The sequence below is a fragment of the Chenopodium quinoa genome, unplaced genomic scaffold (assembly GCF_001683475.1).
Source record: "Chenopodium quinoa cultivar QQ74 unplaced genomic scaffold, ASM168347v1, whole genome shotgun sequence".
NCBI classification, from domain to species: domain Eukaryota; kingdom Viridiplantae; phylum Streptophyta; class Magnoliopsida; order Caryophyllales; family Amaranthaceae; genus Chenopodium; species Chenopodium quinoa.
In genome coordinates, this window is record NW_018744420.1 from 610159 (window position 1) to 682247 (window position 72089).

The 72089-nt window shown below is 38.2% G+C and overlaps 2 protein-coding genes and 1 long non-coding RNA gene across 6 annotated transcripts; all 3 read left to right on the forward strand.

Annotated features, from left to right (window-relative positions):
- Positions 1-5810: 5810 nt before the first annotated feature.
- LOC110696906 lies at positions 5811-6290 on the forward strand. The gene has a single exon (XM_021874233.1). The coding sequence runs from the start codon at positions 5811-5813 to the stop codon at positions 6288-6290; it is 480 nt and encodes a 159-aa protein (XP_021729925.1).
- An 8877-nt stretch (positions 6291-15167) lies between these two features.
- On the forward strand, positions 15168-29838 carry LOC110696935 (protein NCA1-like). Of its 4 annotated transcripts, XR_002506429.1 has the most exons (8): positions 15168-15372; positions 17294-17567; positions 17694-17925; positions 18050-18193; positions 27541-27777; positions 28165-28965; positions 29459-29580; positions 29672-29838. XR_002506429.1 is itself a non-coding variant. In XM_021874264.1 (4 exons), the coding sequence occupies exons 2-4, from the start codon at positions 17305-17307 to the stop codon at positions 18077-18079; spliced, it is 525 nt and encodes a 174-aa protein (XP_021729956.1). In that variant the 5' UTR covers positions 15168-15372; positions 17294-17304; the 3' UTR covers positions 18080-18948. The 4 variants fall into 4 exon arrangements, 1 of the variants encoding a protein (XP_021729956.1); XR_002506428.1 differs by having other exon boundaries at positions 29459-29838; XR_002506430.1 differs by lacking the exons at positions 27541-27777; positions 28165-28965; positions 29459-29580; positions 29672-29838 and adding an exon at positions 19653-20103.
- A 41043-nt stretch (positions 29839-70881) lies between these two features.
- LOC110696950 lies at positions 70882-71308 on the forward strand. The gene is made up of 3 exons (XR_002506436.1): positions 70882-70985; positions 71071-71128; positions 71228-71308. It is a non-coding gene; the product is annotated as an uncharacterized LOC110696950 (long non-coding RNA).
- Positions 71309-72089: the final 781 nt, after the last annotated feature.

The window sequence follows — 72089 nt, forward strand, 5'->3', positions numbered from 1 at the left end:
AAAAAAAATATAGAGCATTTTGAAGGAAAATTTCTCACAAGATTATGTTAAGTGTCCAATCCGAATAATCTGATGATTACTTTAGTATATACTCATAGTATAGAACTATAGATAGAATTCCAATTTGGCATTTTTTATCTTTGTTTTATCAAGGACAAATTTAACACATACTTCAAAACAATAACTCTCCAATAAATAAATAAATATATAGTAAATAATTGCATTGCAAAATCAATACGAGTACTAATTTCCCGTACATTAACACGAGTATATAATAGTACGGAGTCTCCGGTCAACAAAGGATAAACCCTAAAACCCTCCCTGAGACACCCAAGTCACCGTACTAATTTTCTTTTTGTGAATCGCTAAACATCGCCCGCAAATCTCCACATAAAGCCCACAAATATGTGTTGAAGTGACTTTATTGCCCTTTTCCTTTTAAAAAAAACACTCTCTACTTCTCTCTAAAAAAAATCAAAAAATCTACCACTGTTAAAAAAATTAATTACGACAATGTCGAGACGGCAAGGGAAAGAGGTGGCGGCGGCGACGGCGGAGGAAAGGCGGCGACCTGGTGGCAAGGTAATTATTTAATTATTTTTTTATAAAAAAAAAAAGGGCGACGATGGCGCGTGGTGGGGCGTCAGGTCCGGCAGCCAACGCCGGTGGCGTGGCGTCTGGCTTGGAAGCCAAGCCACCGGACAGGCGTCCAAACCAGAAGCCAGCCCATTGGCTGTGGCGTCCAGATCTGGCACCTGTGCCTATGGGTGGGCGTCCAATTCAGGCGCCTGCCCACTGGCTATGGCTGCCGGAGCTGGCGCCACCGCCAGTGGGTGGGCGTCCTAGCCAGGCACCCGACCCTTTTTTTTTGTTTTTTTTTTTTTTTTTATTTTGCAAAATCAAAAATTTAGTTTTATTTAAAATAATTTTGTTTTATGTCTAATTTTTTTTTGTTAATGTGTTTTATTTTTTTTAAAATATTTATCAACTTTATGTGTTTTTTTTTTATAAATCGTGTATATTTTATTTTTATAAAATCAGATTATTTTTTTTTGTGTTAATGTTTTATTTTTTTTATGTTTGATGTTTAAACATTTTTTATACCTTAATTGATGTAGTATGTGGAAATTGTTTGTGTTAATGTGTAATTGTTTTTTTTATTTAAAATGTGTAATACATTAGGGTATTATGTGTGTATTTGTGTATGTGTAATATATTTGTTTTTTATTTTTAATGTTTAATTATTTGAAATAATGTTTATTTTTTTTGGAAATCATGAATTTTGTAATATATTAGGGTATTATGTGTGTATTTGTGTATGCCGTATAATATTTTTCTATGTTGAATTAGTTGAAATAATTTGAAATTTTGTTTTGTGTCCTATTTATTTATTATGTCTTTGATTTTTTATAATCTTTATTAATTTTATGTTTATAAACATGACGATATGTTGGAAGTGTTGGTATTTTGTATCTGTAGGTAGTTATTTATTTTTCTAAAAAACTTTTGTATGTTTATATATTTTTAAATTTTTTGTAGAATTCAATGGGTCGTCATGGTGCGGGGAAGAATGTAGAGCTTCTTAGTAGAAGCTATTCAGTGGAGAGGTCAGGGCATAGACATGTTAGATCCTGTGGTATTTCGGCCTCGGCTCGTAGAGAACGGATCCACCGTCGGGATGAGGATGACGATGACGATGATGATGTTGAGGAGGGTGACCAGGAGGAGGAGCAGGAGGAGGACGCATATGAGGATGAGGATGTGGACGATGGGAGTGGACCGTATGATGATTACGGTTCATTCAGTCAGAGGGTTGATGACATGTACGAGACACATATGGTGGAGGTGCGTAAGGGTAGGGGTGGTAGGTTTGTTAGTAGATCTGGCACATCATCTGCGTCCACTGTATCTAGGGTAAGCAGGAAACGGTCGAGGGCTGTTAATGATTCTTGGGTTGTTAGGAGTGAGGTGTCCGGTGGGCCTGTTGACGGGAGTGTTATTCCTAGCTTTCTAGGACACATAGCTGCCCGTATTTGGGAGGACCAGGAGAGGCCTTCAGTTACGGGGTTGTTGAAATGTCATACCCGGGAAAAGACTTGTAGCTTTTTGCGTACATGGGTTAAGGCTTGGCCGGTGGAGAGCGAGATGTTCGAGCGACTGGAGGGCACTGGGGTGAATCACGTTCCTGCCACTATGCACGATAAGATTGACACTACGCTGATCACGGCTTTCGTTGAGCGATGGCAGCCGGATACAAACTCTTTCCACCTTCCGTTCGGTGAGATGACGATCATGTTACATGACGTCGAGGCCATTCTGGGGATTCGTGTTGAGGGTAAACGACTTTGTGCTGTGGCTGATGCGGATCAGGCAGACTTGCTGGCAGAGTTGTTGGCGGTGGACAGGGCTGCACTGTACACCGAGGCGCTTGGTGTTTGGGAACACGGTGGTGTGAAGATCGCATCCGTGTTGCAGCGGTGTTTGTACCCCATTGCACGTAGGACGCACGACGCACAGCTGGCTGCTTATGTTTTTCTACTCCTCGGATGTACCTTGTTTCCGGATAAGAGCGGCGGAAACAAGCTCAGGCCACGCGACATAGTAGAGGCGTGTGACCCCGACAGTGTAGGCCAGTTTTCTTGGGGATAGGCTACGTTGGCGTATTTGTATCGCCAACTAGGATTTGCGAGTCGGGCTGACGCGGCAGGTATCACTGGGTGTCTGACTTTATTGCAGACCTGGATATACGAGTACTTTCCTACATTGCGACCACATCGTGACTCGATTCCTATTGATGAGGGGATGCCGCGTGCTTGTGCGTGGAGTCCGCGCTCGGAGAAGAAGTCCGTTGACCGCCTCCGATCGATACGGTTATTTCTTGACAGGTTGTCCCCCTTAGAGGTAACGTTTATAAATTATAGAATACATTTTATTATATGCACTTATTATATTCATGTTATTAAATTTTAAAACTATGTGCAGGTGAACTGGATGCCTTTCGGCCCGAACCCTAGTGTTAGGGTACCCAGGACCTTGTACACGGGACTCATTCAGTATCGTGAGATCGTCGAGGCGTACATGCCCCAGCGTTGTCTTCGCCAGCTTGGATTTGTCCAAGTTGTCCCTCCTCCCCCGGCATGCCCGATGAAGGCAGTCCGACCGTTTCCTGCTTGCCCCAGATCAAAATCACAAATGGCCAAGACTTGATCATATCAGCACAATCAGGATGCACAAGGAAAAGATGAGTCACCTCCGCTGTATCTTCATCAGAATCAAACCAGAACAGGTAACCACGTGATTGTGCCTGGTGTAGCAGCTGTTGTATAGGGTTCCTTCCCTCTGACCATTCAAACCTGAGTTGCTGTCTGACGTTGTAGATGTGTCTTCGGTTTGGATGGTCTTCTGGAAATTTCTCTAACACAGATGCTAATATTTTAGCAGGCTTGACTTGAGCATCACTCATTTCTTTCACAACTAATTTCGCAGCAGGACTTAAGCCGCTCAGCTGTCGATGACCCTCTTCATATACTATCATCTCATGGTTGTGATACCCCCATTTAGAGTAACCAATCACTTCCCAACCGTCACGACTCTGTAGTTGTCGAACCTTTACTCTGAACTCACACCCACAATCTTTCCGCTTTGTATCAAACCGAGTGGCTGTACGAAAATCTCTTTCTTCTCTTTTGCGATAACAGTCACATCTCAAAATGCGATCCATTCTACCATCCCGTTGAGATTTATGAGTTACTACTACCAAGCAAAATCCAGCTGCAATTGCAACCTGTTTTGCCCAATCAATCGCTTGTTGAGCTTCTTCGAATGGACCATCATGTCCAAATATCCCACTGTAATCATTTCCGTCTCCACCATAATCCTGCATCAATTATATATTATAATAAATACATTTAACGGATAATACATTTAATTTCTATATTTACACAGAATTAACACAAAAAAAACATAATTATGTATAATATTATTCATACACATACACATACAATTTTAAACACAATCATTTATAAAAGTCACATAAACAATTAAATATTTTGGTATATATTAACACAAATCTACTCACTACATAAATAAAAACATTAAATTATTAAACATAATTTAAAAAAACACATTTCGAATTTTCCAATTTGAAATAAATTAAAAAAAAAAAAAACCATTTCCAATTTTTTTTAATACAATTTCGAATTGTCAAACTTAATTTTTAAAAAAAACCTTTCTCAACAATCAAACTTCATTTTTAAAAAAACCCATTTCGAATATTCAAACTTAATTTAAAAAAATACCATTTCGAATTTTCAAACATAATTTTAAAAAAACTTATTTTGAATTTTCAAACTTAATTTTAAAAAAACCCATTTCGATTTTTCAAATATAAACAATTTCGAATTTTTTTAAATAATCATTTTCGATTTTAAAAAAAAAATCAAAAAAAAACAACAAAATCAAAAAAGAAAAAAAATAAATTATGGGTGGCGTCTGCCAGGGCCCCGCCACAGCCACTGGACTGGCGCCTGGCAGGGCCGCCTTAGCCAATGGACTGGCGTCTGGCCAGGACGCTTGTCTGGTGGTCTGGGCGTCTGGGCTGGACGCCGATGTGGTGGTTCTGGCGTCTGGCTTGGACGTCCATGCTACGGTAAGAGCGTCCATCCCTAGGCGCCGGAGCCACTGCACGGCCACCTCTTTCAGACGCCGTTACGTACACCGTGAATTTTAACGGTGACTTACCTCGTTTTCCGTCGACGACGACGTACCTCCGGCGTCCCCCGCATCTCCGGCCTGCCCTCCGGTCTCCCCCGACGAGCCAGTACGGCTCCACATTGTTTAAATCGAGATTTGTTCAATTTTAGAAAATGGGCATAATTGTCATACCAAGTCATATTTGTGGGCTTTATATGGTAATTTGCGGGCGATGTTTAACAAATCCCTTGTTTTTCCCCGCTCAAAACCCACACAACCCCAACACTCTGCTCGCTCGCTCGCGTTGCCGTCGTCTTCTTCTGCGCCGCAACTGCCACTAGCATCACACTCTCTCAGGTCTACACTATTCTCTTTCATTTCAATTTCTTCTCATTTCAATTTCATCTCTTAATAGCATACTCAAACTCAACAATGGCAGCTAATCTTCCTTTCAAAAGGGTAGTTTCCTTTCTCCAAAAATGCTTCTTTGATGCACACCCATTTCCCCAAAACCCTAAATTCCGTAAAAGGAAGATTAAATCTGAGATTTCTAAATCAATCCTACCTAATTTATCATCTTTCCCAATTCAATACTTAACAAATTCATGTGGACTTTCGTTGGATTCTGCAATTAAAGCCTCGAATAGAGTTGTATTAGAAGAGAAGAACAAGAAACGATTTGATTCTGTTGTTTTGTTTTTGAAATCCCATAATTTTTCTAATGCTCATATTATTAGACTTATTGAGAAACACCCAGCTGTTCTTAATTGTAGGATTACAAGTAATCTTGAACCTAAGCTTAGATTTCTAGTAGAAAATGGGATTAAGGGTTTGTATCTTCCTAGGCTTGTGGTTGCTTCTCCGGCGATTTTGTTTCGGAGTTTAAAGGCGCAATTGAAGCCTGCAATGGGTATAATTAATAGATATGTGAGCTGCCCTGATAAGCTTTTAGTTACAGTTCATAGTGGGTCTTGGTTACTTCTGATTGGAAAAGACTGCAAGAGAATCTGGATTGTTTGATTGAACAAGGGGTGCCCGAGAGACGAATCGAGGAGTTGCTTGTTTTGCAGCCTAGGTGTTTGTACCAAGATATTTCAAGGATCAAATATGCAGTGAAAATGATAAGATGTATGGGGGTAAAGCCTACTGATGTTAAGTATATACACAACCTTCGTGTCATAATGTCACATAGTAAGTTGAGCTGGAAGAGGAAGGTTTCGGTCTTTGAGAGTTTAGGGTGGTCTACTGAGGAGGTTATATCGACTTTTACTAGGACTCCGCATTGTTTGTCTTGCTCTGAGAAGAAACTTAGGAATGCTATGGATTATTTTGTTAATACAGTAAAGGTTGATAGGGAGACTATTATTGGTTATCCTAAAGTTTTGACGTATTCAATTGAGAAAAGGGTTGTTCCAAGGTTCACTGTTTGGAAGATTTTGATAGAGAGGAAATTAACTAAGTGTACACGGTTCATTTGGATGCTTAATATATCAGAAAAGGAGTTTATTGATCTGTATGTTACCAAGTACTCTACTGAGATACCTTATCTACTGCAAATCTATATGCAGTCCAAGGGGGGCTCTATCCGGGCTGTATGAAGTTGAAGAAGATTGATTATGACGATAAATTGTAAGTTGTTCTTTAGTCAAGTATATAGTGGTGATTTCAGTTGATACTATTATTTACTTAGCAGGGGTTTTAGGAATTAATCTTGTTTGATTAACATTTTGTAGCATGATGAATTCTCATTGTTGTTAATCATTGTTATATTTTGGTTCCAGCGTTTTTTTAGTTGAATCTAGTTTGTTTAGAGAATGCTCAAAATATGCAACAATTATGCAATGATGTGCCTTTAGTCCAGAGTTTTTGCCCATTATATTGTTCTCCTTCCCATATTATCTTGTATAGATGTTCTCCTGATATTACAAAGTGACCATGTTCTGACGAAAACAAGTGATTGTAAATTTGTAACCATTGCTAAATCATTCTAAGTCTCAAAGGAAAGGGGCGGAGTGGTGGAATGGAAACTTCTTTTTCTATTAGAGGAGTGAAAATAAACTTGACTTTAAGTTAATCAAATTATATTGTACACCAGAGTTCTTTCTTCTTGTTGACAACCTAGGATTTTTTATGTGGAAAACATGATAGCTTGTAGATATGAAGATATTCTGTTTCAGTATGTTTGAATTATATTTGTTCCCGATTGACTAAGTGTTCTTTTTAAAGTTACAAGTTTAGAGGCGCACACAATGCATGCACGATTACCTTTTTTATTTGCTCAAATAATTGGACAACTTTTTTCTTATAAACTTGTCTATGTATATATTATAAATTTTCCTCTTTAATATTTATGACTGTAAAATAAAGAAATTTAGTAAAATACAGTACTAATTGATCATAAAAAATAAAAAATTATCACGTTATATGGAGTACTAGATTACACTGACATTGAAATTGGTTACCCCTTCTCTATGTCCCATATTGTCATTTTTCACACTACCTAATCTTTATAGCAATATAGTCCGTAATAATTAAAGATGTACTTTAAGTCTTTAATTTACACAAAAGTTTGATTAATATAGGATGTGAAAGTATGTAACATCAATTACATGATACAAAAGCTGGGAGCAACTCGCAATTTATTTACAATAGTAAAATAACTCTAAAAGATTTTCTAGTGAAATTTGATAAAATGTAGACTAATGACAATAACAACCATCCCAAATATAATTGAACCCAAAATGTCGCCACCCTGACCTATGTACTTGCAGGTGATTAGACTGTTCCTGGTGCGAGTGAGGGGATGATTGTTGCAAAATAATTAATATCCATGTCTCTCAAAACAATACAATTTTTTCTGTGGCAGAAAATGGAACTTTTGAGGTGGTAGAATTTTATTGTCATTTACTGTGTATTAAGTTGTCAACTATGGCTACCCTCAAAGTACTAGTGGACTAGTGGGTGGTGACCAATTATAGAAAAATTAGGCCTTCAAAGAAGTGTATAGTCTTCTCTGCCTTCATTTTTTTCGGTGGAAAATGATATTTATTTGATACGCTTATGAAACATTTTGCACTTTGCTATAACCAGCTGATTTTACCTTTAGCATTGTTTGTATCTATGAACTTACACAGATAAGTGAGTTAATCACTTTATCCAAAGATGCCGCAATCACTGTTTCGTTTGCGTTGTAAACAAAATCAAATCTGTTAGGCTGCTGGCAGCATTTTGCAAATATAATGCTGAAAAGTGGAAGCAGAATCGAATCTGTTGGGCAGCGATGCGACTGATTGCAATGCGTGAGTCGAGTGTTAAAACGTATCTGTGCATATGTTAGCTTAGTGAATTATTGTTGTAAACGGAATTGCAGGAACAAAAACAGTAAGAACAATGTTACCGGGAATGAGACTGAGTCGCGGACTATATCGCTCTCTTTAGAACATTCACGCTACTGCCCTCAAACTTTCACCGAATGTCCCCCAGGATAAAACAGCCTCTCAATAGAAAAGTATACCGATGGGTTTACACAGAACCACCGGACAAATAAAACACCAAAAAATTATAAGTAACCGCTGGAATTCTGTGTTTAGAAGGAAGAAGATAAGAAAATAATTTTTTTTTTTCTGTATTTTGAAAACGGTGAGCAAAGTCTCTTTTTATAGCCACAGCAGTAGTATAACGGTAGGCAAAACCAGTCAAAACGGTAGCACAAATTCTAGAATTAATTAGAAAACGGTAATTAACCCAGTCAAAACGGAACAAAATCATTTAAATGGTAATGTTGAATGAGTCTTAAAACGGTTATGAAGAGAATCAGTCAAATCAAAAAACGTTTAGCAAAAACCAAGGCATTAAGCCTTGTTCAAAAACCGTGCAAAAAGTAAGTTTATTTAATAAACCCGACCCAGCTCGGCACGCGCGTGTGTGATAGGTTGGCTTAGTAGGTAAGTCCTCCCTCTCCACAAAATGTGGGTAGCCCTTGGGCCAGACCCAAGTACTCCACTATTCACTTTATAAAGGAGGGAAAACTTTCATTTCCCACCAATGTGGGACTTTGGTTTTTCACAAAATTCACACTTCACACTACTTTGTTCCGAGTGCATATAGGCGCATAGGGCCTATGTATTTGCATGCATATAGGAGGGCGATCGGGGATTCGGTGGTACATTTTCTCTCTTTTAATGATACAGTGGTACATTTTTGTGTACTATTATGTACTATTATGCATGTAGTGGTACTTTTTGTCTTCATATTTTCTACCACCGATTTTTCTCAGATTCCCATTATTTACATAAATGTCATCCTATTTGCAAGTAATGTATATAGGGCCTATGCGCCAATACTTATTCCTTTGTTCCGACAATTACAAAGCATATTATTGAGATTTACGCTACTTAAACAAATTGCTAAAATTGGATCAAAAATAAAACTTTCATCTGCATTTCCTTTAAAATTTGGAATTTGTGTGCATTATGAAATTGACCTTGAAAGTAGCTTTTGGTTGGAACAGAAGAATCTGTTATTTGTATTTTCATGCCTTCCTGTCTCATACTCTCATGGCAAATCGGCAACCAAAGCAAGACTTGAAAGGATGATGAGAAGAATGAAAGCAACGGACTGGATCTTGGTAGACTAGCCATGAGTTCATGATCGACCCGAACTAAACTAAACTATACCCAAGAGAAGTAACTCAATTTTGGTCCAAACCCGCTTGAACCTGACCCAAACCAATTCGACTTTAAAACTAATTTGACCAATATTGATAGCATTATATAACCCATTTCTAACGCAATAACATGTGTCCTAAATTAGTTTTTTCTCTCCTTTGATGGGATGGAATTGGCTCTTGATTTTATTCTCCTTGGTCTATAGGAAAAGTTACTCCAAGAGTATGATCTTACAACATCCCAAATCATGACCAATCAGAAAATGGTGCAAAAAAATAAAGTTGATAAATCCTCATGGCATGACAAGAATTTTGCATTGGGTCATCCACTGAAATGATTATTAGTATTATTATTAATTTGTATTGTTATTTTTAAGAGCTTTTTTCTCCTAAATTACTACTAATGATAGGAAAAAAAATGTAAAATGATCGATGAACACGTATTTTCTCCTAAATTATGTGTTCATATTTTATTACTAAGTTGGGTAGTACCTGGGCGATGTTCGGGATGTTAACTCAGTACATCTATGTTAAAATGATCGATATTATAAAAAAATAGGGAGGTGATAAAAAAATAAAACATAAAATTCAAAAACCCACAAGAATCAAAATACTATGTATAACTGAAATCATTAGTGTCACAACTTTGATTGGATAAATTTGGATATCAAACTAACCAACTAAGAGGCAATAAAAAAAAAGAGAGATTAAAAAAAACCACAATAAAGAATAGGCGGGATTATAATTCTTTTAGAGGAAAAAAAGTATCGCTTTAGTATAGTAATATAGATGTTCATTTTTTGTGACTCCTAGAGTGGCTAATGCGCGCGATGCACGCTGTAATACCCTGTATTTTTATACGTATTATAATTGAAATTGGTATTTCTTAAAGTATTTAAATAAGTTGAAATGAATTATTTATGATATTTTACTAAATTAAAGAGTTTTAGTTTTAAATTAGGATTAAAACTATTTTTTAATCCCAACTTTCACCAATTTATTTTCATTAATCCCAACTTTGGATTATTTCTCAATAATCTCAACTTTAAGGTGGCCTATTATTTTTCAATCCAAAAATCTTGTGACCAGCTGAATGGGTTTAAAAAGTTTACAAAAATTATTTGACACGTGTCACATGTTAATTGCTTTAAAAAATTAAAAAAAAAAACCAAAAGTATCCAATTAAAAAAAAACCACCCAGCCAAAACCCCAACTACCCTAAAAGATCCGGTAACCCGCCAGCCCAGCCACCTCCCTCGTCGGACTGCCAGCCCTCCCCACCACTAGAGTCGCCGCTACGAGCCAAACCACCATCCCCCTTCACCGAAACTCCCACGCCACCAACCAAACCCCAAAAACCACCAACCCCACTCCCTAAAACCCCAAAACCCACTAGCCCCACTCCCTAAAACCCCAAAACCCACTAGCCCCACTCTCGAAAATCCCTCAAAGCCACCAGCCCCACTCGAAAATCCCCAAAAACCACATGAAACCAACCCCGAAACCTACGCTAAGCATCTCGAAACCCAAAAATCGGCCATGGGATGGGGTTTTTTGGCGATTTTTCGATAAGGTGGGTGGGTTTTTTCTGGAATTCGAGGGGTTTGGGTGTTCGATTGGGTGGTCGGAAGTCATGGAGGAGAAAGGGAAGGGAAGAGGAAAGGGGATTTCAGGTGGGTTTCAGGTAGGGGTTTCAAGGGGAAGTGGAAGGATGGCCGGAAACGGAGGAGAAGGAGGGTTGCTGGAAATGGAGGGATGTGGGGACTCCGGAAATGGAGGGGATGGTGGCTGGCTGGCTGTCATTAATGGAGGTGGAGGGGGAGGGGTTGTTAAAGGTGAAGGGAAAAATTAAAAAAAATATTTTTTTTATTAAAAATTTAATGAAAAAATAAAGGAAATTTTTTTTTTTCTGTTTTTTTCTTTTTTACAAAAAAAAAAAAAAAAAAAAAAAAAAAAAAAAAAAAAAAAAATTGGTTCAGTAAAAAAAAATAAAATAAAATTGGACCACTCAAGTGGCGACACGTGTCCAACGACCTACAATAGAAGGTTGTTGACTTTTGTTGACCGGTTTGGGTATGAAGAAAGATAGGCCACCTTAAAGTTGGGATTATTGAGGAATAATCCAAAGTTGGGATTAATAAAATAAATTGGTGAAAGTTGGAATTAAAAAACAGTATTAATCCTTTAAATTAAAGGTCCAATTTATTTATTTAATAATTTTGGAAATACTTTATTTTATAATTTAAAATCATTGGGGCATATAATTTTATAAAAAGGTAATTTTTAAAGTCAAAGGTTTTTAAGAAAAGTCAAAATGTTAGTTTGAATAGGAAAATGATCATTAAGGGTAAAAAGGGAATTTAAGTCTAGGAGGGTTTTAGAAAGGGAGTATAAATATACATGATATGGGCAAATTAAACTTTATCCAAGGTGGAGAATACCTAAGGTAACATTCTCTTTCTCTCTCTTATTTTCCCCTTCCCCTTTATTTTTATTTTGTTTCATCACCACCCACACACACACCACCACCACCACAGCCACCACCGGTCGCCGCCCACCACCACCAGCACTCGCCAGCAGTGGCGGCCACCACACCCCCGGTACTCGCCGGCAGCGGCGGCCACCAGGCGGGCTCGGCAGCAATCCGACCTTGGTGGTCGTGCGCCCCTTTCGGAAAAAAAAATTCTTCTTTTGATTTTAATTAAATTCACCCTTGATCTAATTATTGTTTTTGGGTTTTGTGATGATTTTTATGATGTATATAAATTTTTAAATTTGGTTTTGAATTAAAAAGCCCCAAGTTATAAACCTAGGTTTATAAGTTTATGTATATTGATGGAAATTGTTTATGGATGATTTAAATTATTGAAATAAGTGTTTTAAAACACAATTACAGCAATTTAAATGATTTAATAAATTTGGAATTTTTATATATAAGCTATAATTATGTTTCTTGAAAGGATTTTTAATTACCCATTAATTGGGAATAAAAGTAGGGGTTTTAAATTAAATTTCAGCTTGTTTTAGAGGGTTTATAAGTAATTGAAAGAGTTTATATATTGCTAAAATTTATATTGAATAGGTATTAATGTCTCTTTGTAATTTTGGGTTGTAGGAGAATTCCAAGTGAGTGATTTCATTTAGTCATGGCGATTTGAGATCATATTCAAGGTACGTTCGCGTACTTAGTAATTATTTGAGTATGTGGTGCTTTATGCGCTTAAGGTGTTATTTAACATCGAGGTAGTTTAAAAAGGATTCAACATTTAATTTGACATGTTTAGAACTAACTATACAAGAATTAAATTGACATGTTTGATTGCTTGAATGAATTATAATGACTGATTGTATTATGGTTTGAGAGTCATCATCAAGTCTAAAAATATGTAAAAACGTAAAGTGAAAGATATTACACACCAAAACTCTTGGAATGTATATATCTCGAGTATGAACATATGGGGAGAGTTATGCGACTTTGTATTTGACCATAACTTCTAATGGGAGTACATGACACTGTATATTCCTTTTTATTATGCGCAGGAATTCCGCCACTTACAAGTGGTTCTTGTATACTAGCATGGTTAGCTCCCGTGTTAGTACCCCTTTATTAAGGCAGATTAGGGGGAAACTCGTTCGATGCGTAATCAAGCTAAATAATTAGACTAGTTTTTTTTGTTGTATGGTTGTGTTGTACGTTGTATGCTTGTGCACAGGTGCAACAAGGTAAGCTGTGTGATGATAGGATGAAGCATATATGTGTGTTTTAGTTACGCTTATGTACTCAGCATTGCTGATTGTGTGTTTGTATGTTTGTTTGGCCTTGTCTCTATCTTAGCCCTACGACGACCCATTTCTAATGACGAGTAGCGGGGACAAGTAAAGAGGAGCTTTTCAGGTGATGGAGCATATTCATGATGGACATGAGTGAAGATCGAGCAAATCATGCTTAGTTTCCGTAGGAATATGATGTGCTTTAAATATTATTTATTTTATCATGCTTGTGAAACTAACACAAAGGGTTTTGAGTATTGTTCGGTTTCATGAGGGCCTACAATGGTTCCAAGTTGTAGATTGATTTTGTTTGATTTCGTTTGACTTTGATTTGACTTTTTAGTTGATTTGTTTGGATGGTTTAAAAGATAGTATTCCGATGTGTGTCTTTGATAATTATTTAGCCGTTTTCATGTTGGCGGTAATGTCTTAGAATTTCCTATTTTGTATTTTAAAAAGAGCAAAATAGGTATTTTAAAGGGAAGTAATTTCTAGGGTTTTACACACGCGCCATAGTTACCCATGTTCAAAGCCCTTTTAGTTGTGGGCTACATTATTGAGGGAAAGTTTATTAACAAATATTTTTAGGGGTATAAACGTCCGTACACTATTCTTAAAAGCTTAAAAAAAAGCAATTAACATTAATGATGGCAAATAAGTAAATAAATATTTTAGAGAGTAAAACTGTCCAAACACTATGCATAAAATGTAACACTCAGGGTGCGCACCCTAGAAAACTTCCCCATAGTGTCATCCATCTTAAGAATACTCCAAGTCAAACACTCTTAACTGAGAAGTATCTTAGCATATGAGCTCCCTACAAAAATACATCTTGTTAGTATGATCAGTATATTAAATCCCTTTAAAGCAATCATGAGGGTATTACAATTAACATCATATCAATCGGGGCATATAGGTAAACAAACTATTTAAGGATATAATTGTCCTCACACTATTCATAAGCGTTTTCTCATACTTTTTAAAACATGGATGTGTTCATATTTTTTTTTTATTAAATATTCATGTTATAGGTGTGATCCACCTATTTCTATATAACATTTGGCTTTAGGCAAAAAATTTCATTACGAAGTCGGGTTGGGCTAAGCCAACCCAAAAATTTCTTAATTTCCCACGGGCCTCAGTCATGCATTGCTAAGCTTTTTAGGTATTTTATTAGCCCAAATCAATAAAGCCCACTAGACCCGATTTAATTTTGTAGCTTTTAGACCAGCATTTTCCTTATGAACCTTGGCCGACTTGACCAAACAGGCTGATTTTTTTAGCCTCGTCTCGGCCTGAACCCGTGCTGCCCCGCCCTTTGACCACCTCTAGGCCAGGGATGTTAATGGGGCGGGGCGGGGCGGATGTTGGCCTTCCCATCCCCATCCCATCCCCATCCCCATCTAAAGTTTCATACTCATCTCTATCCCCATCCCCGCGGCGGGTCTAAAATTCATCCCCATCCCCGCCCCGACGGGTACAATTCCAAAACCATCCCCGCCCAACCCCACTTGGATATCCACCCCCACCTAATCCCCACCTAAGACCCGCCTAATCCCCGCCTTCCAAATACACAATCCTTCATAATTGATAAAGATTGCAAAAAAAAGGAAAAAATTATTATTAATATTACACATTTTTTTTGTTTATAATATAAGTGTATTACAAAGTATTATATTTACTATTTTATTTTACACAATTTTTTTTATAAAATTGTATAAAAGTATATAATTTTGTTTTAAAAAATATATGGATGTAAGAATGGGGCGGGTGGGGATGAGGCGGGTACGAAGTGGGGCGGATGAGCGGGGCGGAGATGGGGCAGGTACAACCAAAAATCCACCCCAGTCCGATCATCCATGGTGAGTATGTTTTTATTTCCATCCCCGCCCTATCACCCGCCAAACCAAGACCCATCCCTGCTCCATTGGGGCGGATCTCCTATTTAACCCGCCTCGGATCTCCTATTTAACCCGCCCCACTGACATCACTGCTCTAGGCTCTGGAGGGTTGCACACTTCCACATTGAGAGGGGCAAAACAGGAATATACATATATAATGCTGGCAATTGCAAACAACTTCCCGTTCAATACCTGATTACCTGCACAGTTGACATTTTCACCACCTCCTTTCTTCCTAAAAAAAATCCTATCCAAACAAACACCATTTTCACACTTACTCTCCCCCCGCCATTTGAACACCATCCTCCTCTCATCTCCCTATTTCAGATCTGTTATTTTCAGGTACTATTGAATTTCTTTTATTTATGAAAACAATTATAATTAGTCTTGATTTGATGTCTAGATCCTATGGTTTATGTTACGGAATAATTTCTTGAGTAGTATTCTTTGGTTTCTGTTGCTGTATTTTATAATTGTATGATCTGGGTTACTTTTTATTTTTTATGGAATGATATGTTTTGGGTAATTGTTTAAATTGTATTAATCAAATAATATGCGAAAATCATTTTTTTTTGGGTAGTTATGGTGTTGAATTGTATGAGTTATAGATGTAATATCAAAATTCATCTGGGGTTTTCTTATTAGAGGTGAAGAGTCTAATTTTTGAAATTGTGATGTTGATTGTTTATCATAATCTGAGCTGTTTGGGATACCTAAAGATGTAGGTTTCAATGACGGTGATAAGTCGTACTCTCTCCGCTCTTTTGTACTTCCCACATTTCGTTTGAGAAGCTCTCATAAATAAAGTCAAATGGGGCAAATAAAAAGGATAGAGGGAATAATACAATATCCGTAGTTATAGACTTGAGGGCCGGTGTGGACCAAATACATAGTGGTAAATTTGTTTTGCATATGTTCGAATATTCCAAGCCAAATTTATATTCTGATAGTACATGTTTCGCATGTAAATCAACATAGTGTTAGTGGCAATGCAAGAGTCTGTAAAGCTGCCGAAGATATCAATATGATTGCTTTATTTTTTTCATTCGTTATTGAAAGGAGAATTTAAGTTGGTGTTATAATCATATACGAAGTATTATAATCTTTCACCATGTTATTGTTGTGGTACGGTCAATATGTACCTTTTCTATTTTATGCCCGTTGAATGCAGAGTCATCTTTGATATGCAAGACATCAGAGGATCATATTGGTTCTAATTGAATTTTAGGTGTTTTTTTTTTTCTTGGTCCGAGTTAATTATATCAATATAGGGATCTTTAAATCCAACCCTCTTATTTCCCAATTTTCCATTCCACATAAAAAAACAAGAAGTGTTTTTTTTGTCATTCAATCTCTAGGAAGAATCTTCAGAACCCTCTTGCTCTTGTGGAAGTAATTTTGCGGACATTAGTTTATCCATGAGTGGAAGCTGATGACTTAATTGAAGCACATTTTATATTTACTAAAAAAGAAAATGTTTAGAGTTGTGCAGTGTTATTTACATCAAACCTTTTATCTTTAAATGTGGTAAAATGATATGAAGTACCAGACCATTCTGGGACATAACTTCGGGAAGGATCTGGAAAGGATATTTTAAACTCAAAAGGGATTGAGACACTAGCAAGTTTGTAATTCTAGGCTGGGAAGAGGGCAATTCAGATCTTAGATCATCTTTTATAAAAAGATAGATGGTGAGATTCCCTTGGGGAGATTTCTATTATTGTGAGATGAAGCAATATTTTTATCCCGGCTTTCTGCAATTAGAGTGTGAGGGATCATGCTACATAGAATGATTGTTGTTGATTGAACAATTGCTCATGCGAGTGATGACTAAACATGGCAGCTCTCTTGCCACAAAACACCCGCCTTCAACGTAAAAAATTCTTGTCTCTAGTTAATAGGCTGGCTGTAATCTGTTAGATATTCATATCCGGCTCTCTTGATATCATTGATCTTCCTATAGAAAGGAAAATCTTGATTATATTAGTGTTGTTGGAGTATTTTCTATATGTTTCCTTGGTTGATTCCAGATGTAACTGTAGCTTTGGCAGAAAAACCTTTATCCATTTGTTTCGTATTTTCACTGTTGTTTTTGTTGATTATGTGGGTAACTTCTCCAAGATTTTTCTCTCCATTCTGTGGTTGCTTGTTTGGTTCAGATAATCAGATTTGACTTTAAAGTGAAACTGGTTGGATTTTTATAATGTGCTAATAGGCTAATTGATCATGTAAATGCTTGATCTCTGATACTTGCTTCCATCAGTGTTGGAACAGATGACCCCAGTGTGCCCATTCGTCAAAGCTACTCGTCCTGACGATGCCTCATCGAAAAGAAGTGGTGAAAATATATGTAAGCATGCTGCAGAACATGAGAGTAAAGCTAAAAGCGAGTCTGTTGATTCTGGCATAATTGAACCTAAGTGTCCTCTTGGATATGATTCTCGTTCATTCAAAATTGGCCCTCTCAGCTGTGTGCTATGCAAAGCCCTTTTGTTTGAGAGCAGTAAATGTGTGCCCTGCTCCCACATATTCTGCAAGTAAGTTGAATTTATTTGTGACCATTACTGCTTTCAACACCTTTATTTTAAAGGAAATATCACGATTATTATGTTACTGCTTCTTTCTATCCTTGAGTAGGTTTCTTATTGTGCTTGGCAATCCAGGGCATGCATATCTCGCTTTAAGGACTGTCCATTATGTGGAGCTGATATTGAGAAGATTGAACATGATGAAGAAACTCAAAAGGTTGTTGATAAGTTCATTGCTGGTCATGCCAGAATCAAGAGGTCTCCTGCCAGTACAGATACCGAGGAGGAAGTTAGCAAAAATAAATCTGTGATTTATGAAGATGTCTCATTAGAGAGAGGTGCTTTTTTGGTTCAACATGCCATGAGGGTAAGTAGGGTGTGAATTGTCAATGTCTAAAAGCATGGCAACAGATTTGAACTTTAAGTTAGTCAACTGTTAAGTTTTAGTTCTAAAAGTATGTTCTATCATGTACTTTCTTTTGCATTCGTAGATTTCGTGCTCAGAACGTGGAAAGTGCTAAATCCAGGCTGTCACTTTGTGCTGCCGATATCAGGGAACAATTAAAGGAATCTGGTGACAAGCCAGAATTATGCTCCCAACTTGGGGCTGTGCTGGGAATGCTGGGAGATTGCTGGTATATCTCTCTCTTTCTTCCCCCCTTTCTCTTACTTTACACCTCATAGAATTTCACTATGTGCTAGGACCTGCTCATATACTCATTTGGATCACTCATCCTCTTAGCATCATCCGAAATTTATAGAAGGCTACCTTAGTTTAGCACCTTAATGATGTATATCCAATTTTTACTATATAATTATTTTGAAGAAACCTTCATATAATTTGATTGTTTGAGGAGTGATGAGGAAAGGGTTGCCTGTAGGGCTATCTAGATGTTTGACAGGTTACGGTTCTGCAGAAATTTCTAGTTTACATAAAGATCATGGGAAGGTATTCAATGCATGGCTGAAATGTTTGAGATGACTCACTTAGTGTTTACTTGTTCATAAGAGCAAGGGTGACTTTCATTTTTTTATTTACACAGCACTACGGGTAGGCGGAATGCTATATGTGTTAGTCTTTTCTGAATCCTATTATTTTGACAATTTTCGTAGTCTCTCTTATTGAGATCTAGCTTTTGTTCAAGAACAATGTATTTGGTACATTAGAATCATTGTTAGAATCTTTCATCTCTTCATCCCTTGATTTAACTAATGTAGTAACCTTTGTACCTCTTGTGGGCCTCTAATTATTTTCTATAACTTGTGGCTTACACTGAGTTCTTACAAGTTCAGATGCATATATTGTGGCAAGTTCGTATGCAACCAATGCATAAATATGATTGTATTTCTGAAACCCAATTGCAGTAATAAATTTATTTATTATTATTTATTACTTTTTGAAAGTGTGAAAGATGGCAGAAGCAACGACACAATCATTAAAACTTAAAACTCTACTGTATATTTACTCTAAAGCTTGAAAATTTCCACAGTTTTCCAAACATTATCCTACTTTTACGTGTATTTCCCATCATTCTTGGAACCAAGAAGCGCTCATTAAAAGACCTTAAGCATGCAATAATAATTTGTATCATATTTAGCACAAGTGATGAGAGGACTTCCTTTGGCGTGTCAGAAATGCCTGTATCTTTTGTGCTATTTCCTCTGCAGGAGAAGTTAGTGAAAAGATTTAAGTATTTTTCTAGTTATAAGGAATGCTGCATACATCTTCGACACCTAATCGCGGTCATTGAAGAAGGGGCAGGGGGATCATTCTCTGTGTGATATTTTTCATTTTGCTCAGCTTGTCTTGTCGCCTTTCTCAGTGTCTGCTATTACCTGAAGAACGGCAATTGTGTACTACACATTGGTCTTACTTTACTCTTTATGATCATATACCCATAACTGGGACCCTGCAAAAGAACATAGTTGAAGACTTTTAAGAGGTTGAAAGATCTGTGGGGAATGGCAGTTTGTACAGCACTATGGTCTTAACTGTACTCTTACTGATATTATACCCATAACTGGGACCCATCATAAGCACGTAGCTCAAAACTTTTTAGCATGTTTAATGATCTGTAATCTGTAACATATTAGGTGTATAACCTCCAAAAGCAATACGCTGAGAAGAACCTTCTTTGACATGTCTGAAGAGTCTGGTTCTCCCTTCTTTTCATAGAGCCATTTCTTCTGCAAGCAAAAGAGAGGGGAAGGGATTTGAAGTACTTTTCTGGTTGACAGTGTGCATCTTTGAGTCCTGATAATTTTCATTGAGGGTATCATCATCATCATCATCATATATATATATAAAGGGTTAGGATCCAATGAGAAGTTTCTTAAAATGAGAAGGATAAATGTGCATATATTTTTCCATTAAATGTGCAAGATTGATTTTTGAGTTGGTAAAAATTTTCAATATTCTGGAAAAATGGAGTGTATAATATACTCTTTATTTTTCTCAATTTGCACAGCTTGTGTTGTGATCTTTCACAATCTCCCTTACGTTGAAATTTAACCGCTCATTCAGGTTGCAGGTAAAATAACTTGTTTAAAGCGGAAAACCCCAAAGTTGTATTATTTAGAAATAATCAAAAGTTTGACTTGTTTTTAGCGGATTGCTCAAAATTTGTATTAATTTTGATAAATTTTTTTTATTGTTAAATATCTTTAATTTTGTAATTAAATAAATTATGAAAATTACATAATAATAAGATACACCAATTACTAATTTAACAAGACCCAAAATTAAATAAATTATGAAAAATACATTTTAATAGAATACACTTTATTACAAATTTAATAAGACTCAAGATATTATTGCACACACAAGGTCAAAGTTTAGTCAAATTGGACATCATATTAAACCAGATCAAATCAAATCATACTAGACCAGTTAAGTTCATATTAGATCAGATAAGTAAAAGTAAGGTGAACTAAACAAGCCTTGACTCCTTAATGCGTTCACCTCACCAAAAGACTAATTGAAACTAAGAAAGATACAAACTATTTCTAGGATCAGGCGATCAGGTCAAACTAATTGCTCCAACGATTAACTTTGTAGTTAGGGACTATTCAAAATTGCAAGAAAGTCCCTAATTAGGCCCCGTTCACTTCACTTTATTTTTGCTGAACTGAAATTATTTTTACTGAACTGAGATTATTTTTGCTGAACTAAAACTATTTTTACTGAACTGAAATTAATTTTACTGATCTGAAATTACTTTTGTTGAACTGAATTATTTTTACCGATCCTTTTTATATTTCTTCTTTACAATTAATGATTTTTACTAAACTGAACTTATTTTTACTGAACTGAAATTATTTTTTACTGAATATTATTTTTATAAAGTGAAGTGAACAGGACCTCAGTGTAACTACAAATATAGAATAACTCTTAGTTCTTAACCACTTGAATATTACTCCGTAGTAATTTATGTCTTAAAGTCACGAAATGCAAACAAGACACCATCTGATCCTAATATCAGACTCCAGACTGACATTCAAGCTACTTATTCTAACCGCTAGAGTGCCTATTATATATTTATATAAAAGTCATGCCCATAATCTTAGACCAATCAAAGTCATTTGACTTTTAGACCCATTCAGAGTCACTTGACTTTTAGACCCGACAAGTAGTCTAGGACTCCAGGTTCTTGGTAACTTCTAGGGGTGGGACTTTTCAAACCGAACCGTGAAACCGCCCGTTACCGAACCGAACCATCACGGACCGATCTGTTTATAAACCGATAAATGTAAACCGAAAACCGAACTGAACCGTTCAATATCAAACCGAAACCGAATTGAACCGCTCAATGTCAACCCGTTACGGACCGTAAACCGATAACAAACCAAACTGCGCAAATCCGAACCGAAACGAAACCGAACCGAATGGTTTATAAACCCGTTAATGACCCGAACCGTTTATAAACCGAAACCGTTTAAACCGAAAAAAAAACCGTTAAACCGCACGTATAAACCGAACCGTTATAATCCGCTAACCGTCTAAACTAAACTGCCATAACCCGTTAAACCGTTAAAATCGAACTGTTTTCGAATCGCAACCTGTTTAAACTTATCCGATTACAAACTGCTTAATTCAAATTGAATTATTTACAACCTAAATGGCTAAGTAGTAAATACAATAAAATAATTAATGTTAATAAGATCTAATCAAACGGCTTAGGTTTATACAAAGGTTTATATCACCTAGATCTAGGCCAACGGCATTATTAATATCATTTTAGATTACTTATTTATTTTAATTACAAGATATATCATTTGTATCTTTTCATTCCAGTAATAAAGTCCACCCAAATTATCTTCATTGTTCCTTGATATTCATGATCATCCAGTAAGATAACATAAGATTGGAGATAAATAACATTAAAATTAGAGTAATATCAACAAGCAATTAAAAAAAGTCACCATTTTCATTGATTAAAATTCACAATACATATACCAATACGGCAATACATAATGAAACTACTATCACTACTACCAAGATTAGATTTCAGATTTATCAACTGAAAAAATGATACATGATAAGATGAAGGGAGGAGTGAGAATGTGAGTGATTTGGGAGCAGAATCTTGAAGCAGAATCTTGAAGCAGCAGCACAGCAACCAAGAGCAGAGGAAATAGCAGCAACAAGCAGGAACCCGCACAGATTTGGGAGGAACTTATTTTTGTTTTTCAAAATTGCTCTCAGATTTACGTTTATCGTATCATCACTGAGCAATGGCTGTTTTAACTTAAAACTTGAAAAATGCTGCCAGCAAGTACATATACATTGAAGTCTCAACATAAATGACAAGGGCAACGATGATTCAAGAAAAATTAAAACAGCAAGCATAAGAAACGGCAGCAACAAAACTTATCATAAATTCATAACACAAAAGGCAGCAACACAGCACCTCAAGCTGGCAGGAGGCAGGAACCAGCTCATGCAGGCAACAATATAGGCAATAACAACTCAGCAGAGACAACAACCAAAAGGCAAAAGCACTACCAGCAGGCAGCAGCTCATAACAAGTTCAAGCAACTTCAAAATTATAGCTTTTGTTTTTTAAAATTGCTCTCAGATTTACATCACCGAGCAATGGTTATTTTAACAAAAACTTAAGAAATGCTGCCAGCAAGTCTGAAAATAAATGACAAGGGCAACGATTTTAAAAGTCTAGAAAAATGCTGCCAGCAAGTCTGAAAATAAATGACAAGGGCAACGATTTTTCAAGATAAAATAAACCACAATGAGACACAAATACCAGTTATGCAGATGAAGCACTTTCGGCTTTAATCTCTTTACCAATAAGGAGGACGTCTTCCTCAACATCCGCTTGATAACAGAATTTCATTTGCACTAGTCAATGTTTCAAAATTCAGAATTATACAACAAACGTGATTACTCATTTTAGGCACAAATCTACCATTTTCCCGTAAAAAACAAAAATACAATCAACAACAGATTTTACTCATTTTAGGCATATTTCGACTATATTCAAGCAAGAACAACAACAATAATCAAATTATTCAAATACAAAAACAGAAAAACTGTATTAAAAAAAAAACGAAAAGGAAAAAGTAATTACCTTTGACGGCTTGAAGGAGATTTGAAGATGGAGAACTTACCTGAACTGGAGATCAAAAGAAAAAATCAAGAATTTATCAGAACTTGAAATAAAAAAAAAACCGAAACGAAAACGAAAAAAACGAATAAATTAACAAAAAAATTACCTTAGGGTTTGACGGCTTGAAGGAGAGGAAGATTTGAAATCAGAAATCAGAACTTAGATCCAAAACAAAAATGAAACGAAAACAAAAACCCTAAATAAACAAACCGAAACAAAAACGAAAAAAATCAAAACGAAAACAACAAAAATTAACAAAAAAACGAGAATGTAAAGCGAGAAATCAGAAATATAGATCCAAAACACAAATGAAACGAAAACAAAAACCCTATATTAACAAACCGGAACAAAAACGAAAAAAATCAAAACGAAAACAACAAAAATTAACAAAAAAACGAGAATGTAAAGCTAGAAATCAGAAATGTAGATCTAAAACACAAATGAAACGAAATTGAGCTTGAGAATTTCAGAACGAAAGAGTGAGAAACTGAGAAGTTAGAGAGAGAAACTATGACAGAGAGAGAAACGGCTGAATGAGTGAATGAGAATGGCTGAGAGAGTGAGAGTGAGAAATGGCTGAATGAGTGAATGAGGTTTAGGTTTTACTTCAGTTGATCTAACCGTCCATATTCAATCTCAACATCTAAGTTAGATCTAACCGTTCATTTTTTTTTTTTTTTTTTGTAGATTCTAGAATATTCATCTAGATCTAACGGTCTAGATTTTCTTTGTGTTTTTCTAGGTCTTTTTGACCGTTTTTTTTAATTATTTATTATTATTATTGTTATTATTATTATTGTTAGTATAATTATTTGTTAATATTATTATTATTACTAGTTTACTACTACTATTATATTATTATTATTATTATTATTATTATTATTATTATTATTATTATTAGTTTATTACTTATAAGTTATAAATTGTAAGAAACACAAATGTTTCAAAATTGAAATTGATTCAATACGACATAGTTAATGACTTAATGAGTTAATGGCTTAATGCTCATCAATGTGACAATATCTGACATCTGTGAGTCTGTGATTGTATATCAGTATATATAATAAACTATAAAACTAATAATAACTTAATAAGTAATAATACTAATAACTAATAAAGTAATGAAAATCTAACCATTGTTTTTCATGGGCATTCAATCTAACCGTTGTATATTTGACTATTCGTACATTACTAACATTAGTATTGCATAATGCTTTCATCACCACTTTAATTAGTGATTTCGTGATTTCGTCCATTTAACTTATTAAGTTATTTGAGTTAGTAATCTAAATAAAGTAACAAACTAAATAACGAATCCATTTAATCTCGTGTAAGTTATAATTTATAAGAAATGCAATGTTTGGAAATGGAAATTGATTCAATAAGATATTGTTAATGTATATGTAATTATATTATTATGTATATGATGTATATCATATCGTACGAATGTACGGTTGGTATCATTATCATACTATCATAAGTATCATTGCCTCATTGAATTATTGGTATGTACTAATCGATAAACATATTTAGTTATTTACATATCTGATCATTAAAACTTAAAAGTTTAAAACACTTGTTGATCAATCTAATTGAATACTTGTACATTCTTAATTATTGATTTATCGTATTATAAGTATCAACTCATTAAATCATGGTCATGATTTCGTGATTTCGTCCATTTAACTTATTAAGTTGTTTGAGTTAGTAATCTAAATAAAGTAACAAACTAAATAACGAATCCATTTAATCTCGTGTAAGTTATAATTTATAAGAAATGCAATGTTTGGAAATGGAAATTGATTCAATAAGATATTGTTAATGTATATGTAATTATATTATTATGTATATGATGTATATCATATCGTACGAATGTACGGTTGGTATCATTATCATACTATCATAAGTATCATTGCCTCATTGAATTATTGGTATGTACTATAATCGATAAACATATTTAGTTATTTACATATCTGATCATTAAAACTTAAAAGTTTAAAACACTTGTTGATCAATCTAATTGAATACTTGTACATTCTTAATTATCGATTTATCGTATTATAAGTATCAACTCATTAAATCATGGTCATGACGCGATCTTTAAAACAATCATGAATTCAATTCATGACCCAAACCGCTTATAAACCGAACCGACATGATCCAAACCGTTCATAAACCGAACCAATTGAACTGTGTAAACCCTCTACTAAACCGGCCCATTTCAAACTGAACCGACATGATTCGCACCGTTTATAAACCGAACCGATATTGACCCGGGTAAATCCGCCCCTAAACCGACCCATTTCAAACCAAACCGGCTTGATCCAAACCGTTTGTAAACCGAACTGACATTGACCCGGGTAAACCCGCCCCTTAAACCGACCCGTATCAAACCGAACCGACATAATCCGAATCGTTTATAAACCGACCCGCTTATGACCCAAACCGAATTTAAACCGCAAAGAAATAAACCGAAACCAAACCGAGCCGTGACTAACCCAAACCGAACCAAACCGACCCGCCTGCTAAACTAAACCGTTTCAATCCGAACCGCTCCAAACCGAAACCGACTCAAACCGAGGTCAAACCGAACTGCCAGACCGAAGTCCCACCCCTAGTAACTTCTCATAACGAGGCTGTCTAAAGGGAGTATAGATATGCAATAACAAATGTATATTGAGGGGCATGCTTGTAAATTCAAATGCTCCAACTCACTTCCCGTAATACTTTATGTCAGCCCGTTTGCAGAAGTATCTGTATTTCTTTAGTGTATTTGGGGAGAGAATTGTACACCTTGTCTTTGTATTCGTATTTGGGCACATGCCCTTACAATTAGATTATTTTTTCTCTCTCTTCCATTTACTTCTCTCGGTCTTCTCTCTCTGTCTTGCCTCTATGGTCATTCACACATACTCTGAATGAGAAAGTAGGCTCGCTACCTTCCTTCCATTTCCTCTATCAACGTGTATTGCGACCGCTGCGAGGTGAAGATTTGTTTTTGGGCTTGCTGTGTCGAGAATTCAAGCATTGTAGGTGAGTAATAGTGAAGTTTTTTTTTTTTTTTTTTTTTTTTTTTTTTTTTTTTTTTTTAATTTTATAAATTTAATAGTTTTCCCCAAACTTATAATTCTTTATGAATTAATTTTAGTGCTTTGTCAAAGTTAAATTCATTGCAGTCGTATAACCTAAAAGTTAGGTTTTTAAAAAAAATCCGGATGTTTTGGGTTTTGTAAGAAATCAGTGTTAGGGTTTATTAGTTTTCCCCAAATTTATAATTCTATGAAACAATTTTAGTACTTTGTCAAAGTTAATTTCAATGTAGTTGGTTAACCTAAAAGTTAGGGTTTTTAAAATCCGGATGTTTTGGGATTAATCCGAAATTAGTATTAGGGATTAAGAATTACATACATTTTGTTGATTTTAAGCACCCCAATTACAATTGTGAGAAGATTTGTTGTTGTTGTTGTTGTTGTTGTTGTTAGGGTTTGTATAAATGGTTTAGGGGGTTGTATTATTATGCGACAACTGTAAGAATTATGTGTATTTTGATCTTTGTAAGGCCAATTTATAAAGTTCTCCAAATTGTGGGTTTTTAAAATGGCAAAGAATGACGGGGTTTGTGGTTTTAAAAGAAAGTCCCCTAACTTGTTCCTCTTATTTTAATTATTTTGATATAAATGAGGTTTTGAATATCTGAGAAGAAGTAGTGCATTCCCTTTGTTTGATTTGATTGTGCTTTTGGATCCGTGAGATGAAGTAGTTTGTTCCCTTATTTGAGATTCCTTTTATTTTGATTTAATTGAGGTATTGAGTCTGTGACATGAACTAGTGTGTTCCCTTGTTTTGATGTAATTGAGCTTTTGAATCTTTGAGATGATGATGAGGCAGGTTGTTCCCTTGTTTTGATTTAATTGTGTTTTTGAGTCTGTGATAAGAACTATTATGTTCCCTTGTTTTGAATTAATTGTGTTTTTGAGTATGTGATAAGAACTATTATGTTCCCTTGTTTTGATTTAATTGTGTTTTTGAGTCTGTGATAAGAACTATTGTGCTCTCTTGTTTTGGTGCAAAGCTTTGTTTTGGTTGTAGCTTTGTATTGGTTGTAGCATTGTATTGGTTGTATTGGTTGAGGTAGAAGCTTTTATCCATGTTGCTAAGTACATTGTGGTTTTCTCCCTAGATTGTCAGGTTTGTATTCCTCGCAAAAGGTTATAAATAAAAAATCATGAGATTGAAGACAGTTGTGCGATCGAAGAGCTGGAAACACTTGGTGTTGAGCTAGTGTTGTGTGTTTGTATTTGTATTCTAGTTGAATGTGGTTGGTGAATTCTTAAATTTTCTCTGTGTTTTTACAATAGGATCCATCGACTTCTAAGCCCTCTGGTAAAGGGAGGGCTGAAGTGAAGGGGAAGAAAAACTCTAAAAAGAAGCAAAAGCAACCCAAGAACCCTGTGAATGTGGATGATGAATACAATGGCTCTAGTAATAACTATTCTGATGGAGATAGTGAAGAAGAGTCGTGCACTTCCTCTGAGTTCATGAAGATGATGATGGGGTTCATGAAGAGTAAGAGTCGGAAGAGGAAGAGGCCAAAGGTATAGTGAGTATATAATTACCAATTAAGACATATATTTATAGCATGCTTTAGTATTCTAAGAACTGGACTTATGAGATTTCACTTTTACTTTAAACGAGAAAGGTTGTATTGAATAAGTACAAATCAATGAATAAGTACAAATAAGTCAAGCTATTGAAGATAATGGTTGATAGTGGTTGGGGAAGATTAGATAATACATACTAATCTTCACTAATAATGTGTAATTAAATCAAGCAATTAAACTAAATTGAGATCATATAAATTAGTAGCACAGAACTCCAAAGTGTGAATAATAATACCTATTAGTATCCAAATTAAAGTACAGAATAACTTTGTATTTATGATTTGTATGTGTCTTATGTATACTTCCTCCTTTTGTGTGTAGTCGGAAGGGCAGAAGGTGTTGAGCGAAGGGGCAGTGTTGAAAACCCATCATGAGAACGTCGGAAAGGCATGATGTTGCAGCACGTAATTTTATTTGGTGCATGTAACTGAGTAGAGTTTGCGGGGTGGGTACTTATGTATACTTCCTCCTTTTGTGTGTAGCAGTACCCCAACATTGTATGTAGGGTTGAATCTTTCTGCAAAGTAGTCAAAGTTTTTGATCCAAAAAGATGCGCGTTAGTGACAGAAATGGGGTTTGAAGATCTTGACATGAAAAATATACGGAGGCAATTTTGCTATTGGTTGATGACAAGAGTGCTTCCTGAGTTCCTGATGGAACAATGGTGTTTGGCGACAGTGAGATCTTACCCTTAGGTCCTGCTCAAGTGAGGTCCGTACTTGGGTCACCAATGGGTGCCGAAAAAGCCCGTTTAGATATTGGTGAGAATGATGAGGAATAGGTGCAGAAGATGAGAAGGATTTTTAATCTGTATGGTGTAGGTGCAAACAACGAAACCATTTCGTTGAAAGTTGCTTTAGATGCTTTATGTCCATTGGATGAATCGGGTGAACCAATTCCCCTTGCAGATGAAGTTAAAGAAGAGGATTTCATGACGACCTTTCTACTAATAATTCAAACTTCCCAAAGACACTCATTCCAGCATTGACAGTGGGGGCTATCAAGTATGACTGGTGTTCGTTGAATTTTGAATGGCTATGCGACACGGCCAACAAATTTCAAAGGAAGTACCAAAAAGATGGTTATAGGTCAGGTTGTGGGGGCAGTTTGCTGTTCGTTATGGTGAGCCTTATTTGCCTTAATATTGACTACTAAAATATTGTTCTACACCGCAGATTATTTATTTTCTTGTTTTACATGACTAAGTGTTTTAGTGGGAGAGTTGCATTAATTTATTTTCTGCTGGTAAATAGGTCAGAGAATGTTCATAATCTTTTTGTCTCCTAATTTAGGTAAAGAGGTCAGAGAATATTATTTGTTGTTTTTGCCTTGCTTGGGTTATGTTCTTTTTCATGATGTAAAAAAAATTATAAGCAGTGATTGTTATTTTTGAATTGGGTTTGCCATAGTTTTCTGATTTGTTTGTTTATATATGAAGTTAAAATGATGAACCCTTTAATGATACAAATGCCGAGGTCATTTGATATGTGTTTGTCTATAAGAGTTCAATTGATATCTTGCTATATCAAATCAATTAATATTGTCTAATGATGAGAAACTCATTCTTACTTTGATGATGTCAAACTCATTTACTTTGTGCTTTTGTTTCTTGTAGATTTATTATCTTGATCACTTGCATCGAGTTCCCTTGAAGTGGGGCGTTTACCCGAGGGTGAAGGTGTGGAACAGTGCTGAGGTGAAGGCAGCTGTTCTTGAAGATACAGTGTCGACCAACAAGTATGTCAAGCTTTTAGTAAGACATAAACAGTAATTGTATTTGATTTGTGGGTCGATAATTGTGTATATAATATTTTTTGCGGGTTGATAGGCCGTTGATGTTGCGTATGGGGAGGAGCATCCCCTAGTACCAAGGGAGAGTGTTGCTGGTGTTAATAAGAAGGCACCACTATCAGGGGATAGGGATCAGGCTTCGGTGGATGATGTCGTTGTAATACCCTGGAAATTTCCTTCTTTTAAAATACTCTTTGTACTCTACATAAACCCTTTTTAGGAAATAACCAAAATATTACCACCACCATGATAACGACTAAGGCAAATTTTTCAAAGTCACACAACGGAAGTCTAAAAATAAAAACCAACTTTTAACAATAAAACTTAAGTTTACAACCTCAAAACAAATGTAGAATAAAACATTCACAAGTTGGAACCTATTCAAACATGGCCCTTCTTAAAAACCAATTAAAAATAAACATAATAATGTTAGTCCATAACAAATCAATAATTCAAAAATATTAAAACTAAGAAACATAACAAGTAACTCTCTGCACTCTATCCCATTATGCTCTTCATGCTTCAAGTACCTGTTACTTCCTCTTTATTCAACCCTCTACTCACCATATAAATGGGTCATAGTAGGGCCAATCCAAAGGAAAGCCAAACACAAATAACAAAGCATGAATCTGCAAAGCTGAGTACATATGCACCACACTAACATGAATAACCTAGCATCAAAATAAAAATATTTAAAACATACTCGCCATACAATTACAAGTCAACTTACCTTTGACTCATAACTAGCAATATTAATTATTAACATTAATTTTGGATTACGCATCGAACGGGTTTCCCCCCTTGAAAATAACCCATTTAAATATTGAGCTTCCAATTAGGGAGCTACCCTAATTGGCACCTATTATGTCACCTTGTGACAGAATATCAGCGCATTAATAATAAAATAAAGTACAACGTCCTATACCCCTGTAGAAGCTATGGTTAAATATTAAACCCCATAACTCCCCCCATATGTTCATACTCAAGGTATATATGTTCCAAGAGTTTTGGTGCGTATCCTCTTACACTTTACGTGATTTACTAATTTAACTTGTGATGACTCAAACCAACCAATCAATCAAGAACAAACATAATAATAATCAATACATACTTTCAATTCATTCTTGAATTAACTAGTGAGCACATACTATTTATTTTAATTAAGGTTCCTTGCCTAGTTTTGTGCACAAAATTGCACGATTACTACCTTGGTGCATAAGATGCACTACTAAACTTCCTTGACTTAAACTCAACTTACTTGAGTGAGTAAATAAATAAACTAACTTCTTGACTCAACACCAATAATAAATAGGTGAGAAATAAATTCATGAATCATGCTCAATAATTCCAACTTTAGCTCTTTCATTCATATATAAGCCTTGCTTATTAAATACATGCTTTCTTAATACTTGAAAATAAAACATACTTCCATGATTCATACATACTCAACTTGTATCATGCCTCAAATAACATATTCACATTCTTGCATAACAAATCATGCTCAACCAACATCAATTCCAAGCATATAATCAACCAAACATTCTACTAATTCATCACTTAAATCTTACTTTACAAATCCTAGCATGATACTACGCATACACAAATATTTTCGTGCACATACGTACCTTGAATAATGCCTAAAATCAGCCACACTAGCTAGAAATTAAATCACCTAGCTCGAAGCTTCCTACAAATAAGAATACATAACTATAATTAATCTACTATTCTCACAAATTGCCAGCAACTATAATACACTTTAAACCTTACTAATTAACCTAATTTTGGGTTTAAGGACACGGAATGAATAATTTTAGATTAAAACACTCTGGGTAGGACTAGAAATATGGTCAAGGCTTAAGGAAACTTTGCGAGACTCTTCAACTCTTTATTGGACTCGTCAATCAAAACGTGAAAAGTACTCATCATTGGGTTTGGTTTTTTGGGGAGATACAATCAGGTGTCTATAGTTACGTACCACATCCTCTATGATGCGTTCCACCTCTTCCTCTCTTTCGTTCATTATAGGACTAGTCGCACCGGCATTCAAACTTGTTTTGCTTTGAGGAGAAAGTCCACCATAAAAGGTTTGAAGCACTTCGTAGTTGGGAATACCATGATGGGGGAATTGTCTTTGAAGTTCCTTGTACCTTTCCTAAGCTTCACACAAAGATTTTCCACTCTTTAACGGAATCGATGAATTTTAGAACGAGCCTCGGCGGTCTTCTTGTGATTGTAGAACCGTCCCAAGAAAGCGGTGGTGACTTCATTCTATGTTGTAAGAGAACCGGGAGCTTTTTGAGCCAATGCTCGACCATACCCGTGAGAGAAAATGGGAACACCTTAAGGCAAATGTACTTTTGAGAAACACCATTTGCCTTGATGGTATCACAATACTTGAGAAATTCCTCGAGATGCTCACACTACAAGAAAAAGGTCAAATTCTGACAGAGTGGTTCCAACGGACACAAAAATCTGTGGGAAAATACGAAATTTTCGACGAATTTAATTTCCGTCGGAAATTTTGGACGAATTCGGAAAATTTAAATTCGTCGGAAAGTACTTAAATATCCGACGGATTTAATTTCGTAGGAAATTTCCTATGGATTGTTTTGTCAAACGCTTATGGGTTTCCGGCGGTATTTAGGTTAAAATAAAAAATCAAAACCCTAATTAAGTAAATAGTCAGCCGCCCCTCTTACCCCTTCATTTCTCTCTTTTCCCCTCATTCTTGCTGTTCTCCTTCTCCCTCCTCCTCTCTTCTACCTTCTTCTTCTCCGCCCCTTCTTCTCCCTTTCCCCTTCTTTTCCGTTTCTCCTTCTCCCTCCTCCTCTCTCTTCTCCCTTCTTCTTCTCACTCCTCCTCTCTTTTCTTCTCCGCCCCTTCTTCTTCTCCCTTTTCCCTTTCTTTTTCGCCCCTTCTTCTTCAGCGCCTCTTCTTCTCCCTTTCCCCTTATTCTCTATTCTCTGGTCGAAATTCTGTGTATGAAATCAAAGGTTTTTTAGGTGAAATTCAACCATGAAAACTCTAAATCTAGAGTTTTCATGGTTACATTTTTCCTTATAAACCCAATCTCGAAGTTTTATGGTGGAATTAAGGTATCTCTTTTTATTTTTATTTAACTTTGATTTTTATCTGGTTTCTTGATTTTTTTTCATGGTGGTGGTAGGTGGTGGCTTAATTCGGGGTAGGGTCTTGTGGTGAATTCGGGTTAGGGTTAGGGTTGGTGTTGTGGTGGTGTAGTGGGTGGTTGTGGTGAATTCAAGTTAGGCTTAGGGTTGTGGTGGTGGGATTTGCAGGCAGATCTGGGTTGGGTGGTAGCGTAGTGAGTGGTGGTGAGAGGTGGAAAGGGGGTGGTGGGAGGTGTTTTATTTAAGGGTTTTTTTAATATTTCGTGGCGGTGGTGGTGTGGCTCGAAAATCGGCTGTTTTTTTTAATTTTTCTGGCAGAATATTCCGACGGAATTTCCGTCGGAAACTTCTGGAAGACAAGATTTCGTCTGAATTTTTCGACGGACTTTTCCGGGTCGGAAAATCACTTTCGACGCTTGAATTCCGTCTGAAATTCCGTCGAAAAAGTGTTTCCGACGAAAATTGCATCGAAAAAGTTGTTTTCCCGACAAATACTTTTATTACGACAGTTTTCGACGTAATTCCGACGGAAAATAGGGTGTTTCCGATGAAATTCTGTTGGAAATCGCCTGTTTACTAATAATGTCATGTCATGTGGGTTCTCAAATTTCCCACCCGGAAATTACCTCTGCTCGATCATGGAAATGAAAGTGGGTTTGATCTCGAAGTTGTTTGCTTGAGTGGTAGGGTTTAAGATCCCACATTGAGGTGTATAGGCCTCGGGAGTTCCTAGTGGCTTTAGGACTCTTTGGTCTCCCATGTTGCGAGGTTACACACTCTCAAATTCAAAAGAGGAGAAAGGGTTGATCTCCGAACTTGTGGAAGAACTAAGGCTACCTCCTTCTTCACTTGAGGATGATGAAGATGGGGTTGAAGAGTCTCTCACTACCTCTCGTGTGGGAGTATGAGATTTCTTACTCATTGCTCTCGCCTCTTTACTTAGCATAGTTAAATAACGCTCCAATTCGGGATCAATGGGCACCAAAGACATTAAGCGGGTTCTGTTTCGGGGATCTTTTGGAATCCCTCGGGATACAGGTCGTGAATAAAGGCAGACGGTCTTGGACACCTGCAAAACAACAAATGTTCCGTTTGACGGAATATTCGCCTCCAACGATCAAGCTAGTGATAGGAAAACGAAAGTATTAAGAGAGAGAAAGTAGAGAGAAGTGAGAGCAAATTGCTTATCAATCAATGAGATGTCTCAATCTACCCCTCCCATTGTAAATGATTGGGGTATTTATAAGGGTGGGAATGTGTTCCCTTTTAGGGTTGGTGCCCTAAAAAGGAGTGACCTAATTGGCGGCGCAATCAGGTATGGACACGTGTCTTTGGGGGTGCCGTTACGACGTCTTTCTCGGGATTTTGGCCTCCTGATGTAAGGAGGCTTTCTTTCATTAAGGTGTTCTCTTGTTTGCCACGTGTGATCGTCCTATTATGACACGTGTCTCCCTTTTATTGGGCCACTTGTCATTATGGTAATGGACCACGTGTTGGGGTATTTTTTACCCTAAACATTTTCTCCTTAGAGGGGGTGGCTCGTACCATACGGACCTCCTCCTCTGATTTTCACTCGTCCAGGTTCATTCGAGTATCGGGCAGTTTAAGCATCATAATGGAAAGGAGATCGACTGTACCGTCCATTTAAACACGGGGTTATCCTTTTGGGCGGATTGCCTCTAGCCGTCTGCCTAATTTTATCTTTGGACCTAAGTCTTGAAATCAGACGGACGAGGGGTGCCGCCTATGATCAGGTGGGACACCTGTCTTCCGCCTTTTTCGGAGTAATGGTTCGGATTTTGCTAACCTGGCCGTTTATTTTGACTCGCCGTTTGGGTAATCATACGTCTTCCCGTTTTTTTTAATTAACGGAGCGATTTTCTAACCGTTTGAGCTTCTAGGTTAAACTTTTTTCAAAAATGACCGTTTAAACTTCTGGGCGGGAAAGGTGATCTTACCATCTTGCCCCCATAAGTTTTCTTATAAATAAGACAAGTTTGACTTAATAAAATCACTTTGGAAATCTGCGAATCTTAGAAAGAGATCAAGGCTTCTAGAGGGAAAGTGCCTTCCCAATCTTCAAGAGCTCCGCCGTGACCTTGAATTTTTCGTTTCTCCTCATGAGGTCGGCCGTTCGCCTGGGATTGAAGATTCTAGAGTGGACAGAGACGACTCCATTTCTAGTGTGTACCAACTCACCCCCACCTATTATTCTTTGTCCCTACAGTCAAACATGGCGCGTACGAGACAAACGTACGAGCTTGATGCCGCTAGAAACCCAGACAATAGTATGATCAATCCCTTAGTCCTATGATCCAAGTAATACGGACGGGGAGAGTATGGGTGCTATAACTAGTGGTAGTGCCTTTTCAAGAGTGGAGGTGACCGCCTCCTTGTCCGGGCAACATGCCCAACAAAACACCTTATAGTCTTCTTCCAGACAGACCAGGGAGGGATGATTGTGGCGTTTGGGCCAAATCCGACATAACGCCGTTCGCAATACACCATCTCGGTCATGATGTCGTTCGAGCTGTTATCTTCTAAAAGGAATCCTTCAACAAATCAGGCGGACGCTAGGTCCGAGCGAGGGGGTCGTCCGACCCAAGTCCCCAACAAACCACAACGCAAACTACCATATCAGCCAGGCCTAGGATTAGGATACATATTTCTGAATCGTCCGACCTGCCCCCTCGCAGCGCTCCTCCTTTGGGAATCAGAGGGACGCTGATGGAGGGAACAAAGATAAGGGTAAAAGACCCTTGGTGCTTGAGGGCACCATTTTTACTGAGGATGGCCAGAGCTCCATTTGGGGAGCTTGGCCGAGGCTGCCGCCCAAGACACAGTAATTCGGCTCGGCTAGGGCCCCTGAACCTCAGGCCGCCGAACAAGAAGCTAAAAATCGGGACGCCGATCAGGCGGCCGAAGAGGATAATGTCGTGAACTTCAAAGACCCACATGCTTGTACTGTCGGCGATGTTGTCCTAGGTTTTCTGAACTATAAATTTGAGGAGTTAAAAGAATTCCTCCAAATTGGGGAAGGATACCACATCGTGGCGCCAAGTCGCTCCCACTCTGTGGCGGCCTAGGAAGGCAGAAGACAAAGGAAAAAATTTTTTTAGTGCCTATCGCGCCGCCTTGGAGGTGGGACTTCGCTTCCCCTTACATCCATGTCCAGGCCTTGCTAGACGAATATACTTGCTATTTTCCAGCTAGTGCCGAACAGTTGGGTAAATATATTCGGCTATCTGGTGATGTGCCTCAGGCAAGGCTTTACTCTAGACGCCCCAGTTTTTTGTGAGATGCTTTCCATGGTGCGGTTGGATGCAGAGACGGACGACTGGTTTATTTTGAGCACCCAGAAAAAATATATGGTGGTTATGCACAAGCCGTCCAAGTTGCGCGACTGGAAGCACTGATTCTACCGCATCAAAACCAGCAATGAAGAGTTCAATTTGCGGATGAATCGTTTCAACGCGAGCCTATCTAGCTCGGACGTGGGATGCACAAACCCACTAAGCCGCCCGTCCATCCTGACAATGACTTTCAACTTGGATTCCACTTGGAAGTCTACGACTGTTCCGTCAAATTGGATTCCACTGGTTGACTAGCTTAGGGATCTAATACATGTCAGCCTGCGCCCTATACCAGAACTACTATCCCCAAGGTGGAACCTTGTGACTTGCCCATTCGGATGTTTTTGTAACTTGAGAATATTCTAATACTTCCGTTTTCTTTTCAAACAAAGCTCTTGCAAAGTCGGACCCCGAGCAGAAAGGAGTAACCGATATGTCCGACTTCAACTTGGTGCGTTACAAGCTTTGCCAGCAACAGTACAACCAGGCTAAGGAGGTATTGATCAATTCTCTCTCTTTTTTTTTTCTTTTTTTTATTTTTTTTTTGCCGAGCTGGTATGTTGGGAAGGGTATCCTTTCCGATTTTGCTTGGACACAAATTTTTAACTATATTGCCAAGCTGGTGTGTTGGGAAGGATATCCTTCCCAATTTTGCTTGGACGCAGCTTCTTACTTCGGATTTGTCCTGTTCTCTTCAGGAGTCCTGGTGTGTTGTCGAAGTGCACACAAAATTAAACCTTATTCACCTTAACAAATAGCTAGGGCAAGTAAGAGTCGATCCCACGAGGAAAGTAAGTTTAAAATAACAAGTCACCACATCCAAATTCCACAAGAGTAACACGATTTTGGTGGTGGGGGGGGGGGAGGGTTGATATGGGAATCTAATCTAAAATAACTTAAGGAATAATAAATAACAGGGGTTATAACTAAAGAACAAACAATTAATGAAGAAAATACTCAGTAGATAGTCAGATTCCAGCCATGGAACTTCGTAAATCATTGACACATTAATTAACCCTCTAGGAAAAGTTTGACTTATGGAACAAGTTCCTCTGTTTTCCCTTATTAATGGTCAGATCCGGTACGACTTACACTAACCCTAACCAACAAATAACCCCTATACTACGATCAAGGAATTTAACGTGTTGACAACATCATGAACTAGGAAAACATCAAGCCTAGACAACCATGACATTATTGGAACACGGTTTCACCTAGATCAAGAATTACTTTACAATTAATAGTGGAATGTCCTCCTCTGCAATTGGTTGCTACTTCATTAACATTCCCAAGAAATTATGGAGTTAGTAGTATTAATTAGCAATAGAAAACAAACCCAAACAAATAGTTGGGCACCTACTTATAAGAAATCGTCATTCATATGTCTTAAACAGTATTTCAAGAATATTCCCAAAATATTAACTATTAATCATAAAAAACCAAACTAATATGTCTTAAATACTAATTACATGGCTTCCTCTAACTACTACTGAGCATAAAGAATTACTCACTCATGTTAAAGAGCAAAGATGAAAAGGTTTTGGAGAAAAACATATCGAGTTTCTCTAGGCAGTTCCTTCTAAACGTGAGCACAAGTGAGAGATGAATGAAGAATGGTTGATTTAAACGCCGAATAACTTTGGGGTTTTATAGAATCGTGATAGAACTATTCCTCAAGTAAAAATCCCTAAAAATATGGAAGATATTCTAAGATAAGGAAAGTAGTTAGATAGAATCTAGGAAATTCTATCTTTTGCCAAATCTTTTCATAAATGATAGGATCTTCTCCAAGTGACCAAATATCATGTTGCAATGAATCTGGACAAATCTCGGACTGCAAGTAAGTTCCTTTGCGTCTACGTCAGTCTTCCAGTTCCTCCGAAGGAACTCAACATATATTCATTTGCATTTCACATTGGCTCATTTATTTAGTTCATCTTTTTATCATCCAAAATGACTCAATAACTTATAAAAACACACAATAAGGAAATAAATCACAAAATACCAATAACATAGATAAAAGCACTAAAATGCTAAAGGAACCAACCTATAATCTAAAGAACATGACTAGAAAATAGTGTCATAAATGACACTTATCAAATTCCCCCACACTTAGATCTTTGATCGTCCTTGAGCAAAGCACTTACAAAAGAAAAAGAGAAGATAGACTACATACCACCATACCTCTCGTATAAGACCTTTATTCATAAGTACTCAACAATAAATTAAAACACCTTTTTGTTTTTCTTTTTCCATAATGAACCACAAGCTTATTTATTAGATTAGCAAGCTATGCATACAACTTCCTCCCATACTCTAGCGATTTCAAAAACATATATATCACAATTAACTTATAAGCAATCTAGGTGCTCGAGCGCAAATGAATTGGCCCATAGAATTAGGTTAGTCAAGTAGGACTATTACAGTCTATCAGTTGATTCCCTGGTGCTTTCTCATACAATAGGCACTTACCTAAGTACATGGATCGTTCCTTTCATATGTCATTGCACTTGCCACCCATTGACCTCAAATGAGTACTTGGTACTTTGCCTTTTGCCATATGCTTTTGAGGCTTTTTAATTTTTTTTTCCTTAGTTCCTTTATCTTAGGAACCGATCAAAATTACTCTATTTTTTTTCAATGGTTCAATTTCCTCACATTTGGGATTACTAATCCACTTTTCATTTTTTCTTTTGAACCATTATTCCCTCGTTTCTTTAAGAAAGTCAGGTAATTCTCCAATAACCAAGAGCAGTGAAAGGTCACCATAGAAAACGCCAAGTACTAATTAGGTGGATTAAATAAGCAAAGGTCTTTCCCAACATCACCACATCTTAAGCCAACAAAGTAGTGTTCCACATTACTTACAAGTCGAATTTAAAAAAAAAACCCTTTGCTTGTCACAATTGCTAGAGACGAAAATCTTTTGTGCATAACTTCAAAAACATCATCAAATTTTTTTTTTTCATTTTTTCCTTCTTATTATTCATATTATTTAAAAATCAATTAGATTAGAATTTACCGTTTTTCCTTAGAGTATGTCTTTCCCAGAAGTTTAGAGGTGGTATCCTAACAAAAACATGCATGTTCCTCCCCCCCCCCCCACTTAAATTCTACATTGCCCCCAATGTAAGAACTTAAAATGCAACAGGAAATCATATAGGAGTAGCCATGAATTATTTAGCAACTAAGAAAACAATAAAAGAGAGAAAAAAGAAACATCCTCAGGTTGCCTCCCAAGCAGCGCCCTTGTTTCGTGTTCTAGGTTGGACAGTTCCTGCTTAGTTTGGATCCACAAGTTCTAGTTCCTCTACGAGGAACACTGAAACTCCATAGTAAGGCTTCCATCTATGTCCATTGACCTTCAAAATCTTATTAGTGTCCAAGCTGCAAATCTCTACTGCACCATGAGGATAAACATTAGTAACAACAAAGGGTCCTAACCATCTAGATTGTAACTTATCCGGGAACAATTTCAATTTAGATTGAAAAAGTAAAACTTTATCACTAACATAAAATGGGTTTTTCTGGTTAGCATCTTATCATGATACAACTTTGTTTTATCCTTGTAAATCTGAGCATTTTCATAAGATTCCAATTGAAGCTCCTCAAGTTCTTGTAGGTGCAACTTTCTCTAAGTTCCTGCTAGGTCATAGTCCATGTTACATTCTTTGATAGCCCAAAAAGATTTATGTTCAATTTCAATAGGAAGATGACAAGACTTACCAAATACCAAACGACATGGGGACATACCTATGGGTGTTTTATAAGCAGTTCTATAAGCCCATAAAGCCTCATCAAGTCAAGACTCCAATCCTTCCTATTAGGCCTCTCTACCCTTTTGTAAAATGGAATTAATCTCTCTATTAAACACTTCAACCTGCCCATTAGTTTGGGGATGATAAGCAGTGGAAAGCTTATGGGTCACATGATATTTTGCCAACAAGTTCCTTAGGGTACTATTGGCGAAGTGTGTTCCTCTATCACTAATGATTGCTTTTGGAGTTCCATACCTATTAAGAATTCGACTCTTGACAAAATTCACCATAGTTTTAGCATCATCAGTTTTAGTAGATTTAGCTTCTACCCATATAGACATATAATCCACAACCACAAGAATATAAACAAAACCAAAGGAAGAGGGAAAGAGACCTATGAAATCAATGTCCCATACATCGAATATTTCACAAACCACTATGTTTTGCAAGGGCATTTGGTTCCTACCAGTTAAGTTCCCTGTACGTTGGCACTGGTCACAGTTTCTACAAAACATATATGCATTCCTAACAAGGGTGGGCCAATATAGTCCACTTTCTAAGACTTTGTGTGCTGTTCTCCTAGGTCCAAAGTGTCCACCACATTCAAAAGTATGACAAAAACGTAACACAAATTCAAATTCATTGTCATTCACACATCTCCTAGTGCACTAATCAGAACAAAATTTCGTCGAATAAGGATTATCCCACAAATAATACTTAGCCTCTGATTTTATCTTTTCCTTTTGAGATCTTGTTAATTCCGAAGGCAAGTTCCTTCCAACAAGGTAGTTGTTGACAATATCAGCATACCAAGGAACTTCTGCAGAAACAACATATAAATATTCATCAGGAAAAGAGTCATTCAAAGGTAAAGTATGTTCCTTTTGGACCATACGACTTAAATGGTCAGCAACATGGTTTTCCGCTCCCTTCTTATCTTTGATTTGCAAATCAAATTCCTGTAGCAATAAAACCCATATAATCAATCTAGGTTTAGCTACCGATTTAGTAAATAAATATTCAGTGCATCATCATCAATGTACACAACTACCTTAGTTCCTAACAGGTAGGAACAAAACTTCTCTAAAGCGAAAACATTAACATAAAGTTCCTTTTCAATAATGGTAGAATTACATTGAGCAGGATCAAGGGTACGCGAAGCATAAGAAATAACAAATGGAACTTTACCTTCTCTTTGCCTTAACACCGCTCCAACAACATTATCACTTGCATCACACATAATTTCAAATGGTAAGTTCTAGTTAGGAGGTTGCAAAATAGGAGCTGGCGTGAGTCGTTCATTTAGTGTATTAAAAGATTCCTTACATGGATCATCAAAATTAAACACAGCTTCCTCGGCCAAAATATTACACAAAGGAGATGCAATTTTGGAAAAATCCTCAATAAATCTACGATAAAAACCAGCATGCCCTAAGAAAGATCTAACATCTTTAACACATGTAGGGTACGGGAAGGAACTTATAGTTTCTATCTTAGCTTTATCAATTTCTAATCCCTTAGATGACACTATATGACCAAGTACTACACCTTGTTCCACCGTGAATTAACATTTTTCAAAATTAAGAACAAGATTAGTTTCAATGCATCTTTGTAGTATCATGCTTAAATTAGATAGGCATATATAAAAAGAACTTCCATGCACAGTAAAATCATCCATGAACACCTCCATGTTATTTCCTACAAATTTAGAAAATATGCTCATCATACACCTTTGAAAGGTGGCCGGAGCATTGCACAAATAAAATGGCATTCTTCTAAAGGCATAAGTTCCAAAAGGGCAAGTAAAAGTGGTATTTTATTGATCTTCCGGAGCTATGACAATTTGAGTATAACTTGAATAGCCATCCAAGAAACAAAAGTGAGATCGGCCTGTAAGACATTCCAACATTTGATCAATGAAAGGAAGGGGACAATGATCTTTTCTAGTAGCAGCATTAATCTTACGATAATCAATGCATACCCTCCAACCATTTTTACTCTAGTAGGAACTAGCACCTTGTTTATTTTTAACAATTGTCATACCAGATTTCTTAGGAACAACATGTATTGGACTTACCCATTTAAAATCAGATATGGGGAGATTACACGTGCATCAAGCCATTTCAAAATTTCCTTTTTAACAACTTCCATCATAAGGGGGTTCAATCGGTGTTGAGCCTCCCTAGAAGGTTTAAAATTATCCTCAAAAAGAATGTGATGCATACATAAAGAAGGGCTAATCCCTTTAATATCAGCAAGAGTCCAACCAAAAGCACCCTTAAATTTCTTAAGGACAATCACTAATCGTTCCTTTTGGGATGGGGACAATGCATTAGAGATAATAACGGGAAGTGTTTCCCCATCACCTAAGTAAACATATTTTAGATTGTCCGTCAGAGGTTTGAGTTCCAATTTGGGTGCCTGCACAAGAGAAGAAACAAGTTTTTCATTAGAAAGAGGTAGATCAACAACAAGAGAACTAGGGTTCAATTTCGGCGAGGAACTGATTCCATTTACAGCACCCATGAGTTCCTTGTCTGTCAAGTTCATCTCATGTTTCTCAACAAAATTCTTATCTAAGCTTTCCTGAATCACAAGTCCAAATCATCTTCCCTGTTTAATTCAAACATCATTTGTGCTAGTAAATTAATAGTATCAATGGAACACACGGAATCCACATCAGTTGGATATCTTATGGCATCAAAAATATTGAATTTAATAATATCACCATCATATTCCATATTTAAGTTCCCTTCATGCACATCAATCTTAGTTTTAGAAGTTTTCAAGAAAGGTCATTCTAACAGTAAAGGAACTTCCCTGCGATTAATAGCATGCTCATCTCGCATGTCAAGTATATAAAAATCAGCAGGGAACACCAATTCATTAACTTGTACCAACACATCTTCTAAAATTCCTACAGGATATGCATTACTTCTATCAGCAAGTTGAATGATCAAATTACTTTCTTATAAAGGACCAACATTCAAGGAATCATATACAGATTTAGGCATGACATTAATAGATGCACCTAAATCTAACATGGATCTCTCAAATCTAGTCCCTCCAATTTTGCAAGGGATAGAAAACATACCTGGATCTTTGCATTTGGGAGGTCATTTCTTTTGGAGAACTGCAAAAATGTTCTTCCCAACATTTACCTTTTGAGTTCCTGTCAATTTCTTTTTGGAAATACAGAGTTCCTTCAAGAACTTAGCATAACAAGGAACTTGCTTTATAGCATCCAGTAGAGGAATATTTAATTCTACTTTGCAAAAAGTTCCAGAATTTCTTTTTCCTTCTTTGACTTTGCTAACCTACTAGGAAACAGAACAATAGGAGTATATTTATAGTTAGCCAAATCAAGAGGGGGGGTCAAAGGAAATTCCTTTTTCTTTGGTGCAACATTCTATGAATCGTGTTCCTGCTCCTGTTCCTATTCAAGTTCCTTGACAGGTTCTGCCACTTGTTCCAGTTCCAACTCACGGTTCACTCGTTCCATTTTCTTAGGTTCATCTAGTTCTCTTCCATTCCTCAAGGTTACAACATTGGCACTTTCTTTCGGGGTTTAGTAAGGCTTGTGATGGAATTTTATTAGAATTTTGGGAAGTGGAGCTGTTAACAAAGGTGGCTATTTGTCCAATTTGAGTTTCCAAGGTTTTAAGTCTCGCATCAATTTGCAAAGCTAATTGTCGAACAAGTTCCTCAAGGGATGAAGAAGAACTCTACCCTTGGTTTTGTGTAGGTTGTTGGACATTATAAGGCCGCCTAAAGTTAGATTGATTTTGGTTAAAAACCTGGTGGATTTTCCTTGTTCCCAAACCTAAGATTTGGGTGATCTCTCCATCCCTCATTATAGGTATTAGAAAATGGGTCATATTTCCTTTGTGGAGCTCTAGGAAATCCTCCAACAACATTCACTTCATCAACCTGTAATGTTGGACATGCATCAGTATGATGGGTACAATCATTGCAAATTCCACATACCATAGCAACCTGAGTTCCTGAGGCAAGATTACTCAATTGTGAAATTTGTCTAGAATTTTCAGCAAGAGAAGCTTCTAAATTATGCACACCAACATCATTGACTCTCTTAGAAACAACATCATACCTAGTTCCATAACGTTGAGAGTTTTGTGCTATATTAGAAATCAATTTTTTCGCTTGTTCAGGTGTTTTATCAATTAAGGCACCACCACTAGCAACATCAACAAAGTCTCCTAAATCGTTCCCAATATTCATATAAAGTCTCATCCGAAGATTGTTGAATTCCACATATTTTCTTTCTAATGGATCCTATCATAGATGTAAGCAAAAAGTCTTCTAGGAATTGTTTATGCAATTATTTCCATGTAGTGATGGATCCAGATTTTAAATGACATAACCAATCCCTACCAGAATCTAGCAAAGTGAATGGGAAACAAAATATCAACAAATTCCACTCCTTCGGTTCTTTGTGCAGAACAAGTCATGAAAAATGCCTTTATATGCATTAATGGATCTTCACCCTTAAGACCATGAAATTTAGGAAGCAAGTTAATAAAACCAGAGCCATCTCAAAGAATTTGTCAAGTTCCTAATCAAAATTAATTTTCGCCTCCCTTCTTAACCTGCGCAAAGTTCTCCTTATTTCTGGATCAAAATTCAAATAAGCAAGATTAGTAGAACAAATATTGATCATATACTAACAAGAAACTTTCTAAAATAAAAACAATGGAACTTTAGAATACAACAAATTACCAAAGAGAACAACTTTCCCCGACAACGGCGCCAAAATTTAGTGTGTTGTCGAAGTGCACACAAAAATTAAACCTTATTCACCTTAACAAATAGCTAGGAAAAGTAAGAGTCGATCCCACGAGGAATGTAAGTCAAAAATAACAAGTCACCAGATCCAAGTTCCACAAGAGTAACACGATTTTGGGGGGCGGGTTTGATATGAGAAATCTAATCTAAAATAACTAAAGGAATAATAAATAAAAGGGGTTATAACTAAAGAAGAAGTAATCAATGAATAAAACACTCAGTAGATAGTTAGATTCATGCCTTGGAACTTCGTTAAATCATTGACACATTAATTAACCCTCTAGGAACAGTTTGACTTATGGAACAAGTTCCTCTGTTTTCCCTAATTAATGGTTAGATCCGGTACGACTTTCACTAACTCTAACCAACAAATAACCCCTATACTACGAGTAAGGAATTTAACGTGTTGACAACCCTAGTTACTAGGAAAACATCAAGCCTAGACAACCATGACATTATTGGAACACAGTTTCACCTAGATCAAGAATTACTTTACAATTAATAGAGGGGAACGTCCTCCTCTACAATTGGTTGCTAATTCATTAACATTGCCAAGCTATTACGGACTTAGTAGTATTAATTAGCAATAACAATCAGACTTAAACAAATATTTGCGCACCTACTTATAAGAAATCATCATTCATTGAAATAAACAGTAATTCAAGAATATTCCCAAAATATTAACTATTAATCATTAAAACCAAACTAACTTGTCTCAAATACTAATTACATGGCTTCCTCTAACTACTTTGAGCATAAAGAATTACTCACTCATGTTAAAAAGCAAAGAAGAAAAGGTTTTGGAGAAAAACATGTCGAGTTCTTTTTAAAAGTGAGCACAAGTGAGAGATAAACAAAGAATGGATGCTTTAAACGTTGAATAACTTTGGGGTTTTATAGAATCGTGATAGAGCTATTCCCCAAGTAAAAATCCCTAAAAATATGGAAGATATTCTAAGATAAGGAAAGTAGTTGGATAGAATCTAGGAAATTCTATCTTTGCCAAATCTTTTCCTAAATGATAGGATCTTCTTCTTATAAAATATATCTTCCTTCCAGATGTATATATTCAAGAATATTCTCCATGTAACCAAGTATCACATTGCAATGAATCTTGAAAAATCTTGGACTGCCAGTAATTTCCTTTGCGTCTGCGTCAGTCTTCTAGTTCCTCCGAAGGAACTCAGCATATATTCATTTGCATTTGACATTGGCTCCTTTATTCAGTTCATCTTTTTATCATCCAAAATGACTCAATAACCTATAAAAACACACAATAAGGAAATAAATCAGAAAATACCAATAACATAGATAAAAGTCTAAAATGCTAAAGGAACCAACCTATAATCTAAGGAACATGAATAGAAAATAATGTCATAAATGAAACTTATCACGTCCACTCCTTGGACAAAGAGAAAACAACCTGCTTCTGCCTCTAAGGATGGCAAGTCGTCCATGTCTAGGAAGATCATAGCCTCAAAGGCTATGTCTTCCCCTCAAGCGGCCAAGACTACGCCGCAGACTGCTTCTAAGCAGTCTAATGGAGAACAACCCCAACTGACACCGAGTGAGGGCTCTAAGTCCGTGGATTCGCAAGCTGAAGCGCTCCATGCTGAGACCGTCCGTATGGGCGAAGACGGAGTGTCGTCCCCATCCATAATGACCGGCAACATTGCCTTGACTCTGCATGTCGAAGTCATTTCTAAGTCTGAGTGGAAGAAGGATGCTTCTCAGCTGGCTGAGGAGCAACGAAGCCATCCCCAAGGAGTTGGGGAACAACCCCTGCCCACTCACTCAGCCGAGTTTCGTATACCATCTCCTCCACCCTTTTCGGAAGGTATATATGGCACTTACATGTTTAGCACTTGTATTTTGATTTTACTAATCTAACTTTCTTCATGGTTAGTACAGACATTTCCGAAGAAATATATATATGAAGCTACCCGACTAGCCGCTTACCGACGCAAACCAGAAGGCCATCAGAGAGGCCATGCACAACGCCGTCCCTAAGGAGCAGCGGGATGAGTTCTGCGGGATTGATGAGGGCTTCCTCGGCCCCATGATTAACTGCAGTGCCGAGGCAATTGCACTTTGTCTAAGCATCAATACATAGTTTATTTTCATGCTTTGCCCTTACTAACTCGTTTATGTCCGAAAGCAGCTCTCCTTAGACTCAGTACCTTCTTGAACTGGCAGTCCAAGGAGAATGAGAAGTTCAAGGCGGCCTGGGACGAGATAAAAAAAGATCTCCGATGAAAATACCGAAACTCTGGCCATGTAGGAGATCCGACATAAGGCGGCCCTCAACGCATTGTCTGAGAAGTCAGCCAGGCAGACCGAGCACATCGTCAAGATGGGCGATACTCTTCAGCAGGAGCGGCTGGCTCAGGAGACTATACAACAGGAGAGGGACGAGGCGGTCACTAATGCTTCTCAATGGAAAGAGGGCTTTGAAGCCTCTGAGAAGCTAAGGACCGAGCTGGACTCCAGTCGTTAGGCCCTACAAGCGGCCTTGAATGAAGTGGACTCCGTTAAACTTGAGGTTGAGCGCCTTAACAAATCCATTGCGGACTTACTAAGCAACTTAAGGTGCCTGGGCCAGTCGACCCTGAGGAGGTTGTCCATCTCGAGCACAAGGCTAAAGAGAGATTGAAGAGCCGCTTCTATGAGGCGTTTTCCATGATGTTTCACACCTGTGAGGTGGCTTTTTCCTTCGGCTCGACCATGTCTCTCTCAAGGAGGAGTCCGAGTCGATCGGAGTACCCCCTCCCGTGTTCGTCAAAACTCCTTCTCCTTCTCAAAGTGACGATGAAGATGATGCTGAAGGTGATGGGGAAGAGGAGATAAAAAAGTCGGCCGAGGAAGAGGAGCCAACCAAGATGGACGAGGCCGCCAATGCCAATAATGATGAGGCGCTGGCTGAGTGAGGAGCTCTGGTCCCCTACTGCAGTTTCTAAGCATTTTGTACTTAGCTTTTATTTCCTTGTTTTGAACAATATTAGTTTCTGCCGCCTGTTTGAGCGGTCTTGTATTATACTTTTTTTTATTGCCATCTGTTTGAGCGGCTTTTAAATATATACAAGTTTTCTTTTCTCTACATTCATACTTAGCATATTTTAAGCTTTTTTCCATGCCTTTATTATGCATTTTTGCGTACGAATGGTTATGTACTGGGGGTATGCCCCTTTATTCAACATTTTGTCTAGTCCATATTCAAAAAGGAATGATTAACTTAGTAGATTTCATACCTTGAAGGGTATGACAACTAATAAGTTAATCAAATCATTATAATGATTGCCCTCGGACTAGGCAAATGCCGAATGAATTTCGAGTATGTGGCCCTTTAATTGGCTTTTGTCGAGTCGTCCTTTGATACTATCTCCCGGACATGATCTCATCCTAAGAATTTCTAAGTATTTGTAGGGCTTGGTAGCCTAGGTATGCCCCTGCCCTTAGGATTAAAAGGCCTTAGGCACATTTTGGGCTACCTTATTTTTTATCCGTCCGACCAGGTTCATGTCCGGATGGATTTTATAGCAACCTGACCATTGCGGCCGAGTTGCTTTGTTGGGAGGAACCTTTGTTAGGAATTTTTCCCGGCCATTCAACCCTACCCTTTTTAGAGGCCGAGCTGCTATATTGCAAGAAAACTTTGTTCCCTTTTGCGACATTTCTGCTTAATATTAGTTAGACGTACATAATGTATATGCCAATAATTTAATAACAATTTTGACTTTTTCATTAATTTCATAAAGATTACAATGTTTTTGGCCATACGAATTTAATTACATTGCTCAATCGTTAGACCTAGTTGTATACTCCCTCTGTCCTAGTTTACTTGCAACATTTTGACTGGACACGCTTGCCGGTGCACATGTTTGACCGTCAATATATTTTATTATATACTTATATAAGCTAAGGAAATTATATTAAGAAACTATACATCAAAATAGACCCAACAACATCTTACATGATTACATTGGCTTTCATATAATAGCTAAAGAAGATGGTCAAAGTGAGATGTGTGAATAGTGCAAAAAGTCAAAACATTGCGAGTAATTTGGGACGGAGGGAGTATACAACTTTAAGGCTGAGTACAAAAACTTTATACATAATATTTTTTGAGATTGTCTGTATTCCACGTACGTGGAATAGGACGGCCATCCAAGGCTTTAAGACGGTAGTGTAGACACCGATTGTGTTTCCCCAAAAACCAAACCCAGTGATGAGTACCTTTCAAATCTTTGATTAACGAGTTCGGTAAAGAGTTGAAGAGTCTCGTGAAGTTTTCTTAAGCCTTGATCGTATCCCTAACCTTTCCTAAATTTTTTTAATCCAAAATCATTCATTTCGTGCCCTTAAACCCAAAATCATTCATTTTGTGTCCTTAAAAGCATTCATTATGTGCTCAAATCATAAAAACGTACAAACCAGATTATTTGGTCTATAATCTTATTCCAATTACTTCTTGGTTGGATGGGGTTGAAAAGAGTTTTCCAACGATATATTATAAGCCCAAATCCGACTTAAAACGAATATTATGGCCAAACTAATAAACCGAGCCCAAAACTTGTTAGGTACTTGTAAACCGAGCCATTCTGAGTTTTGTGCCTCATAATTTTTATGCAAATCTTGAATTTTAGGATAGCTCTTGAAATTATCTTTTCAATGTTATATCATAATCCCAATTCTGATTAGAAACGAAAAAGATATGACTAAAATACTAATCTCTATCCTAAACTGACATTGTTCCACTATTTCGATCATATCTCAAATTCTAAAAAAGATATCAATTTGATTTTAATTGGATTGGAGAGTAGACTTCTAGAGATTTCCAACGATATAGTAGTTATCTTATTCCAATTTTTGAATCAAAAGTTATGATAAAAACAAAAACCGCAAAACTGCAGGACCATCGCACCGCGACAACCCCATCGCCCCGCGATAGGTCTATCACCCCGTTTTGAGTATTTTCTGACCGTTTTGAGTCTTTTTTTTCCTTATAAATAGATATCGTTTCTCCTCATTTCAGATCATGGACAAAAGCCATCAACAATCATCACAATTGTCATAATCATATATTCTCTTTTTTGATCCCCATGTTCTTAGCCTTAGCCTAAACACTCACTTGATACTCTTTCAAATCAATCACAATACCTCCTTCGCGAGATTTGAATATTCTTAGCCATCCTCGACGTTGCCTTCGACCTCGACGTGAAAGGTTGATAGTTCTGAGGGTTTGGTCCCAAATCTATATTTCAATCTATATTTGATTTATTTACTTTATTGATTTCACTTTCTTGAAGTTTACTAACGTGTGTATTGTTTTAATAGAAATAAATTCGAGGCATCAAAGTGAGTAATTCAATCACCCTTATTATTATTCTTTGATTTTGGAGTAGAAATCATGCATACAATGTTGTTTTAATTCCTAGTATCATGTTTAGGATGTTGATTATGATTTCTAGTATCATGTTTAGGATAACGCTTTGATTTTGATTATTAGTGACATGCTAGGAGTTGTTATTAATCCGTTTAGTATCATACCTAGAATCTTACTATTAACGATGTTTTGATGATATTGTTACGATGATGATTGTTGTATTAATCATATGTTGCTTGATTATTCATTACTTATTCTTATTGCTTGAGCACGCTCTTTTTTGCAGGTTTAAAGGGAATTTGTACTTGAAATCATTCCTAATAAGATACTTAAAATTTTGATTTAGGATAATATGATTTTAATTCAAGTGATCACCAATAATAGATTTGATTGTACATTAATAATCAACCAACGTAGATTAAACAGGTTTAAGATTAATTTGATGTATATATGTTGATCGAAAAGCGCACATGAATATCATAAGAATTAAGTAGAGGCCTATTTACGGTGTGTTCAATCTCTTTTAAGTTAGATTCGTACCATCATCCTTGAACATCCAGTCATGGTTCCGTACCACTATGGAGTTAGCGATCTCCATGATCGTGAATGGGGTGTAATCTTCACACCCGTGAACGGTTTACAAGTTCCTAAAACTTATTGGCGACTCTTTTTATCTCTAGCTTCTTTTCCTTGGAAGGCCGCCATTCCTAAAAGCATGAACCATATTAGGGCTCAATGATGAGTTGAAAAATTCCCTACAGTGTTTGGCGACTCCGCTAGGGAGGATTTCTAAATTGATTCTTAATTTATTTAAGCAATTGATTTAAAATGAGTGGATGAGACTTGAAAGATTCTAGATATTCATGTGCTTAATTTTGAGTAACATTGTGGCATAAGCATAAACAGGTTTGCATTGGAAAGACCATCCGTAATGCGTCAAAAACATAGGACATACACGTAGGAAAGGCCGGAAATATATTTCACAACTAGAATCGAAAAGACGCTACGAAAAATAAAAAAAAACTTCAAAAATAGAAATTGTCGTAAAGCACCTGAACTAGCGCAGGACGTAAATGTCCAATGCCAGACGACAGCGATGGATCTGGCGCACAAGCCTTCTGTCTTCCCGTTTTGCCCGATTCTAAACTATCTCGACGATTTTACTTCCTAATTAAGTTTTTTGACCTTTCTGAACCCATATGTGTTTTACATATGGTTTTAGCCCTTGGGAATTCACGCTCCATCCACCCTACGCTAGTAGAAAAAATGAAATACGCACCCCCCTTTTCGCACCGATTCTTGAAAACCGGTGGGAAGATATGGGCGGGATTTGAATTTTTACTTTTCGCACCGGTTCCTTATAAACCGGTGCCAACTCTTGTTTTTCGCACCGGTTTGAACCGGTGCGGAATTTTTTTTAAAAAAAAAAAAAACAAAAAAGAGGGAGAAATGGATTTCGCACCGGTTCTGACCAAACCGGTGGGAAAAAGGTATTTAGAACCGATTCGAACCGGTGCACAAAATTAAACAAAAACCCGCCTTAATTCGTGAAAAAATTCTTCTTCCTTCAATTTTTTTCCCCCTGCTTTTCCACCTTCTCTCTTATCTCGTTCTCGCCTAGCTTCACCATAGCTCTCCTTCATTGAAGCGCATAGCTCCGAATTTTCACCATAGCTCTCCTCCATTGAAGCGCATTATGAGCTTTCTCACCTCCATTGCCGCGCAACTGCACCTCCTTTTCTCTCCAAAGCTCTCCTCCATTGAAGCGCATTCTGAGCTTTCTCACCTCCATTGAAGCGCATTTTGAGCTTTCTCACCTCCATTGAAGCGCATTCGTCTGAGCTTTCTCACCTCCAGTGAAGCAGCTTCGAGGTAAGATTTATTTTGTGGTCTTCTTAATCTACTGAATTCCTTCGCAATCAAGGGTTAGTCGTTGATTTGCTTTTCAATTTCATAATTATAGGGTTTGTCTGCTCGCCTGCTGTTGTGACTTTCGAGTTGTGCATTCAACAATCTGTTGTTTTCCTCCAACACCTTTAAGATTTGTGCCTCTGAGCAGTTTGTTGTACATTCATCTGTAGATAAACGCTGTCTTTTGCCCTTTCCTTGTGAATCCCAGTTCGTTATAGAAGTTTGGCCTTAATTCTTTTGGAGTATCTGTTAGTGTAAGAGACATCAGATTTGTAACAAGTACTGAATAAAGAATGCCTGATATAATAGTAAATTTCATTTAGTTTAGCTTGTTTTGTAGAGAATTCAGAGAAATTGATAGACTGATAATCCAATAATGCATATTCATACCGATATTTGGTCTTGATTTGGATTCCTAAGTTGAAGATTAGGATAAGTCCATAGATTTATAAAATGCATTAACTATTGGGTTTGGTTAAGCTAATGTATATAGAGTGTTTCATTATCGTAAATGGATTTGAGCTTTTGTTGGGGATAAGAGGTGACGTTGATGCTTGGTGTTGCTGTGTGTTGGCAGAAAAGGAGATAGTGGGGTTTGTGAGGTGAGGCGTGGTTGTTTGTGCGAATTGGTGGAGTTGTGTTGGTTTGAAGGTGACATGGCAGCAAGGGGGAGGCTGGGGAGCAGAATAGGTTAGTAGTCTTTGTTGCTCTTGCTCAATTTCGAGCCTCGAACCTTGACCGACCACCTAAATAACCAAGTAAACACAAGGGGGTTATCGCGAAATATAATAAAATAATAAAACAAAGTTAAGAGAATGTTAAAGTAAAATAAATAAGAAAATGAGTGAAGTGTGGAATTACATTATTTACTCTTAATTTTAAAAAAAATTAATACAAGTATTGTCTATTATATCTTAAGAAAATATTATGTGGTTGAATTAGTGATTAACAATTGTGTTATAAATTAGTGGAATTACATTATTTACTCTAAATTTAAAAAAAAATAGTGATTAGCAATTGTTAGTTTGATTTTAGATGCGTTATTCTTTAGCAATGTATGTAGGTATTAATTACTAACTAACTTTTGTTTTTTGTTTTTAATTTTTTATAGATTCATATGTGAATTGAAGCACAAGTTTAGCTTGAAGACTACATATTTAGCTCAAGTGGGAAGTTAGAAGGAATACATCCATTGTACTTGCTATAGTGGTATGAATTATAAACTTAGTCTATATTTCTTTTTCTTGATTCATTTAATGAAATTTTTTTCATGCTATTACAACTTGTGTATTGTTAAATGAAAAATAAATACAACAATATATAAATGCTTGCATCATCATATGCCTAGATACCCGTTCAAGGCTTTCTCATTAGGAGAAAGTCTTGAATATTCCCCGGTTGGGACTGTTCTTGAACGTTTACTCTCACTTAGGTGGTGAATGTATGTCTTCTCTTTTCGATTTTAAGGAACATCTTGGCTTAGCATTTCCTTACACTGTTCTCTGGGTACATATGTGGGTAAGTAATTATCTACATCGTGTGCTTGGAGAACTGGGGGGAAATGCTGCCGGATTTTCCTTAAAATTGGAAAGTCGACATACATTCACTAGTGAGATTAGACGTTCAAGGATGGGTTAGTTTGGAGTGATAAGGACCCTTTGAAAGCATATATGCATTTACTCAATGGAGAAGGATCGTGGTTGGATATATGGTAGACGTGATACATTGGAATTCTTTAATGGGGTTCAAGAGTTTTGCAAGAGGGCTTTATCTTATCAGCGCATAATGGGTGTCGATTGCTTCTATTGTCCTTGTGTTGATTGTAATAATGTGAAGGTGGTCAATAGTGTTGATATCATTAGAGATCATGTAGTTTGTCGTGGGTTTAGGCTTAAATACCATGTGTGAATTTGGCACGGTGAAGAAGGAGAGTACAGTGGGGATGTTAATGGGAATGATGTGCATGATAGAAGCAATGAGATTCGTGTGGACGAGGAATACATGAATGATGAATATATTATTGACAATGGTGATGAGGATGGATTTGAGGATGATCCGGTGGATGAGGTCGAGGATGAAGGGGTGGATGAAATGATGCGTGGTGTTGAAGGTGACGTGTTTGAGTCATTATCGAAGGCTTCTAAAAAGCCTTTGTATCCTGGATGCAAAAAATACTCCAAACTATCAGCCGTGCTAACACTTTTTAACATTAAGTCGAAGCATGGGTGGACGGACAATAGTTTTACTTCTTTGTTGACCGCGTTAAGTGAGATGTTGCCTGACGGGAATGAAATTCCTAAGTCTTACTATTATGCAAAGAAGCTCATGTGTCCATTTGATTTGGAGTATAAGAAGATACATGCATGTCCTAATGATTGTATTCTTTATCGAAATGAATATGAACAATTGGAGGAGTGTCCACGATGCAAGAAGTCGCGCTACAAGCGCATGAGTTACAATGCTGGTACGAAGGGACCTCCTACTAAGGTGTTGTGGTATCTTCCCATCATTCCAAGGTTTAAGTTCTTTTCTCAACACCCGCTAAAAACTTGAGGTGGCATGCAGAGGGAAGAAAGAAAAACAGAATGCTGAAGCATCCAGCCGACTCCCCGCAATGGAAGAACATTGATATGAAGTTTGGGGATTTGGTGATGAAGTCAGAAATTTAAGGCTTGGGTTATGCACGGACGGGATGAATCCATTTGGCACTCTTAGTACCCAACACAACACATGACCGGTACTTTTAGTGATCTATAATTTGCCTCCTTGGTTGTGCATGAAACGTAAGTATGTAATGCTTTCACTACTAATAACGGGGCCAAGGCAACCTGGAAACGACATAGATGTTTATCTTGCGCCACTTGTTGACGGTTTGAGAAAGATGTTGGACGAACGGGTTTCCGTTTTTGATGCTCATAAGAATGAGATGTTCACATTGCGTGCAGCTCTTATGTGGACCGTTAATGATTTTCCTGCATATGGAAACTTGTCTGGTTACAAGAACAAAGGAAAAAAATCATGCCCCATTTGTATTGATGACACCCCAAGCATACACCTTGATAATTGTCACAAAGAGGTGTACGTGCGTACTCGAAGGTTGCTCAGGCGCGATCACCCGTACCGTAGGCAGTAAAAGGCTTTCGATGGGAAAGTGGAAGAGGGGACTGCCCCTAGGCCATTGACTGGTGAGGAGGTTTATGCTCGAGTTAAGGGTATACAAACAATATTTGGGAAAACAGAAAAAGCTGCGGACTCAACTGCTCTCTTAAAAAAAGAATCAATCTTTTGGAAGCTTCCGTACAGGAAAGAACATGACGTTAGGCACTGTCTTGATGTAATTCATATAGAGAAGAATGTGTGTGATGCTCTTGTGGGAACGCTAATGAATATTCAAGGCAAAACAAAGGACGAAAAGGGTGCACAGTTAGTTGGAAAAGATGGGGGTTCGTCCAAAATTGTGGGCTCAGAAAAAGGTTAGAAAGGGAAAGGAACAGGAAACGGAAATGAAATGAGTTCGAAAAAAGGAAAGGGGAAGAGCAAGGGAAAGGGAAAGGCCACGGATGCGTTGAAGAAGAAATATGTAGGAAAAGCCAAGGATGACAAGGCTTATTTACCTCCGGCTTGCTACACATTGTCAAGGGTAGAAAAACGGATGTTTTGTGCATGTCTGTACGGCATTTGGTTCCATCAGGGTACGCATCTAACATGAAAAGATTTTTATCCTTGAATAAGAGAATTGAAGCTAACAAGTATGAAATCCCACGATTGTCATGTTCTGATGCAAGTATTCCTACCAATTGCAATACGTGGTATTTTACCAAAGCACATGAGGGAAGCTATTACAAGCCTTTGTTCGTTTTTCAAAACAATGTGCAGCAAAGTGCTTGATCCTTGTACACTTGATGCTTTGCAGGCGGATGTGGTTGTGACTTTGTGTGCAAATTTGAGATGTACTTCCCACCCTCATTTTTTGACATAATGGTGCATTTGATTCTTCATTTGGTGCGTGAGATTAAATTGTGCGGTCTAGTGTTCATGAGGTGGTGCTATCCTTTTGAAAGACACATGGGTACATTGCAAAATAAGGTAAAGAATCGGGCTCACCCAGAAGGAAGTATGATTCAAGGGACCGTGGGTGAGGAGATTGGTAATTTTGTGGCCGACTATATAGCCGTTGTTGAACCTATTGGTCTTCCTACTTCTCGACATGAAGGGAGACTTGATGATCAGGGCACAATTGGGTCGAAACGAATGTCACCTGATCGAGATAAGTTCTTACAAGCACACCTTTATGTGTTGCACCATGTTGCAAATGTTCACCCATACTTAGATGAGCACATGGCTAGTTTGCGTGATGAATTCCCGTCAAAAAGTGAAAGGGCATTGATGTAGTTGCACAATAAGAGGTTTGTGAGTTGGTTTCGTGATCGAGTGATGGGTAGAATGGATGAGAGTGTCACTGATACAGTGAGGTGGCTTGCTTATGGTCCTAGGGATGATGTTCGCTCATTTGAGGAATATGACATAAATGGGTACACTTTTTGGACAGAGCGTCAAGATTTGAAATCTTCCTCGACCCAAAACACTGATGTAACGCTTGTGGCATCGTCAAGGGAGTATGCAAGTGCTAAGGATAAATCACCCGTTGATGTAGAGTTGTCATACTATGGTTGAATTCAAGAAATATGGGAGCTTGATTATTGTAACTTCCCGGTTGCTCTTTTCCGGTGAAAGTGGGTTGATAATACCAGGCGTAACGTCAAATATGATGACTTCACTCTTGTAGATCTTGGCCACCTGAATGACAGTGCGAAACCATTCATCCTTACATCTCAAGCTAAGCAAGTGTTTTACGTAACTGACCCAACCGATTCAAAATGGTCTATTGTGCTAGCCGGCAAAAGAAGAATCCTAGGCATTGGAGATGTCGAGGATGAGGAAGAATATGATGCGTTTAATGACTCGGCACCTTTCACTGTTCCTAGACCTGTTGTACTAAATGACATAGACGACCAAGCCAATTATATGCAATCAGACCACAATGAAGGAATATTAGATTGAGGTACTATTTTTCAGCAATTTTGAAATTGTAGGCGTTTAAAGTATTATTAAATCACATGCACAGGTTAGGTGAAAATGAATGAAAGTGTTATGTTTATATTTGATTTGTCCATTTTCTATGTTGATTTGTATTATAATTCAGCAATTTATATTTGATTTTATAACTTTAACGTACAAATTAATTTATATTACAACTAATATCGTGTTATGTTTGTCATGGCAGGTGTTTACATCTCATGGCAAACGATTAGGACCGTATTTTTGTCGAGGATGTAGATGATGATGATGATCTCTCTGATGATGAGGACGAGTTGTATGATGCGAACAAGGAGCCTGATTTGGGTGAAGCAGAAGATCAGGCTCAGGATGAGTTGGAGCGTAGGCTTGATGAATTTGAAATTGCAGCTGAACAAGCGCCTCCTATTGAAAATGCAATTTCTGAGACGATTGGTAAGAACCCCAATTCCCACACTCAAAGCCAACGACAAAGTGGAGGAGGGGTGAAGGAACCAGCTAAGAAAAAGGTGAGGGGTTCGACGACAAGTTTCAAGAAACCCGTCGGTCCCATGGTCTTGGAGTACGACAAGGCGGGCCAACCTACAGGCAAATGGCGTCGTCAATATGTTGTTCACGTTGGCATTTGTGCGCGCAAAATCCCGATTACACTTGGTTGGCGGGAAGTAACTCCAGGCTTGATTGACACATTTTGGAATGATACAAGGGCAAGTGTTTTGTTTGCACATTTACATAGTTATAAATACCTTCACTTTATTGTTATTTAAAAATCAAAACTAATAATTGCTTTTATTTGTGCTTGCAGAGTCTGTTTAATATTCCAAATGATGCCGCCAAGCGAAGGGTGTTTGAATCTTTACTTGCGGAAAGATTCAGAGGCTTCAAGACCTCCTTAGTTTGTGGTTGGATCACAAAGACAGTTGTGAAAAAATCAAAGAAGAAGAAAGAAGGTGGAAATGATGATGAAGTCATCGAGGAAGAGCAACTCCCATGGCAAAAATGGCCAAGCATATCGAAGGATGATTGGGAGGCTTTCGTTCTTCAAAAAAGTAAAAAGGAAGCAATTGTAAGTTTAAGTAAATCTGATGACAAATGTATAGTATATTAACTCTTTTTCAAGTAATGATACTAACATTTCTAATTATGTAGGAACTGAGGGAGCAAAATTCCAAAAATGCAAGGATGAAGCAATACACCCAACGTATGGGGTGTAAGACATTTAGTGAATGGAGGGAAACGTGGGTCACCGAAGGAGTATACCCCACTTTGCTTCTAGGGTCCTCCAAAGAACCCTCTGATTCCACGATCACTACGCTGGTGAGTCGTGCTGGTGATTTCTTCTGTTCTCTGCATGCACGTGACAAGGGAACCGGAAAATGGGTCATCAAGGCTCCGGAAACCAAAGAAATGACAGATAAGCTCGTAAGCAACTATGAACTTGTGAACTTTATGAAGCTTTTGCATGAAAATCACTTATAATTTGCTTTGGTCTTGCTTGTTGTCCTGTCTGCTGAGTGAAGCTTGAAAGGAATGGTGTCTTTCCAACAAGTGTATTATTCTGATATAGGGTTCTGAATTATTACAGAGTTAATTCTTCAATAAGGTCAAGTGATCGGAATGCCTAGGTGGAGGCCGCTTCCGATCAGTAATATTAAGGTACAATTAATATTACAGCTTAATCTTAACTGAACCCTTCGGGTCGAACCCAATCGAACAACCGATCCAAGACGACGAAATAATCTGAAGGATTTAATGAGTCGACGTAGTTTTACGAATATAGACGTCGGATATCGAGCCTAGGGCGTCGAGACCGAGCGTCGCAAAATCACAAGCAACAAGTACGAGCATAGCCGTAGCTAGGCTAGGCTAGCTCATCGCAAGCCTAGGCGCACCATGTGTGTGCTAGGCGCACCATGGTGTGCTAGGCGCGCCATGCGTGCTAGGCGCAAGCCTAAGCACCATCGCAGCAGCATGGCTGCGCATATGCGTGCCTTCGCATGGCACTGCATCGCAGCATGCATGCCTGGGTGCTAGGCACCATCGCAGGCCATACGCACCAAGCACAGCCATCGCAGTGCTGGGCACTAACGCATGTGCGTGTGCGTGCATGCCTTGCACCATCGCAGGCCATAGTGTGCCTTGCACCATCGCAGGGCCACGCACTAAGCACAGCACCCTTGTGCGTGGGTGTGTGCGTAGGCACCATCGCAGCAGCAACCTCGCACAACAGCACCATGCTGGGCCTTGTGTGCGTGTGCGTGTGCTTATGCCTAGGGCCCATCGCAAGCCATCGCAGCATCACAACACCAAGCTTCATATGCTTGTGCGTGTGGCTGGCGAGACGATGCCCAACATGCGTGGCTCACTAGCAGCACGCGTGCTGGGAAGTGCGAAAGGGGGCAGTGCGTGTGTGATGGCGAGAGAGGCAAGGGCCAGCGCCAGCAGCTAGCAGCGCCTAGAACTGGCACGCACCAGCAGCACAAGCATCGCCTAGCGCCAGCACGCATATGCTGGCTGGGATGCGAGGCTACTGGCTGGGCTGGTGCTAGCTGGCTGCCAGCCTAGCAACCCTTGCTTGAGGCGGTTTTGGATGAGGGGACCATTGCTTGGAGCAATGGCTTGGGGATCAAGGCAATGGTCCCCCCCCCCAAGCTTTTGGTCCTCACCTAACTCTCTCTCACCCCTTGACACTTGTTGCATTGTGATTGATTTAATTATTTATTTAATTTGGAATTAAATAAATTGCTGAATTTACCAACTCTCCCACATTGATGGGAGATTGGAAATCAAGGGTGCCTTTCCCTATAAATACCAAAGGCATAGGTATTGGGAAAGACACAACCTTGAGTGGAATTAAAAGGCAACTCTTGATTTGAGTAAACCTTGATTCGTAAAATTCATAGTTTTATTTGTCCGGGTCTCGACTAACCTTCGAGACTTAGGACGCTCGGGTCGGGTTCGAGGGTACGATCCCGTTGGAGACCTCGTACTTTCGGGGTTCAAGTAAGAGCTCATTGTTGAGCGAAGCACGCGTCAAAGGTATAATCTTTTATCCTTTCTTGTGTTTAATTATGTTTTTCTTGATTAGTTGCATTATGGGGGCGGGTCTTGGCGGGTTTCTTTCCGCGTAGTGAGGGTCACTACGAAACCCAACAGCGGTATCGGAGCCACGCTCCTTTTAATTTTTGCAATTATTGATTAATTAAGGTGTTTTAAAGTAAGATTTAATTTATGGTTTTGGTTTTCTAATTAGATTAGAAGCTCGTTTTAATTATTTTTAAAACTCGTATTTTTATCGATTTGGCTGTCGAACCCAGATTTTGGCTCAAAAATAGTGATTTTTGGGTGGAATCGACATTCTGAAACAGATTCAACCCTCTTTGAGAACTGTCCAGAAGCCAAATTCGAACCAGATACCCAAGTTTTTGGGGTTTTTTCGTTTTTCAACGAAAATTTTAAATCTTTTTAAGCCTTGATTAATGCAAGCATTACAAGGTTAGATTAGGCATTATTGCATCCCTAATCTACAACTATTTTAATTATCCTTGAGCATAATTATGGAGTTTTAATTAGTGCTTGAGTTGATATGCCTTTTTCACATAAACTTGATTTTTCACGATTTTGCAAATTAATTGCAATAATGTGTGAATGTTTGATGTGAATGTGTAATTTTAAGTTCCCAAGTATGTTAAAGTTCTAATCTTTAAAGGTTTAAATGATTGGAACTCTAACCCTAAATTCCATATTGAACAAAGTTTGGATTTTTCATGTTTGGTTGATTAATATCCATGAAGTTCAAATACTTGTGAGTAAATTTTGATTAATCTTCATATTGGAAGATGTAATCTAGGTATTTTACACAAGTATGAAAGTTGGAAAATTTTATCATTGGATGGTTAATTTATTTTTCCAACTCCCATTTGTCAAATCCATTATTAATTTGCATATTGGCTAAATTAATTATGGACATAGCTCATTTAATTTTAAATTTTTGGATGATTTAGGCTTGTGCACCACTAAAATTAAGTTTATTTAAGTTAGACTTATTTTATTTTATTTTTCCTCAAATTGATTCTAAAATGTAATTTAGAATTAATTTATGCCACACATAAATCGGAATTAAAATTCCAAGTGAAATGCACGCAAATCGATGCAAAACTGCAAGCGTCACCAAGGCTAGACGGGCTGCCTAGCAGCCCACATGTAGGCTGCCTGTGGTGCGCGCATGGTTGAGCATCAATTGTGCGTGGCTGTGTGGCGAGGGGTGCTAAGGCTGGGCTTAGGGCAGTGGCATTGGCTGCTGGTTGCTTGGGGCGCTGCTAGGCAGCGTGATAGCAAGCACCAGCCAGCCCCCACTTGCTGGCAGGTGCCAGCATGCGAGCAGGCATGCGTGGTGCTGGCCAGCGTAGTGTGCTATGTTGGGCGCAACATGCTAGCACCAAGCGCAAGCACAGCCCTTAATGCTGCTGGTGCGTGTGTGGCGTAGGCTGCTGGCGAGCTTGTGCTGCTACTAGGCAGCGAGGCAGCAAGCCCCAGCCAGCCAGCCCACTGATGCCTAGCAGCCATGGTGCGCAATGCACCATGCTTGGGTGAGGCTTCGTTGCTTAATTTTGAGCTATGCAATTTTGCGAAAATTTGGCCGTTTTAAATTATTTATGTAATTATTTTAACGAGGTTAGACCTCGATTTCTCCGGCTTTTGCAAAATTTTTGATTTTGACAAATTATGGGTTATGCCAACTTAATTAATCGGATTAATTAAGTATGGATGCGGAATTTAGTGGGAGCTTAGTTAATTACGTGAGCAATTTGCGTTTAGAAATAATGGATTAAACAACTTTGACTAGTTTTAATTAGGCGCGTTAATTGGATTAACCACCTAAGTTAGTTACTAGTTTTGCCTATTTAATTATGTATTTCGTAATTTGCATGGGCCATTCACAAATAGTGAATGGGTGAATGGAAGATTGTTTTCAAAACAGGTTATTGAAAATGGCAACTAGTGGGGCCCGACTAGGATAGAAAATACGGACTGCGTTCCGTTATGTACTTTTGTAAATCTAAATACGGTCTGCAAACCGTTAAGTATTTTTGTACTCTTAGATTAATCTTAGTCGTTCTAGCTAGTTTATTTTATTTTGGCCAAGATGTCTCAAGACGACGTTTCAATGAAGACGAGCCAAGATGAAAACCCATGGAAATTGAAGATTTCAAGGGGTCATGCTAGTTGCCAAATGCATCTATTTTTATGCTTTATATATATATATTGTTGTTATATATGAATGTTAGATGCATGTCTAGGATTTCTATATATTGCGACGATTAGTTAAGTTCACTTAAATCAAACCAGCATAGAAACCCTAGGTCCCTTAATAATATTGAGCTAAAATTTGCCGTTCCAAGAACAACACTTACCGAACTAATGCGCATATGTGATGGGCTACGCCAAAGCGAGACATCACTACTTCCTTAGGAACGTAAGGTATACTAGGTATACAAGTTGTCTTGGTTAAGCTCAACGATATCAGTAAGGAGTCCTTAGATGTCGTGGCAAAAGAGATAAAATGTTAAGGATGCATTAGATGCGACATTTTATCAAACCGAGAGTAGCTTGGAGCTATTAGCAATTGGATTGCTTACCTTAAGATATTTAATGATTAAGACAAGCCAAAGCATGCTTAACCATTTCTTGATCTTTGGGATCTCGGAATCATTTTATTCTCGCCCATAAGGGACAATTTATTAATGCGTGGATAAAATGTTCAATAAGATTGAAAATATGCATGGACGCTTTTAAATTTCAACTTATTGATTTATGAATGGTTTTTCATTTCAAATTCTTTCAATTGTAGAACAATGTCTGCAAGTAACTCAAAAAACAACCATGTGTGCCCGGAACTCCCCGAAAAGTTAGCTACCAAGCTTAACTTAACAAACCTTGAAGAATTGGAAGAGGAACTCAGGAAAACTCTCCGGAGTTGTTCCACGGAGTATGTTCTGGATACTTCCCTCCCAACCCTCTGTACCAAGAAACACTTGAGTGACAAAACTTATTGTGCATGGCCAAATGTGCAAATTAGTGTCACAACTCATGGCTAACTCCATCCCGGAAGAATGGAAAGAAAAACTTCCATTCTCTTTTCCGGACTTATTCCTTGGAGGACTAAGGGATGTTGTCGGTGTGAGATTCTCTAAGAGTTTCAACGACAACAATGATGGACTCTTGTTTGAAGTGACTAGGTCACTTACAGACATGAATGTGAAGCCATCGGATCAAGGTTGTCTTGCGAAAGAGAGGTACCATCTTTGGTCTACAGTCTGCAACACCAAGTTGAGACCGGGTATGCCCCTGCGACCCAATGTGGAAAGAATGACTAGGCTCTTCAAGCACATGGAACTCCTCGGAATTCCATTAGAAGATGGAATGGCTGGTCATATTATGCTCACTTCACTCCACTCAGGATATGATGCACTAAGGGCATACATTTCTGAAAGAAAGGAGACACATTCTTTGAAGAATGTGGTGGAGCTACTTCACCGAGCCAACTCATTTGGGCAACCAAAAGACCATCAATAAGGAGGGATTTCAAGGTTAAGGCGAAGATGTGTTGCTTCTATTGTGGTGGGCAAGGCCACTACAAAAGAGAATACAAGCTCTTCAAGGAAGAAGAGGAGAGAAATGGAGCATCTGCCTCAGGTATCTTCCTAAACACTTGTGAAATAACCTTATCATAGGTATTAGATACCAAGTATGACTCACTTTATGTTGCCTTTTCAGGGACCAAGTGAGAAGCTTATCAAGTGTTGGTGCATGGACAAGTAGACGACGAAGATGGTTTTTCGGTCGTGCTTGCATGCACTATTTTGTCTATGACATGTAATTAAACTAATCTTAGTTTTTCATCATGCTTTTGAACATACTATGATCTATGGTGTTGGACACCTAGCTATTTTGCATGTAAGATTTTGACAATAGTTGTTTCAAAATTCTCTTGCAAATATATGTTCAATGGAAATTGCATGTTTTTACATATGATTAGACAAAAGTTGATACCGATAACTAAGACCACTAAGAATTCAACTAATCAACATTAGTAGATATGGCTATATCTACTTAATGTCGAATAAATCTGAATCTTTTGAGAAATTCAAAGAATTTCTGAAAGAAGTTGAGAATCAACTTGGCAAGAAAATTAAAGCACTTCGATCGGATCGAGGTGGCGAATATTTGAGCCATGAATTCGACAATCACTTGAAAGAAAATGGTATTCTTTCAGAGTTGACACCTCCCGGAACTCCTCAATGGAACGGAGTATCCGAACGGAGGAATCGAACCTTGTTAGACATGGTTCGATCAATGATGGGTCTTAGTGAACTTCCTATCACTGCTACAAACCGCGGCACTAACATGAATCGCGCTCCGTCAAAAGCTGTTGAAAAGACTCCATATGAATTATGGACTAAGAAACCTCCTAGGTTGTCTTTTCTCAATATTTGGGGATGCGAAGCATATGTCAAACTTCACCCCAAATCGGTTAAGTGTTTCTTTGTGGGATATCCAAAAGAAACTAAAGAGTATTACTTTTACAACAAATCCGAGAACAAAGTGTTTTTTGCTCGTGATGGTGTCTTTTTGGAGAAGGAACACCTTTCCAAAATGACAAGTGGGAGGAAAATCGAACTCGACGAAGTTCGAGAGGACGAGCAACACTGTCAACCTGATAAAACTGACAATCTAAGTGCTTTGGAAGAAGCTGGGAAGATTGGTCAGAATCAAACAGACAATGTAAATGCTCAACCTATTACCCTTCGTAGGTCGCAACGACAAAGATCTCAACCAGACAGATACCTTGGTATTGTCTTAACCGATGATCAGGACATCCTAGTTATGGATGGAGATGAGCCAGCGACATACAAGCAAGCTATGACGAGCCCCGACTCTGCTAAATGGCAAGAAGCCATGAAATCCGAGATGGACTCCATGTCTGAAAATCAAGTCTGGGACTTGGTGAATTTAATTTGCCCGAGGATTTCACACCCATTGGTTGTAAATGGATCTTCAAATTGAAGACAGACAAGGATGGAAATGTATCGATATACAAGGCTAGACTGGTGGCAAAAAGGTTATAGGCAAGTCCACGGGATTGACTATGATGAAACCTTTTCACCAGTTGCAATGCTAAAGTCTGTCCGGATTATTCTAGCGATTGCGACATTTTATGATTATGAAATATGGCAGATGGATGTCAAAACCGCCTTCCTAAATGGGATTTTGGAAGAAACTGTGTATATGACACAGCCAGAAGGTTTTGTCGATCCGAGCAACGCTGGAAAGGTCTGCAAGCTTAAGAAGTCCATTTATGGACTAAAGCAAGCCAGCAGGATTGGAATCTGCGATTTGATGAAGCCATCAGCAAGTTTGGTTTTATCAAGAATACAGATGAATCTTGTGTATACAGGAAGGTCAGTGGGAGTGACATCGCATTCCTAGTCCTATATGTCGATGACATACTGCTCATTGGAAACAGCACAAAATTACTGGAGTCCGTAAAGGACTGGTTGGGAAAGTGCTTTTCAATGAAGGACTTAGGAGAGGCAAAGTACATATTGGGCATCAAGATCTACAGGGATAGATCTAAGAGGATGATTGGATTGAGCCAGAGTACTTACATTGATAAAGTACTGGCACGATTCAACATGGAGAATGCCAAGAGAGGGCATCTACCCATGTCCCATGGCGTAACTCTCAGGAAGAAACAGTGTCCACAGACACCTATTAAGCGAGAGAGAATGGATCAGATTCCATATGCTTCGCTAATTGGGTCGATCATGTATGACATGATATGTACCAGGCCGGATGTCTCGTATGCCTTGAGTGCTACGAGCTGATACCAATCAAACCCAGGAGAGGCGCATTGGACTGCGGCCAAGAATATCCTGAAGTACTTGAAAAGGAACAAGGATAAATTCCTGGTTTATGGTGGCCATAAAGATCTGGTTGTTGAAGGTTACACCGACGCTAGCTTCCAGACTGACAGAGACAACTTCAAGTCACAGTTAGGGTACATATTTTGCCTAAATGGAGGAGCATTTAGCTGGAAGAGTGCCAAGCAGAGCACAACTGCAGACTCTACAACTGAAGCTGAATACTTGGCTGCTTCAGAAGCTGCTAAGGAGGCTGTTTGGATTCGGAAGTTCGTCAGTGAACTTGGTGTTGTACCCTCCATCAAGGGACCGATAGATCTCTACTGTGACAACAATGGAGCTATCGCTCAGGCCAGGGAGCCAAGAGAACACCAGAAGGTCAAACATGTCCAAAGACGATTTCACATGATAAGGGAATGGAAATCCGAAGGTGAAATCAGGATTTGAAAGATCGGCACGGATGACAATGTAGCCGATCCTTTGACTAAACCTTTGCCTCAAGTGAAACACAACAAGCACGTTGAGGCAATGGGAATCAAGCACATTGGAGATTGGCTTTGAAATTCCCTATACATGTGTTTTAATTAAACTGGTTGATTTAATGTAAGACACTGTATTGAAACCATTCATTAATGGAGTAATTAATTTTTGTGCAAAATTATCATTCACTCCATTGCTATTTAATTGTGGTTTAGAATTAAATAATGAGTCCATTCGATTTATGGAAATATTCAAAACAAGGTATCAAGACCATGTCTTGGATAAAGAAACACATGTTAAGTGAACATTGAATATTTAAGTCGAAAGTTATCCCTAATCGAGGTCATCTAACTGATGGGCGATTGATGACCACCAGAGATTAGTGTGTAGTATGATTCATAGCACCGTTTCTTGTGCTGCAAGGACATGATGGTCATAAATCATTTGCACAGGTGCCAGTTTGGAACTACACTGGATCGACCTATGAGAGTACTTTAAGAGATTCAAATTGTCATAAGTACATTTCTCATTATAGCTATCGGAACTCGTTTCCTCGACCATGAGTATTGTGAAGTTTTCTTGTTCGAGAACTAGTCTCTTTGATGTTGCCTAACGTCTGCCGTAACTGGGGATCATAACGGGAACACTCGGGAGATTAGGTCCTCTTAGTAAGAGAAACTTACAATGCAAGACTAAGAATGTCCCCCTATTAACAATAGGGAATATGTCTTTGTTGTTTACAAGGCCGCTCGATGAGCGAGACTGTGAAAATGCATGGCCGTGCTCAGATGGATTTTAGAAATCATCTGCTTATTGGCAGTCGAACTCGGAGATCGAGAAACACTTCTGAACGTAATAAGGATGACGAAGAATCTTACCTTATAGTTCATGAAGAGAAATTAAGCGACATAGGAAATGGGCCATACACTAATTGCACACTTGTCCGGAAGGACAAGTGGGAGATTGAAAGGAATGGTGTCCTTCCAACAAGTGTATTATTCTGATAGAGGGTTCAAAATTATTACAGAGCTAATTCTTCAGTAAGGTCAAGTGATCGGAATGCCTAGGTGGAGGCCGCTTTCGATCAGTAATATTAAGGTACAATTAATATTACAGCTTAATCTTTAACTGAACCCTTCGGGTCGAACCTAATCGAACAACCGATCCGAGACGACGAATTAATCCGAAGGATTTAATGAGTCGACGGAGTTTTACGAATATAGACGTCGGATATCGAGCCTAGGGCGTCGAGACCGAGCGTCGCAAAATCACAAGCAACAAGTACGAGCATAGTCGTAGCTAGGCTAGGCTAGCTCATCGCAAGCCTAGATGCACCATGTGTGTGCTAGGCACACCATGGTGTGCTAGGCGCGCCATGCGTGCTAGGCGCAAGCCTAGGCACCATCGCAGCAACATGGCTGCGCATATGCGTGCCTTCGCATGGCACTGCATCGCAGCATGCATGCCTGGGTGCTAGGCACCATCGCAGGCCATACGCACCAAGCAAAGCCATCGCAATGCTGGGCACTGACGCATGTGTGTGTGTGTGCATGCCTCGCACTATCGGAGGCCATAGTGTGCCTTGCACCATCGCAGGGCCACGCACCAAGCACAACACCTTTGTGCGTGTGTGTGTGCCTAGGCACCATCGCAGCAGCAGCCTCACACAACAGCACCATGCTGGGCCTTGTGTGCATGTGCGTGTGCTTATGCGTAGGGGCCATCGCAAGCCATCGCAGCATCACAGCACCAAGCTTTGCATGCTTGTGTGTGTGGCTGGCGAGGCGATGCCCAACATGCGTGGCTCGCTAGCAGCACGCATGCTGGGAAGTGCGAAAGGGGTAGTGCGTGTGCAATGGCGAGAGAGGCAAGGGCTAGCGCCAGCAGCTAGCAGCGCCTAGCACTAGCACGCACCAGCAGCACAAGCATCACTCTGCGCCAACACGCATATGCTGGCTGGGATGCGAGGCTGCTGGCTGGGATGGTGCTAGCTGGCTGCCAGCCCAGCAGCCCTTGCTTGAGGCGGTTTTGGATGAGGGGACCATTGCTTGGAGCAATGGCTTGGGGATCAAGGCAATGGTCCCCCCCCCAAGCTTTTGGTCCTCACCTAACTCTCTCTCTCCCCTTAACACTTGTTGCATTGTGATTGATTTAATTATTTATTTAATTTGGAATTTAATAAATTGTTGAATTTACCAACTCTCCCACATTGATGGGAGATTGGAAATCAAGGGTGCCTTTCCCTATAAATACCAAAGGCATGGGTATTGAGAAAGACACAACCTTGAGTGGAATTAAAAGGCAACTCTTGATTTGAGTAAACCTTGATTCGTAAAACTCATAGTTTTATTTGTCCGGGTCTCGACTAACCTTCGAGACTTAGGACGCTTGGGTCGGGTTCGAGGGTACGATCCCGTTGGAGACCTCGTATTTTCGGGGTTCAAGTAAGAGCTCATTGTTGAGCGAAGCACGCGTCAAAGGTATAATCTTTTTTCTTGTGTTTAATTATGTTTTGCTTGATTAATTGCATTTATTATGGGGGCGGGTCTTGGCGGGTTTCTTTATGCGTAGTGAGGGTCACTACGAAACCCAACAAAGCTGTGTGTTGGTTTGGATGCTGTTGGTTTCTGTTCTGTTGCGTTTAGCTGTCTTGTTCTGTTGGTTTCATGTTGCCTTTTTTTTGCTACAGATTGAACACACTGAAGAACTGGTTGAAGGCAAGCTCGTCCCAAGTGTAGAAAAAGACCCTTTCACCTTGGCTTTGGGAAAGCCCTACCATCCAGGACGGGTATTAGGTGCGGGAGGGAGATTGCTCGGATGGGAAAAGGTGATGGGTCCAGAATATACTAAATTAGGAAGATCCCGAGCAAGTGTTAACTCACCTCATGACTTGGTTTCCACGGTGGCATCAATTAAGGAACAAGTGCGCAACGAGCTCGTAGGTGAACTTACCGAGCCTGTCGTTCCCCTCGGCTACACCAGTCGACTCATGTAGTCACCCAAAAGGACAAGGAGAAGATGAAATACATGGAGAGGATGATATACATGAGGTAGTTTCAAATCTATTAGTTTTGACATATTGAGTTACGTGGGATCTAAGGTGGCATTAATTAATTTCCTGTTGCATGGTGGTACTCCTACACATGCGGACTCGAGGGAGCTCGATAATCCAGCACCCCATCATTTTCCAGATTTACAGGTGATTTTGTTTAGTTCTAGCTTAGTGAATATGGGTACATTGAATGAAATTGTGTAGGAAACGACCCCTTGTGATATGTTTGGTTCTAATAAGTGATTTTTCAAATTGGTGTAGGAAGAGACCCATTGTGCACTTCTACACCCAGGTGAATCTGGAGCTTTGCATGTGGTTGCATATGGTAGTGCACAACCGGCCGAACAAGGTACAAACCATTTGCGGCCGCTTAGGCCACAACATTACTCGGTCGGGATCAATTCTGTGATTGTCGGGTTCGAGGACATCCTAATACAGGTGCCCGTAGAGGAGGATGAGTTTACTACACTTTGGGCAGCAAAAGGTAGCTTTGTGCAGTGGTCATGTGCTTGGGTAAGGTTGATGAACCAGGTAATTAAGATTTTGGGTTCACTCTTTACCCTATGCCCGGTTGTCTTCACAAGAGTTAGATGGATGTCTTTTTTAACCAATTGCGTGATTTGTTTTATCAGATTTTGAAAAAAAGCCAACCTTCAAATAGGAGGGTGGAGCAGCCTGAAAGCATTGATCAACCGGTGCCAAAGAAGAAGAGTGAACAACGATCGGAGAGTGAAATAGGGTCGAAGAAGAACTTTTCGAGAGGTTCAGCTATGCTAACTACTCCACTTCTTGCTGACACGGTCCTTCAAACTCTCTCTAAATATTTAACTTTTCTACACAACCGTGTTAGTATGTTGCCTAGTGACACTCCCATTCAAGTTGCACTACCTATGGCAATGTTCCACTTTGATGAGGATGCAGTTGCATGGCTTAGCAAAGAAGATGTGAAGGAATTTCTAACTGGTCCAATGCTTAACATTTCCCTCATTCAAACATTCATGAGGTAATTCAACGTCGCTTAAATTATGTTATTCAGATTAGTGGTGATTGTCGTTTATTTTTCCATTAATATTCTATTATCATGCATGCAGAGCACTACAGGAGCACTTACTTGAGATTGATTCTCCGTATCAAGTAGGGTGGTTATGCCCCGAGCAGATCTCCACTACTAGAATCTTAGACAACTACCCTGACGTGTTGTACTATGTTAAACGGGGTATCAAGGAATCAGTGCGTGCGGGAGACAAGTTCATATTCGCTTCATGTTTTGAGGAGTACGTCTGACCATTTCAAATTCATTTTTTTCCCCTAATTATATGTTGTACACGACTAATTATTGATTTGTTTGTGTATTGTGAATTTATGTAGTTCACATTGGACCCTGCTGGTGATTTATGTTTCCAGTAACACAATCTTCCTTTTTGATTCAGCTCGATTGCCTCATCCAAAAAAGCTCCTCGTGAAGTCTGTACTGCTGAAAGTAAATAAAGCTACCTAGTGTTGATAATCATTACCTAACTCATTTATTAGTCATACTAATCAAGTTTGAACTTACTTTTCTACAGTGTTATGAAGAAGATAAATTGTCGAGCTCCTCAAGGTACAACATGGAAATCACCGATGGTAATGCTACATGACATTGTGATTTTCTTAATAAACAATGCGTAAGATGTTGCTAATTTGCTACGCATGTTTGATTCATGTACTTTGTTCCTGTGCTAGTGCGCACAACAAGATAACGGAGTTGATTGTGGACTATACGTGATAAGATTCATGTTCGACATATATACTAAGTCGTTGTACAGACACACTACAGCTTGATGAGGTATGCCATTGACTTAGTTAATTTGCTCTTTTCGTGTGATTTAATAAGAAATGTAGAAAATAAGCAACCTAGTATCCATATAGGCCTTATTTTGGCTATTTTGGATGAAATTGCGTCCTAAAACACTTGAATTGCTATTCTAATGTGATTTCAAGCCTTAGCCGCCTATAACTAGGTAATAATGACATGTTAAGCGCAAGAATGAGTTGATTTGATAAGAAATGTAGAAAATAGGCAACCTAGTATCTATATAGGCCTTATTTTGGCCATTTTGGATGAAATAGCATCCTAAAACACTTGAATTGCTCTTCTAATGTGATTTCAAACCTTAGCCGCCTATAACAAGGTAATAATGACATGTTAACAGCAAGAATGAGTTCACTTGATAAGAAATGTAGAAAATAGGCAACCTAGTATTCATATAGGCCTTATTTTGGCCATTTTGGATGAAATTGCGTCCTAAAACACTTGAATTGCTCTTCTAATGTGATTTCAAGACTTAGCAACCTATAACTAGGTAATAATGACATGTTAAGAGCAAGAATGAGTTGATTTCATAAGAAATGTTGAAAATTCGCAACCTAATCCATATAGGCCTTATTTTGGCCATTTTAGATGAAATTGCATCCTAAAACACTTGAATTGCTCTTCTAATGTGATTTCAAGCTTTAGCCGCCTAAAACTAGGTAATAAGGACATGTTAACAGCAAGAATGAGTTGATTTGATAAGAAATGTAGAAAATAGGAAACCTAGTATCC

Coding starts and splice junctions, on each gene's coding strand:
- LOC110696906 (XM_021874233.1), top strand. CDS start 5,811: ATGATAAGATGTATGGGGGTAAAGCCTACTGATGTTAAGTATATACAC.
- LOC110696935 (XM_021874264.1), top strand. CDS start 17,305: ATGACCCCAGTGTGCCCATTCGTCAAAGCTACTCGTCCTGACGATGCC. Junction 17,568..17,693: donor TGCTCCCACATATTCTGCAA/GTAAGTTGAATT, acceptor TTGGCAATCCAG/GGCATGCATATCTCGCTTTA. Junction 17,926..18,049: donor TGGTTCAACATGCCATGAGG/GTAAGTAGGGTG, acceptor TTGCATTCGTAG/ATTTCGTGCTCAGAACGTGG.